Raw genomic sequence first — 72,089 nt, 5'->3', positions numbered from 1 at the left:
CATGTTGTCTTACTCCAAGCTGTATAGGCTCGAAAGCCTACTACCAATTAAGCATATTAGGTGATGTGCATCTCTGTAATGAGAAGGGGTGTGGTCTAATGACATCAACACCCTATATCAGGTGTGCATAATTATTAGGCAACTTCCTTTCCTTTGGCAAAATGGGTCAAAAGAAGGACTTGACAGGCTCAGAAAAGTCAAAAATAGTGAGATATCTTGCAGAGGGATGCAGCACTCTTAAAATTGCAAAGCTTCTGAAGCGTGATCATCGAACAATCAAGCGTTTCATTCAAAATAGTCAACAGGGTCGCAAGAAGCGTGTGGAAAAACCAAGGCGCAAAATAACTGCCCATGAACTGAGAAAAGTCAAGCGTGCAGCTGCCAAGATGCCACTTGCCACCAGTTTGGCCATATTTCAGAGCTGCAACATCACTGGAGTGCCCAAAATCACAAGGTGTGCAATACTCAGAGACATGGCCAAGGTAAGAAAGGCTGAAAGACGACCACCACTGAACAAGACACACAAGCTGAAACGTCAAGACTGGGCCAAGAAATATCTCAAGACTGATTTTTCTAAGGTTTTATGGACTGATGAAATGAGAGTGAGTCTTGATGGGCCAGATGGATGGGCCCGTGGCTGGATTGGTAAAGGGCAGAGAGCTCCAGTCCGACTCAGACGCCAGCAAGGTGGAGGTGGAGTACTGGTTTGGGCTGGTATCATCAAAGATGAGCTTGTGGGGCCTTTTCGGGTTGAGGATGGAGTCAAGCTCAACTCCCAGTCATACTGCCAGTTTCAGGAAGACACCTTCTTCAAGCAGTGGTACAGGAAGAAGTCTGCATCCTTCAAGAAAAACATGATTTTCATGCAGGACAGTGCTCCATCACACGCGTCCAAGTACTCCACAGCGTGGCTGGCAAGAAAGGGTATAAAAGAAGAAAATCTAATGACATGGCCTCCTTGTTCACCTGATCTGAACCCCATTGAGAACCTGTGGTCCATCATCAAATGTGAGATTTACAAGGAGGGAAAACAGTACACCTCTCTGAACAGTGTCTGGGAGGCTGTGGTTGCTGCTGCACGCAATGTTGATGGTGAACAGATCAAAACACTGACAGAATCCATGGATGGCAGGCTTTTGAGTGTCCTTGCAAAGAAAGGTGGCTATATTGGTCACTGATTTATTTTTGTTTTGTTTTTGAATGTCAGAAATGTATATTTGTGAATGTTGAGATGTTATATTGGTTTCACTGGTAAAAATAAATAATTGAAATGTATATTTGTTTTTTGTTAAGTTGCCTAATAATTATGCACAGTAATAGTCACCTGCACACACAAAACAAACTTAAAACTACTTCCAAAAATATTCAGCTTTGATATTAATGAGTTTTTTGGGTTCATTGAGAACATGGTTGTTGTTCAATAATAAAAATTAATCCTCAAAAATACAACTTGCCTAATAATTCTGCACTCCCTGTAGATGGATTACAAGCAGTAGACCAGTATCTAAGCAGTGATAGAGAAATGTCAACATTACAAAAAGAATTTATTTCAGAAAGCATAAAATACATCCTAACCCATAATTATTTCCACTTTGAAGGGAATTTTTATAACCAAACCTGCGGAAAAGCCATGGGTACCAGGTTCGCTCCCAGTTATGCTAATTTGTTTATGGGCCTTTGGGAAACAGAATTTTTAAACAGTACCCCATTGGGAGCGAACCTGGTATGCTTTAAAATATATATTGACGATATTTTAATGATATGGAAGGGGGAGAAGTCAGTGTTTGAAGAATTCTATAATAAAATGAATAACAATGATAAAAATCTAAAATTCACTTATGAAATTAGCAAAGAAAAAAATCATCTTTCTCGATTTAGAAATCTATACAGACGGACACCAAATTAATAGTAAAACACACTTTAAAGCGGTAGACAGCAACAATTACATCCATGCCCAAAGCTGTCACCACATTCAGTGGAAAAATAACATCCCTAAGGGACAACTATTAAGAATTAGAAAGAATTGCACAAAGGACGAAGACTATATAGAACAATCAAAACGTCTAAAAAAGAAATTTATAGAAAGAGGTTACAATAGTGAAATAATAGATAAACAAATAGAATTAATAAAAAAATAGAGACAGAAACGACATACTCTACAAACAAAAAACACAAATAAAGAAAGAAAAACAAAAGTGCCATTTATAACTCAATACAACCAGGATCACAAGGCAGTAGAAAAAATCATAAAAAAGCACTGGAATATACTTAGATTAGATGAAAAACTAAGAGATAAAATAGGTGAAAAACCAGAAATAATCTAAAGAAGGGCCAACAATTTAAAAACCAAATTAGCCCCTACAGATCTAAAAAAGAAAAAGATGCCAGATAGAGACCATAAAGGAAATTAAATAAAAGGTTTTTTTCCATGTTTTGCATGTAAGTCCTGCAGACACTCCGAGAAAAGAAAGAAATTTAAATCTAATGTGACTGGAAAAGAATATGAGATAAAACATCAAATTCGTTGCACAGACAAAAATATAATTTATTTACTAGAATGTTTTTGCGGGAAACAATACATAGGAGAATCGACCAGACCTGTTAGAGAGAGAGTAAGGGAACATATACTCTCTATAGAGAACGTAGAAGAAGATAGAAACAAAGACCTCCCCATTCCACAACATTTTTTAAAGTGCAACAATTGCAACTTAAAGAAATTCAAATATGTTGCAATAGATAAATTAAACCAAGACTGGAGAGGGGGAGACGTGGAAAATTAACTAAAATTAGAATACAAATGGATCTACGAAATAGAAACAAAAACCCCCAAAGGATTAAACATTGAATTCAGTATTACACCTTTTATTAAAATATTAATAAATATTAAATACACACTTATATGGTCAAAATATTAAATATTTATATAATTTATAAACTACTTTTGTTTCAGTAATAAAATATATCCAAAAACATATCCTAACATCATCATATAATTCAATCATCAGGACTGAAACATACTCCAATATGCCTTCTTTACTATAAATTAACAAAATTATATTCATGAAGTGTAATAAAATGTTTTTTTTCTAAATTTATATAATTAAATAAAAATTATGACTATTATCATCAATTTTATATTCAATCAAAAAAAATCCACCTATTTTTTCCTAATTTTCATCCTAACATTTTTTTATATATAAAAAAATATTTTATATGATTTTTTATTGGTCATAAATTATTGATTACCATATTTAATAAAGCAAATAATTGACAAATATCAACTATTAAACATGGCCATTATATAGAAAGTTATTTGTGAGGATATCAAATTTATGATATCAAATTTATGATACATTGTATAAATGGAACTATCCGTTTGTATATTAACAAATTAAGGTTACAAATAAAACTAGTAAATAAACCACCGTTTTTAAAATTAACTCTAAATACACAATTTATAACCAATTATTGTCGCAAAATAAAGAGTTAACTACTTAGGTATGTGTACCGAGCGCTAAAGTTTATAAAAAGGCCTTAAGCTTACTAACAGATTAGCCTCCTAGCAGGCTAAATAGTAGGTAACAGAATAGGGGGCGATAGTAAGTGCTGAATAGCTTAAAAGGCTGGAAACTAAATTCTGGCGAATAATTTATTCCATATACATTCAAATTAAAATCACAGATAAAATGTTAAAACACAATGTTCATATATAAATACAGTAAAATTCTGTTCATGGATCCATGAAATATTCCAGGAGTTTTGTACCTGGCTACTTTAGTTATACAAAACCTTGAATGTAGCTATCTTCAAAGTTCTTATGTGTGTTTAGGATAGATTAATAAGTCGGTTACCTGACTTTGGCGTTCTAGATATGGTTCTATTGTCAGTGGATGAAAAAAATGTGTGGACTGTGGTTCAGATCAGACCAATGTGATGTGTAACAATAAACAATAAACAATATATCAACTTTCAAATAAACATTAAAATCTCAGCACATGATGGTGTAAAAACATTCGTTCAAACTTCAATATAAAATTAAAAAAATAATGCAATAATCAAAGGCGTGTGAGATCCGTTACCGGACCAAGTGGAGGAGGGGCTGTGAAAGAACGTGACGTTGATGCAAAAAGTAGGTGTTTAACCCCAGAGAAATGTGAATCCGCACTAGCGCTAGTGAAAAAAATATATATAAAAAATATATATAAAAATAAAGAAATATAGAAAAATATATATATAGTTCAATGTAGATCAATCTTGAACAGATGAAAAAATGTGAGACAGATGAAAATAATGTGAATCTTCAAAAATAAATGAATAATCCCCTTGAAAAATAAAACAAAATTATCCGCAATCCAAAAATGTAAAATTACGTAAAACAAATATAAATTTTGATGGGCAAAAGTCTAAATTGGCAGAGATTCTATATAGGTGCTCCTAAACACAGAGCCGCTTCAGCACCCTAGGTGCCAGATCCGGAGGTCGTAGTTACCAACTGGTAAGTGATATTGTTAGTGTCTATGATGGAAGTCCATATAGTATATATAGAATATAGAATATCACTTACCAGTTGGTAACTACGACCTCCGGATCTGGCACCTAGGGTGCTGAAGCGGCTCTGTGTTTAGGAGCACCTATATAGAATCTCTGCCAATTTAGACTTTTGCCCATCAAAATTTATATTTGTTTTACGTAATTTTACATTTTTGGATTGCGGATAATTTTGTTTAATTTTTCAAGGGGATTATTCATTTATTTTTGAAGATTCACATTATTTTCATCTGTCTCACATTTTTTCATCTGTTCAAGATTGATCTACATTGAACTATATATATATTTTTCTATATTTCTTTATTTTTTTATATATTTTTTTCTTTTTGATTTTTTTTTTTTCACTAGCGCTAGTGTGGATTCACATTTCTCTGGGGTTAAACACCTACTTTTTGCATCAACGTCACGTTCTTTCACAGCCCCTCCTCCACTTGGTCCGGTAACGGATCTCACACGCCTTTGATTATTGCATTATTTTTTTAATTTTATATTGAAGTTTGAACAAATGTTTTTACACCATCATGTGCTGAGATTTTAATGTTTATTTGAAAGTTGATATATTGTTTATTGTTTATTGTTACACATCACATTGGTCTGATCTGAACCACAATCCACACATTTTTTTCATCCACTGACAATAGAACCATATCTAGAACGCCAAAGTCAGGTAACCGACTTATTAATCTATCCTAAACACACATAAGAACTTTGAAGATAGCTACATTCAAGGTTTTGTATAACTAAAATAAAGAGTTAACAACAATATAAGAGAACCCATTTGGTAATATCACTCATATGTTTCCCTGGGAATACAATTGTATCCAACTTCTGTTATGTAACCTAAAGATAACAACCAATGAGAAAGTGGCTAATAGGTTTAAATAAGACCGCCAAACCACATTGGAGCATTATGTATGAAAAAGGCTGCAGGTGACAGTCGAAACGCGTCCAACGTATTGCTCCATTTCTTCAGGAACCAGCACTAATCGCTGCAAGTTTGCGGACAATCTTACAAACGTATTGCTCAATCTCTTCAGGAATTAATTAATATAAGTTTGCTTACAATCCCACTACAGTACCAGTGGCTCTGCATTGCAGATAAATCAAAAGTACAACAAAAATAGAACAAGCTATTATGCTATTGTTCGTTCCCAGGTTGAGCGCTTCTCTCTTTTTATTTATGCAGATTATGACACTTAGGGAAGTCTCCCTAAGTGTGATGCGGGAATCCAGACATGGACCCGTTGCTCAGTGTGCCTAGAGGGATATGGCTGCACCTCACTGACGAGGCCCACAATAGGCCGAAACGTACGTCTGGCGTTTTGCTGTTTCTCTTGTTCAGAGAGGGATTGCCTGGTATTACGGGGCTGGACTGTACTGTGAAGTCAGGATCAGACTGATATGCTACAGGAAAGTTTTTCTCTGTGAAAGGCACATATTGAGCAAAAAGAGGCTGCTTCTAGGGTGGTAACTGGCCATAGAACAAGCTATTATGCTATTGTTCGTTCCCAGGTTGAGTGCTTCTCTCTTTTTATTTATGCAGATTATGACACTTAGGGAAGTCTCCCTAAGTGTGATGCGGGAATCCAGACGTGGACCCGTTGCTCAGTGTGCCTAGAGGGATATGGCTGCACCTTACTGACGAGGCCCACAATAGGCCGAAACGTACGTCTGGGGTTTTGCTGTTTCTCTTGTTCAGAGAGGGATTGCCTGGTATTTCGGGGGTTGGACTGTACTGTGAAGTCAGAAGCAGACTGATATGCTAAAGGAAAGTTTTTCTCTGTGAAAGGCACATGTTGAGCAAAAAGAGGCTGCTTCTAGGGTGGTAACTAGCCATAGAACAAGCTATTATGCTATTGTTCATTCCCAGGTTGAGCGCTTCTCTCTTTTTATTTATACAACAGGAGAATTGTCTACAAAAAGAATCGCTAACAGCAAGGAGCTGGGAAAAAGGTTTTTTTCTGTGTGGAGCTCCAGACGTTCTTCACTCCACATGACTACCCCATACAGAGGGTGATACCAGAAATAGATCATCAAATTCAGCAATCAAGTCCAGCATTTACTGTGACACTCGAAGTTACCCCCTGGTGGGTTTTCCAACAAAGGTCACACAAAAACAAGGCGAAACATCTGACATGGATCTTATTGCACTTTGCCAGCGAAGTACATTTGTGAAAAATCAAGATACCCCCTGGTGGGTTTTTCTTCAACAAAGGTCAAAAATGAACAGGATCCTTCAAATGGAAACTACACAAGGATTTCATCAAAAAATCTATACCGGTATAGTTCACAAATTCTGTCTTCCAACATCAAAGGTACTTCTTTTATATAAGCCCCGGGCAAACTATTATCCAAACGAAAGAGACTAATACACATGCCATATAAACTGTTTCCTTATGTAAATTTATGTATTTGTTTTTCCTATCAAACTATCAAGTTTTTAGGTTTCTGATCAACTTTTGTAAATATATCTCATATCAAATTCAAATTCATTGACCAGCAAGATTATCCCCTAATATACAGGACGTAATTTGTTAACCAATTTGTTAACCAAAAGAATTTTATTTGTATTTTAGAAACAGATACTTTTAAGCCATACATAGTTTTGAGTTTACTCGTTTGTAAAATCAATTATAAGTTGCATACCGGATCTGGGTTACAATAAGCAACACACGTCTATATATTATTAATTGTGTTTTACCCTTCTCTATACCCTTCTCTATGCAAATATTGTTTTTAGGCTATTGAAATATATTTTTTATGCACAATTATTTATTGCATCTAGTGGATCAAACTGAATTAGTAAAATAAATGGATTTATTTTAACCAAACATCTAGATATTTGTCTTTTATATTATAAATTATATAGAATTTTATTACACTTCAGTTTGTATACAATAGATTGAATATATATAAAACAAAAATACACAATTAATTTAATTCAAAAAAACATATTCATTAGGCGAATTAAGACTGAGGAAACCTTTTATAGTTTTCTCAGGCGCACTCCAAAATTAATTCAGCCCCAATTTCTCTAAACTATTCTTAGTTTATAGGTGGTTATTACGGAGGTAAACCACCTTTTTTGAGTGTTTTTTCTGCCTTTAAATTATTTAGCACCATTCACTGGAGTATACTTGATAGTTCCTCTTGTATGAGAGCATCTATCATATCTGTCCACGAGTTCAATGAGGACATCTTGCCGCTTGGATGAAGCCTTCTCCCGGTAAGTGGATCTTCAGGGGTTAGTGATAGGATTTTTTAAGGGTGTATTGGGTGGGTTTTATTTTTAGGTTAGGGCTTTGGGCCGCAATAGAGCTAAATGCCCTTTTAAGGGCAATGCCTATCCAAATGCCCTTTTCAGGGCAATGGGGAACTTTAGGTTTTTTAGTTAGTATTTTATTTGGGGGGTTGGCTGTGTGGGTGGTGGGTTTTACTGTTGGGGGGGTTGTTTGAATTTTTGTTACAGGTAAAAGAGCTGATTTCTTTGGGGCAATGCCCGCAAAAGGCCCTTTTAAATGGACAGTCTAGGCCAAAATAAACTTTCATGATTCAGATAGAGCATGTAATTTTAAACAATTTTCCAATTTACTTTTATCACCAATTTTGCTTTGTTCTCTTGGTATTCTTAGTTGAAAGCTTAACCTAGGAGGTTCATGTGCTAATTTCTTAGACCTTGAAGCCCACCTCTTTCAGATTGCATTTTAACAGTTTTTCACCACTAGAGGGTGTTAGTTCACATATTTCATATAGATAACACTGTGCTCGTGCACGTGAAGTAATCTGGAAGCAGGCACTGATTGGCTAGACTGCAAGTCTGTCAAAAGAACTGAAAAAAGGGGCAGTTTGCAGAGGCTTAGATGCAAGATAATCACAGAGGTTAAAGGTATATTATTATAACTGTGTTGGTTATGCAAAACTGGGAAATGGGTAATAAAGAGATTATCTATCTTTTAAAACAATACAAATTCTGGTGTAGACTGTCCCTTTAAGGGTTATTGGTAGTTTAGTTTAGGCTAGGGTTTTTTTTTTATTTTGGGTGGGCTTTTTTATTTTGATAGGTCTATTAGATTAGGTGTAATAAATTTAAAGATCTTGTAATTTGTTTTTTATTTTCTATAATTTAGTGTTTATTTTTTTTGTAATTTAGCTAATTTTATTTAATTTAGTTAATTGTATTTAATTTAGTTAATTTATTTAATTGTAGTGTAGTGTTAGGTGTTAGTGTAACTTAGGTTAGGTTTTATTTTACAGGTACATTTGTATTTATTTTAGCTACATAGTTAGTAAATAAAAATTAATAACTATTTAGTAACTATTCTAGCTAGTTAAAATAAATACAAACTTGCCTGTAAAATAAAAATAAACCCTAAGCTAGCTACAATGTAACTATTAGTTATATTGTAGCTAGTTTAGGGTTTATTTTATAGGTAAGTATTTAGTTTTAAATAGGAATTATTTAGGTAATGATATTAGGTTTTATTTAGATTAATTTTAATTATATTAAAGTTAGGGGGTGTTAGGGTTAGGGTTAGACTTAGGTTTAGGGGTTAATACATTTAGTATAGTGGTGGCAACGTTGGGGGCGGCAGATTAGGGGTTAATAAATGTAGGTAGGTTGTGGCGATGTTAGGGGCCGCAGATTAGGGGTTAATAATATTTAACAAGTGTTTGCGATGCGGGAGTACGGCGGTTTAGGGGTTAATATGTTTATTATAGTGGTGGCGACGTTGGGGGCGGCAAATTAGGGGTTAATAACATTATGTAGGTGTCGGCGATGTTGTGGGCAGCAGATTAGAGGTTAATAAATATAATGTAGGTGTTGGCGATGTTGGGGGCAGCAGATTAGGGGTTTATAAGTATAATGTAGGTGGAGGTGATGTCTGGAGCAGCAGATTAGGGGTTAATTAGTATAATGCAGGTGTCGGCGATGTCGGGACAGCAGATTAGGGGTTAATACGTGTAAGATTAGGGGTGTTTATACTCGGGGTTCATGTTAGGGTGTTAGGTGTAAACAAAAAAAAGTATTTCCCCATAGGAATCAATGGGGCTGCATTACTGAGCTTTGCGCTGCTTTATTGCAGGTGTTAGACTTTTTCTCAGCCGGCTCTCCCCATTGATGTCTACGGGGAAATCGTGCACGAGCACATATAACCAGCTCACCGCTGAGTTAAGCAGCGCTGGTATCGGAGTGCGGTATGGAGCTCAATTTTGCTCTATGCTCACTTCTTGCCTTTTAACGCTGGTTTGTAAAAACCTGTAATACCAGCCCTATAGGAAAGTGAGCGGTGAGAATAACGTGCAAGTTAGTACCGCACCCCTCATAACGCAAAACTCGTAATCTAGCTGTAAGTTTCTATCGGCTAGATTTAGAGTTTTGTCGGTAAAGACCCGCGTAGCTAACGCTGCTTTTTTTCCCAGTGCACCCTTTAAACAACGCTGGTATTGAGAGTTGTCTGAGAGGCTGCGTTAGGCTCCGAAAAGGGAGCGTTGAGCATAATTTAGCTCCACTTCAACCCTCAATACCAGCGTTGCTTACGGTAGCGGTAAGCTGGCAAAAGGTGCTCGTGCACGATATCCCCATAGGAAACAATGGGGCAGTTTGGGCTGAAAAAAACCCTAACACCTGCAAAAAAGCAGCGTTCAGCTCCTAACGCAGCCCCATTGTTTCCTAAGTGGAAACACTATCTAAGTCTACACCTAACACCCTAACATGAACCCAGAGTCTAAACCCCCCTAACCTTACACTTATTAATCCCTAATCTGCCGCCCCCGACATCGCTGACACCTACATTATATTTATTAACCCCTAATCTTAAATTAAACGAAATAATATTCCTATTATTAAATAAATTATTCCTATTTAAAACTAAATACTTACCTATAAAATAAACCCTAATATAGCTACAATATAACTAATATTTATTTTACAGGCAACTTTGTATTTATTTTAACTAGGTACAATAGCTATTAAATAGTTATTAACTATTTAATAGCTACCTAGTTAAAATAATTACAAAATTACATGTAAAATAAATCCTAACCTAAGTTACAATTAAACCTAACACTATACTATCATTAAATTAATTAAATAAATTACCTACAATTAGCTAAACTAAAATACAATTAAATAAACTAATCTATAATACAAAAACAAACACTAAATTACAAAAAATAAAAAAATTACAATAATTTTAATCTAATTACACCTAATCTAAGCCCCCTAATAAAATAAAAATCCCCCCAAAATAAAAAAATTCCCTACCCTATTCTAAATTACAAAAGTAATCAGCTCTATTACCAGCCCTTAAAAGGGCATTTTGCGGTGCATTGCCCCAAAGTAATCAGCTCTTTTACCTGTAAAAGAAAATACAATACCCCCCAACATTACAACCCACCACCCACATACCCCTATTCTAACCCACCCAAACCCCCCTTAAAAAAACCTATCACTAACCCCCTGAAGATCTCCCTAGCTTGAGTCGTCTTCACTCAGCCGAGCCGAAGTTTTCATCCAATCCGGGCGATGTGGTCCTCCATCCGGTAGAAGTCTTGATCCAAGCGGCAAAGAAGAGGTCTTCCATCCAGGCTATGTCTTCTTCCAAGCGGCATCTTCTATCTTCTGTTTTCCGGATCCATCTTCATCCCGCTGACGCGGAACATCCTCCTTCCCCGACGGACTAACGACGAATGAAGGTTCCTTTAAGGGATGTCATCCAAGATGTTGTCCCTCAAATTCCATTTTGGCTGATAGGATTCTATCAGCCAATCGGAATTAAGGTAGGAAAAATCTGATTGGCTGATTCAATCAGCCAATCAGATTGAGCTTGCATTCTATTGGCTGATCGGAACAGCCAATAGAATGCGAGCTCAATCTGATTGGCTGATTGGATCAGCCAATCAGATTGAACTTGAATCTGATTGGCTGATTGAATCAGCCAATCAGATTTTTCCTACCTTAATTCCGATTGGCTGATAGAATCCTATCAGCCAATCGGAATTCGAGGGACGCCATCTTGGATGACGTCCCTTAAAGGAACCTTCATTCGTCGTTAGTCCGTCGGGGAAGGAGGATGTTCCGCGTCGGCGGGATGAAGATGGATCCGGAAGACAGAAGATAGAAGATGCCGCTTGGAAGAAGACATCGCCCGGATGGAAGACCTCTTCTTTGCCGCTTGGATCAAGACTTCTACTGGATGGAGGACCACATCGCCCGGATTGGATGAAGACTTCGGCTCGGCTGAGTGAAGACGACTCAAGGTAGGGAGATCTTCAGGGGGTCAGTGATAGGTTTTTTTAAGGGGGGTTTGGGTGGGTTAGAATAGGGGTATGTGGGTGGTGGGTTGTAATGTTGGGGGGTATTGAATTTTCTTTCACAGGTAAAAGAGCTGATTACTTTGGGGAAACTTTGGGGCAATGCCCCGCAAAAAGCCCTTTTAAGGGCTGGTAATAGAGCTGATTACTTTTGTAACTTAGAATAGGGTAGGGAATTTTTTTATTTTGGGGGGCTTTTTTATTTTATTAGGGGGCTTAGATTAGGTGTAATTAGATTCAAATTATTGTAATATTTATTTAGTTTTTGTAATTTAGTGGGGTTTTTTGTAATATAGTTTAGTTTATTTAATTGTATTTAAGTTTAGCTAATTGTAGGTAATTTATTTAATTAATTTATTGATAGTGTAGTGTTAGGTTTAATTGTAACTTAGGTTAGGATTTATTTTACATGTAATTTTGTAATTATTTTAACTAGGTAGCTATTAAATAGTTAATAACTATTTAATAGCTATTGTACCTAGTTAAAATAAATACAAAGTTGCCTGTAAAATAAATATAAATCCTAAAATAGATACAATGTAATTACTAGTTATATTGTAGCTATATTAGGGTTTATTTTCTAGGTAAGTATTTAGTTTTAAATAGGATTAATTTATTTAATAATAGGAATATTATTTCGTTTAATTTAAATTATATTTATGTTAGGGGGTGTTAGGGTTAGGGTTAGACTTAGGTTTAGGGGTTAATAACTTTATTATAGTAGCGGCGACGTTGCGGGCGGGAGATTAGGGGTTAATAATTGTAGGTAGGTGGCGGCGATGTTAGGGAGGGCAGATTAGGAGTTAATACATTTATTATAGTGGCGGCGAGGTCCGGTCGGCAGATTAGGGGTTAATACTTGTAGTTAGGTAGCAGCGACATTGGGGGGGGCAGATTATGGGTTAATAAATATAATATAGGTGTCGGCGATGTTAGGGGCAGCAGATTAGGGGTTCATAGGTATAATGTAGGTGGCGACGGTGTCCGGTCGGCAGATTAGGGGTTAAAAAAATTTATTATAGTGGCGGCGATGTGGGGGGCCTTGGTTTAGGGGTACATAGGTAGTTTATGGGTGTTAGTGTACTTTATAGCACAGTAGTTAAGAGCTTTATATTCCGGCGTTAGCCCATAAAGCTCTTAACTACTGACTTTTTTTGTCGGTAGGAGTCTTGTCGGTAGAGGCTCTACCGCTCACTTCTCAAATACCGGCGTTAGGCAGATCCCATAGAAAAGATAGGATACGCAATTGGCGTAAGGGGATTGCAGGCTAAAGGAGCTTTATTGTATATACTGTAGGTCATTGGTGCATAAGATCACAGATATTAACCAAAATTATAAACTATTCTGCAGAAGTCCTAGTAAGTGGGAAATTAAAGGGACATGAAACCCAAAAATTGTATTTCATGATTCAGATTTTAAACAACATTCCAAATTACTTCTATTATTTAATTTGCTTCATTTTCCAGATATCTTTTGTTGACAAAATAGCAGTGCACATGAGTGAGACAATCACAAGTGGCATTTATGTGCAGCCACTAATCAGCTGCTACTGAGCCAATCTAGATATGCTTTGAAAAAAGGATCAATAGAATTAAGAAAATTAGATAATAGAATTAAAATGGAAAGTTGTTTAAAATGTCCTGTTCTTTCTAAATCATGAAATAAAAAATGGGGTTTCATCTCCCTTTTGTAATGTTATTAACATGTCATGTGATGTGTTTGTCAATTTGCATACAGAATGTTGATTTGCTGTTGGTGTTACTACCATGGTAACAAGTTTAGTTAGGATAATAAACAGTAAGTGAGTAGATGCAGATCTGTGCTTTCTGAGTTATTCCTTGGTAAGACACTAATTTGAGTGACTGCACAAGAACAATACATGGTGTCAGAAGCTGGTTTCTTTCTGCAAAATGGATTTATCAGGTGTGTCTATGCCACAGATGGATTGGGACTCAAAAAATTTACCAGATGCATGGAGTAGATTTTGCCAGTATGTGCAGCTCATATTCTCTGGCCCTCTCTGTTACAAGCCTGAGGAAACCTTGTGCAGCTATTTGCTTCTATGGGTAGGTGAAAGAGGGAGAGATGTCTATAATACTTGGACATTAACATTTGAGGAGACTAAAAAGTTGAAGTCTTATTATGACAAATTTGAGGAATATGTAATGCCCAAAGCTAATCCAATCTTTGCAAGATACAAATTTCATGTAAAAATACAGGGGGAACATGAGGCATTTGAACATTTTGTAACAGAACTTAAATTGCTTGTAAAATACTGTGGATATGTTAACAGTAATGGTACGAGACCGCATTGTTTTTGCCACTAATTCTCCAAAAGTCAGAGAGAAATTACTTAATCAGGGTGCTGATCTGACACTTGAAAAAGCCATTGATATAGCGCGGTCACACGAAATTGCACAAGAGAAGCTTAAGACAATAAACTCACGTGCAATGGCAACCCAGAGCGAGTCAGCTCATGCAGTGTTTAGTAAAAAAACAGCATCAGCCCAGCAAAAGCATTGGACAACTGTTAAAGGAAGTGACAGGAGCATCACTAAAGACAGGCTATGCCGTCGTTGTGCTCTACAACACAGCCAGGAAGACACGTGACCTGCAAAAGGACGTCAGTGCAAAATATGCAATAAATGTAACCACTTTGCAAAGGCATGTGAGTCAAGGCTGCCAGATACACATAAAACTGTACATACAGTTCAAAACACAAATATTGAAGAGCTGGATGAACTGTTTATTGATGCAGTTAACAAAGAATGTGAACAGGCTTTCGCAGAAATTAAGTTAGGTGCACAAGCAGACACAGTCAAATTTAAATTAGATACTGGTGCTCAGGTAAATATAATTCCTACCAACAGATTTAAAAATCTCTTCAGTACTGTAGCACTGAAGCCCACAGCACGCCGTCTTACAGGCTATGGTGGTGAGCCGCTTGATGTTAAAGGGACCTGTCAGTTAAAATGTAAATACAAAGACACTAAAACTGTGCTTGAATTCTACATTGTGAACACACACACCCTACCTATACTTGGTTTGAGAGCATGTCTAGACAATGGGCTCTATTTATCAAGGTCTGTCGGACCTGATCCGACAGTGCGGATCAGGTCCGACAGACCTCGCTGAATACGGTGAGCAATACGCTCGCCGTATTCAGCATTGCACCAGCAGCTCACAAGAGCTGCTGGTGCAATGCCGCCCCTGCAGACTCGCGGCCAATAGGCCGCCAGCAGGGGGGTGTCAATCAACCCGATCGTACTCGATCGAGTTGATTTCCGGCGATGTCTGTCCGCCTGCTCTGAGCAGACGGACAGGTTATGGAGCAGCGGTCTTTGTGACCGCTGCTTCATAACTGCTGTTTCTGGTGAGCCTGCAGGCTCGCCAGAAACAAAGGGCATCAAGCTCCTTTCGGAGCTTGATAAATATGCCCCATGGGGTTAATTAAGCTTGTCTTCTCAGTGTGCGCAGATGTACATAAACCCTGTGCTATAATACAGGAATTTTCTGATGTTTTTCAAGGCATTGGACAGATTCCAGGTGAATGCACTATACACCTACACCCCACAGCTGTCCCTGTTGTATACCCACCCAGGAGAATTCAATTCATGCTGCGTAGTCACCTCAAGGAGGAGCTATACAATATGGAAAAATCAGGGATTATTGTGAAAGTGCTTGAACCCACTGACTGGGTCAATGCCCTGGTAGTTGTGGAAAAACCCTGCACTGAAAAACTCAGTGTTTGTTTAGATCCCAGAGACTTGAATAAAGCAATCAAGAGGCCACATTACCCTCTTCCAACTTTGGATGACATCACCCCAAAACTTGCTGGAGCACAATTCTTCAGTGTACTGGATGCAAAATCTGGATACTGGGCGATCAAACTCTCAAAAGAATCATCCAAGCTAACAACATTTAATACAGTGGCTGGAAGATAAAGATTTCTCTGTTTACCCTTTGGACTGATTTCAGCTCAAGAAGAATTTCAGAGAAAGATTGATGAGACTTATAAAGGGCTTGAGGGGGTAACAGCCATTGTTGACGACATACTCATGTTGGGAAAACAAAAGGGGAACATGATGCAAATTTGCACGCCGAACTGAAGAGAACCTGTGAAAAAGGAGTATGCTTTAACCCAGAGAAAAGTGTTATATGTGTCTCAGAGGTCAGTTATTTTGGGCACAAGCTTACAAGTGAAGGCATCAAACCTGATCCAGAGAAGATCAATGCCATAATATATATGTGTCCTCCCAAGAACAAGTCAGAGCTGGAAACCATCCTAGGTATGGTTAATTATCTGTCCAAGTTCGCACCAAACTTATCTGAGATTAATGTGCCATTGAGGCAGCTTCTGAAACAGACAAATGAGTTTGTATGGGACGATACTCACAAAAAAGCATTTGATAAAATGAAAGAGCTGATTACAAAGGAACCTGGTCCCGTTCTATTTTACTACAATGCTAGCAAAGAGCACTGCCTGCAGGTTGATGCATCAAAGAGTGGCCTAGGTGCTGTATTGCTCCAAGAAGGTAAGCCAATTGCCTATGCTTTTAAATCTCTCACACCAACAGAAAAAAACTATGTTAAAATTGAGAAGTTATATGCTGTGGTGTTTGGATGCAAACGTTTGCACACGTATGTCTGTGGCAGAAAGATTGTTGTTGAATCTGACCACAAACCTTTAATACCCATAATGAAGAAACCCCTTGCAGCTGCATTGCCACACCTTCAGAGAATGATCTTGCAGATACAGAGGTATGACATTGAAATAGTACATCCTTCAGGAAAAGATATTCCAATAGCCGACAATCTGTCCAGGAAATCGATACCATACAGGCTTGAATCACTGAATGAAGGAATGGATGCACAGACTCACACAGTCATAACCAATCTCCCCATTAGTGACAGGAAACTGACTGACATTCGAACAGCTACAGAACAGGATCCTCAACTCATGCTGAAAAACATAATCAAATCTGGGAGGCCTAACGTAAGGAAAAGATGTCCTTCCAGCCTTGTTGAATACAGGAATCACAGATATGAAATTTCAGAGATTGAAGGGATCCTATTCAAAGGCGAGAAAATCATTGTCCCAGGTGTGCTGAGGCCAAACATGCTAGAGCGTATATATGGGAATTGAGAGGAGTAAGCAAAGGGCCAGAGACATATTATTTTGGCCCGGAATGAACAAACAAATTGAGGATATGGTTGGAAAATGCCCTACCTGCCTAGAACGTTGAAAATCTAACCATAAAGAGCCCATGATCTCTCATAAGATTCCAGAGCATCCATGGCAAATCATTACAATGGATCTTTTTATGTGGAATGATCAGGACTACTTAATTGCTGTTGATTACTACAGCAGATTTTTTGAATTGGAAAGACTCCACTCAACCACATCAGCGACCATAATCCGCAAGCTAAAGGCTATATTTGCAAGACATGGTATACCTGAAAAGGTAATTTCAGATAATGGTCCGCAATATAAATCAGGTGACTTTGAAAACTTTGCAGTTCATTGGGACTTTGCACATGTAAACATCTAGTCCCCACCATCTACAAAGCAATGGTCTTGCAGAAAAGACAGTGCAAACAGCAAAGACCATACTAAACAAAACAAACGCTGAAGGAAAGGACCCATACCTCAGCCTGCTGAAACACAGGAATACCCCTGTGGATGGATTCAAGTCTCCCTCACAATTGCTCATGAGTAGACGTCTACGTTCTATCCTGCCTACAACTGGGGAACAACTGCAGCCTCAGGTAGTTGATCAAAAATGTGTGCGTGCCAAAACAGAACATAAACAAGCTAAACAAAGACATTACTATAATCGCACTGCCTTTGTCCACATTGACACAAGAAAATACTATTTGCTTTCAGCAAGCCAGCGGTCAATGGGTGCCTGCCACTATTCTGCAGCCTGCAGACACACAAAAATCTTACCTTATCCGCACCAGCGATGATCAAGTTCTCTGTCGCAACCGACGACACCTGATGGAAACTAAAGAACCACAACTAGAAGCACATGAGCCAACCCTTGAGAACCCCAGCACAACCACAAATACACCTGCAATCCCAGAACAACTGAAAAAAGACACAGACAACGCTGAAACATGCACAGCACGTTTTCAATTCACACGTTCTGGTCGTATGGTAAAACCTAGAAACATTCTGGACCTATAATATAAAATATAAATGTGATATTCTAAAATTTCATAAAAAGGGAGATGTAATGTTATTAACATGTCATGTGATGTGTTTGTCAATTTGCATACAGAATGTTGATTGGCTGTTGGTGTTTCTACCATATATGGTAACAAGTTCAGTTAGGATAATAAACAGTTAGTGACTAGATGCAGATCTGTGTTCTCTGATTTATTCATTGGTAAGACACTAATTTGAGTGACTACACAAGAACAATACACCTTTAAGTGCACAAAAGGCTGCACACACTAAATGAACTATGTAAACCCTACAAATGCAATAGAATCTTATATCAACAAGACAATGTTTGTAATTATACAAAATAAGGCAAAGCCTAGGGTCATATTCATTTAAAGAAAAACCTGCCTGGCTTGATCAGTGCCGCGGTTTAACAAGTGCAACATTAGTAGTTTGTAAAGTATTAAAACAAATATCAAAGTTTGATATGGAATGTTCATCCACTTCTTAAAAATAAATTATACTAAAAAAATGCTGTCATACATAATACATTGCAATTAAACATTTTAAGAATATTTTGTTATGCAGGAAAAGGCTACATACAGGATGTTTATGGTGAAACTAGAAATAAATGTATGACAGTGTCCAACTGATATTGCGGTATTAAATGCTCAATAGACAACTCCCAAAGTTCTATTGGTGTAGAGGTTTAAAGGAACACTGAACCCACATTTTTTTCTTTCATGATTCAGATAGAGCATGCAATTTTAAGCAACTTTCTAATTTACTCCTATTATCAATTTTTATTCGTTCTTTTGCTATCTTTATTTGAAAAAGAAGGCAACTAAGTTTTTTTTTGGGGTTCAGTACTCTGGACAGAACTATTTATTGGTGAATGAATTGGCCACGAATCTGTAGGGGGTGGCATTGTACAAGTAGTTCACAAGAACTGCTTGTGCAATGATAAATGCCGACAGCATATGCTGTCAGCATTCATCGAGGTCTGTCGGACATGATTCGCTGAGCGGATCCTGTCGGACAGACAGATGATAAATCGGCCCCTAGGGCATTAAAAAGTAATTAATATTATCTTATTCCATGTTTTATTTATTTGTGTTTATATTTGGGGGAGGGGTGTTAAATCTACATTCCAAACTATTAACTTTATCCTATTTTGAATAAAGGAGATATTACTTCTCATCCTCTTGGGATTCTGATGAAATCAAAACATTCTGCATGAAAGACAAGAACTACACTGTGCATTCCTCAGCCTAGCCATGTAATTAACAATTAAAACTTAGTATGCAAGTTTCCACCAGACACAGAACACTCTCAGTTCCGGCGCAACTTCAAAGTAACCGGCAAAACTATATATTAATTCAAAGCATTTATGTATTTCAAATGAATACATATGATATCTGCCAAATTATTTCATCCTTTTGTTTGAACGGCTCAAAATTAGAAAATGTGTTAGTCAAATCTGATCATTTAATACAGATGGTTGGTAACTTGCTTACTCCATCTTAGTCTTGGTAGAATGTTTTTGATTGTTACAAATACAATGCAGGCTATTTAAACATTATATTATGCTATGTGTATTACATAAAGGCTCAGGGTTTTTTTAGCTAGAAGCTACCGAAGTTGCTGACAGCTAATTGTAGTTTATGGTTCCATTTTAATACCAGGTTTCCGTTGAAATATTTTGCGCAATGCGTGGAGTCGGGTTTTTTTTTGTGTGTAGGTGTAAGTTAACCTTGCGAAAACAAGTTTGTTCCTATGGTAACCCGACCTTACACTATAAAATGAACATGTAACTCCTTACCTGTGAATACCTCTAAAGAGAACAAAAATAAAGATACACTTATTTGTAATACATATTTTTAAACTATAAGCAAATACTAATTATGTTATAATTATATTTTCCACTTTATGAATATATGTAATATGTATTGCTGCCCTAGACATAGGTCTAGTTTGAATTTTGTAGATATGTGCTTGCATATATTTTCTATGTAAATACATATTGATATTTCCATAAGAATATAAGTGCAACTATTGCTATACATGGGACAACAATAAATATTACATATTACAGTTTTTTTTATCAATTGAAACACTTGCATTATTTGCAAGTTTTAAAATTTCCATGGGAACTAGACTTCAAAAAGTTAATTTTTTCTCTTTTACAACTATTTGTGCTGGCTGTAATTTTTTTCAATGTATCGACAGCTTCCAACAGTGTGCTAACGTTTTGCGCTGTCATTGGAATCCTGGTGTAAATTAGCGCTTAACGGCTTCTAATAATTTCTATGGGATGTGAAAATATTGTGGTAAAATGCACCATTGGCAGCTGTCTACAAAATTGCTTCCAAAAATTGCTTATTTATCGGTTTGCAACCTTGCACAAACCAAATTATGGCTCAATGGAAACGAACCCTAATTTGGCAAAAACAAAATTGCAAATTCATGTTTATTTTCCCCCTCTGCTCTAAAAAAATATTGTAGCAAAAATCTTGGGGCTCTTCAGCATCAGAATAGTTTGCTAAACAAGCTTGTAAAAGAATTTCCTTTTTGGGATTTGAACAATTTGAATATACTGTATATAAACCACAATGCCAATTTTAGTGCATAAGCAGCCTTAGATTGGTACATACGTCCCATTTCCACATTTGATTAACAAGCACAGCAATCAAAACCTTAGTATGATTCAAGATTGACACCTTGGGCAAGATTACAAATGTGGCGCCGCAAAAGCCGGCGATGCCATTTTTTACGCAGTTTTGGTATTACATATACGGCGCAGCATATAAATGTGGCGCGTATATTTCACCCGTCGGCCACAATTTTTACTCCCATAATCTAACATAGAACCGCGTCACAAATCTTGCGCTTAGTATGTGAGCACTGTAACTCCCTGAAAATAGTAACTAACACCTAACGCAGGCGCATTATCTATCTACCTGTCAACTGCAATCACCCCCGCAATAATTAATAAAGTATATTAACCCCTAATCCACCAACCCCCACATCGCAATAAACATAATAAATGTATTAACCCCTAATCCGTCATTAACCCACAACGCAATAAACCTAATAAAACTATTAACCCCTAATCCGCCAAACCCACACAACGCAATAATCCTAATAAAGTATATTAACCCCTAATCCGCCAAACACCCACAACGCAAATAACTAATTAATTTACTAAGCCCCCTAACCTAACACCCCCTAAATTAACCCCAATTACCTAAATTAAAAAATACAGTTACAATTAAAATAAAAAAAGCTAACATTACTTAAAAATAAAAAATAAAAAAAATGAATTAATCTAAAATTATCAAAAGTAAAAAAGTCTAAAATTACAGAAAATAATAAACAAAATTATCCAAAATAAAAAAATTAAACCTAATCCCTATGAAAATAAAAAAGCCCCCCCCAAAATAAAAACACCCACTAATCTAATGCTAAACTACCAATAGCCCTTAAAAGGGCCTTTTGTATGGTATTGCACTAAATTAAACAGCTCTTTTACAATAAAAAATACTAAGTTCCTCCTCTAACAGTAAAACCCACCACCCAACAAACCCCCCAAAATTAACAAACCTAACACTAAAAAATCCTAAACTACCCATTGCCCCTAAAAGGGCATTTGTCTGGGCATTGCCCTTAAAAGGGCATTCAGCTCTTTTAGTGCCCTTAGAAGGGCATTCAGCTCTTTTAAGTGTGTCCAATAAATCCCTTATCTTTAACTCTAACCCCCCAAATAGGTACTCACCGTTCCTGAAGCCCGGCAGAGAAGGTCTTGTTCCAGGCGGTGGTGAAGTCGTCTTCCAAGTAGCCGACATCTTCTTCCAAGCGGGGACCACTTCCTTCTTCATCCAGGACCAAGCCGGCGCAGAGCGGAGATGAGCGCTGAGCAGGACCGGTGACGGCTGAGCCATGGAGTGTGGAGGATCCTCTTCATACGATCGTCGCCGTACACTGAATAGTGAATTCAAGATACGCGTTTAAAGATGGCATTCAAATCAGGCAACCAATAGGATTTCAGTAGCTCTCATCCTATATGCTGATTTGAATTTGAAGAACCAAATCAGCCAATAGGAATGCAAGGGACACCATATTTAAACGCGTACCTTGAATTCACTATTCAGTATACAGTGGCGATCGTACGAAGAAGATCCTTCACGCTCCATGGCACCACGGTCGCCGGTCCTGCTCCGTGTTCCTCTTCGCTCTGCGCCGGCTTGATCCTGAATGAAGAAGGAAGTGGTCCACGCTTGGAAGAAGATGTCGGCCGCTTGGAAGAAGACTTCACCGCTGCTTGGAACAAGACCTTCTCCGCCGGACTTCAGGAATGGTGAGTACCTATTTGGGGGTTAGATTTAAGATTTTTTTTTTGGGGGGGGGTGGTTTAGTTTAGGGATTTATTGGGCACTCTTAAAAGAGCTGAATGCCCTTTTATGGGCAATTCCCGTACAAATGCCCATTTAGGGGCAATGGGTAGTTAAGGATATTTTAGTGTTAGGTTTTATATTTTGGGGGGTTTGTTGGGTGGTGGGTTTTACTGTTAGAGGGAGGACTTAGTATTTTTTTTTTTTTTTTTTAATAACTTTATTTTTGAAAAAGTTTTTTTACAGGTAAGCTTAAACACTACCACACAGCATTATACAATATCTTGTCATCATAAGGCAATAATAATATGAGGTATAACATGATCTTTTCAAGGGATCTGAGTCTGAATTATGTCCATCAGAATATCCTGGACCATGTGGAGCGGTCAAGTTCCCTGCTTAATTAGAACTTTTAAAAGAACAAAAACCATACAAAACAATACAAGACAAAACCATAAATAAATCTTGGCTAACTGCATCAATGAGTTTAGAGAATGTTACAGGGTGTTATCATACTAAGTATGGGAAGAAACATGCTCTGGGGTATTAACTGCACTATTTTGGTATTTACTTTCACATTCTGTTGGGATTATTTTGCATTTATAGTAGTAGTGCAAAGTCTGGCCTTCCATAACAGGTATTGATGTCTGTAGATTCTGATTATGTCAATGGTCCGATGCAGTCATGCCAACTAATAACATTAAACATACAACATAAACTTCAAGACAACTTAAGTACCTTTGAGCTGTAAATAAAAGAGTGATCAAGGTGCTGCGGAGCTGCGTCGGCGGATGGATGTGCCCAAGTTCCAAGGTCCCCACATGTGGTCACAAAGATTTCCAATGAGGTGGTGACTGTGACAGGCCCTTTTAGCAGTGTGTTAATTAAGAGTCAGTGTCTGAGTTCGGTTCAGGTATACACCAGCGACCTCGTAGGTTCTCATTTAGCATGAACATGGAATTTTGGAAGGGGCGCAGGAGTTTCCCCCTCAGTCCCATAGGTAGGTGCAATAAGTACGGGTCCCACTTAGTCATGAATGATTTAACTCTAGCATCACGGTCACTCTGTGTATCTGCGTGTTCTGCCAGAAACTGTTGATGTATGGCATGGGTTAGTTTTTTAAAAGGAGGCTCTCTATTCTTTGCCCAGTATTGTAGGATTAGTTTCCTAGCTACCAGCACCACCATAGTAGCGAATTTTCGATGTTTTAGTGGTAATGGGATGTCTTGAAAGAAGAATATGACAGCTGCATTTAAAGTTATATGAGTTGTAAGTACCTTAGACAGCCAAAATCTAACCTTGCCCCAAAACCTTTGCAGTTTAGGGCAGTCCCAAACTAGGTGTGTCCAGTCCGGGGCAGATAGTGAACATTTGGGGCAATTGCTCGCCGCATCTTTTACCCATTTAGCTCTGATTGTCGGTGTTATGTATGCGTGGTGTAAGAATTTTATTTGTGTTTCTCTCAAGCTTGCGGACAAAGTCGTTTTCCTGACTGTGGCTATGCTACTCGAGATGTGTTCTGATGTAACCTCAGGTACCCTTTGCCCCTGCCACTTAGTGATGATGCCCTGCAATGCTTGGGTTTCATGGTGTGTGGCTATTGCCTTATAAATGGGAGAGATTGAGTGGTTACCCTGGGAAGCTTGATTACACAGAGCAACAATTTTACCAGAGGTTAGTGAGGTCAGTCCCTCAGTCAGAAGAGTTTGTGTGTAATGTCTACTCTGGAGATAGGCGAATCTGTGTGAGGCTGGGAGGGTGTATCGTGTTTGAAGGTCAGAAAAGGGGAGAGTCTGTTGTGTCGTGGGATTGATTAGTTGTGCTACCATAGTCAGTCCTTGGCGTTCCCAATGTTTAAAGGCAGATGTGGTGTATCCCGGGAGAAAGTTAGGATTCCCTTGAAGTGGTAAGTATTTGCTAAATTTGAACTCCATCCCCCATGTTTTGCAAAGTTTGGCCCAGGCTCTCAAGGTGTCTCTAAATAGTATGTTGTGTTTTACGTGTGGGGGGAGCGAGGCTAGAGAGGTGTGTGGCAGAAAGGCTAGATGTGTGGGTGCTAGGAGTTCCCTCTCTACGGGGGGTGAAAAATAATCAGAATGCGTTAGCCATCCTACAACTATTTTTGTTAGGGATGCCCAGTTGTACCACCCAAGATTAGGAAGGCTGAGTCCCCCAGAATCAGTTGACATTGCGAGGTGGAGCCTGTTAATTCTTGGTTTCTTATTCTGCCAGACGAAGTTACCAAACATAGTCGTCAAGGCATTTAAATCACGCTTAGTCAGTAGCAGAGGGAGCATTTGGAGGGGGTAGAGTAGTTTTGGTAAGATAATCATTTTCAATAAATGAATTCTCCCCGTGAGGGATAAAGGCAAGTTTCTCCAACCTGCCAGTTGATGTTTAATAAGGGTTAGGGTTCTACCGATGTTTAGATGGTACAACCTGTTCATGTCAGTGTGTAGCTGTATCCCCAAGTATGTGAAAGTGCCAGAGGTCACCTTTAGACCTGTCTCCTGCAGTTGTGTTTTCCTAGTGTTCCGTAACCATGTGAGTTCAGATTTATCTAGGTTGATTTTGTAACCAGAGATCGCACTGAATTTATCTAAGATACTCAGGAGTTTGGGTATATTAATATGTGGGTTAGAGACATACAGAAGTAAGTCGTCCGCATATAAAGATAGGTGTATTGTCTGCTTATGAATTTTTAGGCCTTCACTATGTTGGCGGATGTAACACGCAAGTGGTTCCATTGCCAAGTTGAAGAGCAGCGGAGAAAGAGGGCATCCCTGCCTGGTTCCCCTTTCCAATAGGAATGAGGGAGACACCTGACCGTTGATAATGATGGAGGCTGAGGGTGAAGCATAGAGTTGTTGGAGTGCATTGAGAAAATTCCCTGAGATGCCAAATCTGTCTAATGAGGTATATAGGTGGTCCCACTCTATTCGATCGAACGCTTTTTCAGCGTCGATAGCGAATAGGCATGCGTCTACATTGGGTTTCTGGTGTTCTAAATAGTGCGTGTTATTGTAGTGAGATATGACTGCTAGTGTTTTTCTGATATTGATCACTGAAGTTCGTTTTTTGATAAAGCCTGTCTGATCCGGGTGAACCAGATCAGGCAGTATCTCAGCTAGCCTGTCCGCCAGTATCTTAGTATATAACTTGTAGTCGCTGTTAAGCAGCGAGATTGGTCTGTATGAGGAGGGCATTGTATGGTCCTTATTCGGCTTTTGGAGAACGCATATGTTGGCGTCAGTAAATCTCATATCTGGAGTAGAAGACCCCAGAAGGTAGCTGGTGTATGCAGAAGCTAGCGTTGGGGCTATGTCAGTGCTAAGAATCTTGTAGTACTCAATGGGGAGGAAGTCTGGGCCTGCGGCTTTCCCTATTTTTGAGCTGCTAATGGCTCTCAGCACTTCCTGCACTTGTATGGGGGAGTTTAAGCTCTCTCTCTGGGATTCAGACAATCGAGGTAGCAATATATTGCTCCAAAACGTGTGTTTGTCCGTTTCTGCAATGTTCTGACTGGTGTATAGTGCTTTATAATAAGTTATGAACTCCCTCATTATATCCCTTGTATCGGTCCTAAGGTGTGTCCCAGATTTGATTGCAGATATGAAAGATTTAGGTGTATGAATTTTGGCTAGATTTGCTAGGAGTCTGCCAGCCTTGTTACCGTGTCGGTAGAATTTGCCTTGTCTATGTATGTTAAAGATATGGTCTAAAATTTGTAGGTGTGAGTCCCGCTCTTGTTTGGCATCATAATATTTCTGGCGATTCTGTGCTGTGGGGTTACTTAAATAGGTGTTATAGGTAGAAGTCAGGTTGGAAAGAAGTTGTGTGGCAGTTTTCTTCTGTGACTTAGAGTGATGTGCCGTGTAGGCTGTGATTCTGCCTCTAATAACTGTTTTGGATGCATGCCAGAAGAGATCAGTGTTAGTTCTATGGCTGTCATTATCAAAAGTATATTCCAGCCAGAAGGCCTTCAGTTGTTGTCTAAATTCTGTGTTAGTGTATAGATATGAGGGGAACTTCCAAGACTTTTTAAAAGGTGGTGTTTTGAGGAGTTGCAGTGTTAGTTTTATGGGAGCATGGTCTGAAATTGTGATTGGGAAAATGGAGGTGTTTAGTATGTTAGGAGTGAGTTGAGGGGATGTAAGGAAGTAGTCAATGCGGGAGAGAGTGTGGTGTGTTTTCGAGACACAGGTATAGTCTTTGTGGTCAGGGTGTTGTAGCCTCCAAAGATCGTGTAGTCCCAACCCCTCTCTAAACGCTGATATGATCTGTGTTTCTTGTTTGTGTTTGGGGTGCAGTCTTTGCTTTGAAGAGGAACTAGTTTGGTCATAAAACCTGTCTAATGGGCACGCTTGCGCCATATTAAAGTCACCCCCCACTATAACATGGGAGTCTGAGTGTTGAGTAATTAGTGACTGCATAGATGCCCAGAACTGCGTATCGGAGTGGTTGGGTCCGTACACATTACATAGTTGGAATTTGTAGTCTTTGGAGTGTATGGAGGTGAAAATGTAGCGTCCCTCCTCATCTATTTTTGTATTGGAGAAAGTTATAGGTAGATTCTTCCTTACTAAGATTGCCACTCCACGTCTCCTTCCCCCTGAAGGTGAGTAGAGGATGTGCCCCACCCACCGTACTTTAAGCTTTTCATGTTCCTCAGCAGTGAGATGTGTCTCCTGCAGCATAGCTATGTCCGCTTGTATGGAGTTGAGGTATTGTATAATTCTGCTCCTCTTGGCCGGGGAGGTAATACCTCCCACGTTCCAAGAGACTATGTTAAGGTTTATGGCCATGTGTGAGGTCATTGAGGGAATGGTGGCAACTGACGCAATCTAAGGTGAGAGCAGGAGGTGTCACGGAGGGTAGTGAAGTCAGCCTGAGTTTGTGTGTTGTCGGGGGAGGAGGAGTGCATATGTACCGTAGTAGTGCTGTCAGGACTTGAAGTGAGGTGTACTGTGAAAGGAGACTTACTAGCTTTATGAGTGAGGAACAGTCGGGCAGGGAGGTCATCTGTGGTCCAGTTGTCTGTGTGCAGCCAATCCATCCGCCGACCACAGCCCCTGGGTATTCTGTTATGAGGGAAAGAAAAGAGAGGTTAAGGCACATCCGGCAGTTGAAAGTATCCGCTAGGGGTAGTTTCGGTATGGTGCACCCTGAGCATATGCATGTATATAGTAACTGAAATAAAAAAGGGGATAAGCCTTTAACGCTAAACAAGTCAGTTAAGGGGACATTGTATGTGGTACTAAGAAAAATAATGTAACATACAGAAGAGAACGACAAAGAAAGATAAATACATTCAAACAACAAAATAAACAACAAAATAATAACTTGCAGGAACTGTCTCCCTAGGGAGGCTGGAGTCTCTGGAGTGGAGAGAGCGGCAGGCCGCCAGGGCCACTCCCGCTCCCTGTCAGTGTCCTGTAGAGTGGTTTTCCTAAGAGCAACCAGTTCAGCAGTGGGAATGTCCACGGCCATGGGGGATTCCTGTGTCCAGTGACACATGAAGCCGCAATCCAGCATCTGGAGGAAGAAAACGTGTCTCCTGTGGTATGAAGCACGATCCAATCCATTGGTCAGGTTGCAGTTTTTTCAGCGTCTAGGAAGGCTTTTAATTCTTTAGGAGAGCGAAAGAATCTGGCACCTCTTGGGGTCTGTAATCTGAGTTTGGCTGGGTAGAGGAGCGCCACTTGTCTGCCCTCTTCATATAGCTGTGAGCAGTAGGGGGCAAATTCTTTACGAAGTTTGGTAACTTCTGCCGAAAAATCCTGAAATAACAAAAGTTTTTTTCCCTCAAAGAGGACCTCCCCATCATGGGATCTGTAAGCCCTTAACAATGCCAGTTTTTCTTGGTAATTCAGGCATTTAAGTATAACCTGGCGAGGTCTAGCAGCTGTGGTGGTAGAAAGGCCAGTGTCTGGGCCAATGCGGTGGGCTCTTTCCACATCTATCGGGAGACGGTCGGGATCCATGCCCAAGATCTTAGGGAATGTGAGGGCTGTGAACTCCAATAAGTCTTTGTTTTTAATGCTTTCTGGGATCCCTATTATACGTAGGTTGTTTCGCCTACTGCGATTCTCAAGGTCGTCGACCTTGTCCTGAAGCGCCTGATTCTGGCGTAGCAGTTGTCTGAGAGAGGTGGAGGTGTTATTTTGACGGTCTTCCATGTCTGAGATCCTCTGTTCCGCCTGATTCATTCTCGTTGAAAATTGGCGCACTTCACTAGTTAAAGTGTCCATTCCTGCTTGCAAAGATTCCATTTTGGGCAGAAAGAAAGACTTCAGCTCCTGCAGGAGATTTGTTGAATCAGGAATCGCTAGATGAGCGGAGCTTGGTGAAGGGGGATTTTCAATCTGTGCTTCTGTAACATGTCGTTGCCTCCTGTCAGTCTGCTTTGCTTTGGACGTCATCTTGCCCTCTAGTGTGCTGGTAAGGGGTTTAAAGTACTTATCAACCTTCATGTGAGATATAGGAAACTCTGATAGTACAGCAGCACAGTTAGAAATATAATATAAAGTGAATATCAAGAACAAGGGAGCACTGGGAGAGTGTGTAAAAGGCTTGTAGGGAGCACTTCTGTTTATCCTTTGTCAGATGAGAAAAAAAAGGTTTGAAGCTTCTTAGAGCATGGTGTAGCCACATCAGCAAGGCCTGGAGAAAGTATGCTGCAACTTTTATTTTGGTGCTCAAAATTTAAGGCTTAAGTCTCATGGGCCAATATGTGAAGGGTCAATAAAAGAATACAAGCAGTCTGTGTGATTGTGCTGTTTTTTTTTTTTTGTTTTTTTTTGCCCAGCCTGAAATGTCATTTGGGGCCTTCCCTTGATGTAAGCCTGTATCCCAGTACCTTGAGTGTATCGCTTTCCCTCGGCTTTCTTTTTAAATATGATTGTGTGCTGCAGGGCTCTTTTCTACTTGCCAGATCCTCTCCGGTGTGTTGATCCGTGGGCAACAATAGCCCCTCTGCTTGTGAGGTAGTGCGGTGCAAGTGGCAGAGGTCCGCTCCGGTATGGTGCAGTCTTATGGGATTCTGTGGTGTTTCCTCAACTGTGGCCGTTACTCAGTCTCTGATGCACCACCGATATCTAGGGAGCTTGGGATGTTTGTTCCTGGCCTGCTAGTGAGCTCCGGTGCGTAGCTTGATGCATGTGGGCTCAATCCAATATGGCGCCCGGCAGTTTCAGTTGCTTCGCGCAGTATTGCGCAGTTATGTTTTCCCGGGGGCGAGGGCGATTTAAAAACCCTCCACTGGAAGCCGCCGGTAGGGATTTACTCTTACCCTACAAGGCTGATGTGTGGGAAGGCGGCTGGCAGCGAAAATAAAGAAGTTTGTAGCCCCAAGTTCACGGAGCTCTCACTCCCTGCTGCCAGCCGCTAGCTCCGCCCACCGGAAGTGCCCCTTAGTATTTTTTTTATGGTAAAATAGCTGTTTAACTTAGGGCAATGCCCTACAAAAGGCCCTTTTAAGGGCTATTGGTAGTTTAGCATTAGATTAGGGGGTGCTTTTATTTTCCATAGGGATTAGGTTTAATTTTTTATTTTCTGTAATGTTAGATTTTTTTATTTTTGGTAATTTTAGATTAATTTAATGTTTTAATTTTTTATATTTAAGTAATGTTAGCTTTTTTAATTTTAATTGTAACTTATTTTTTTTTAATTTAGGTAATTGGGGTTAATTTAGGGGGTGTTAGGTTAGGGGTCTTAGTAATTTAATTAGTTATTTGAGTTGGGGGTTTGGCGGATTAGGGGTTAATAGATTTATTAGGATTTTTGCATTGTGGGTTAATGGCGGATTAGGGGTTTATAGTATTATTAGGTTTATTGCATTGTGGGTTAATGGCGGATAGGGTTTAATAGTTTTATTAGGTTTATTGCGTTGTGGGTTAATAGCAGATTAGGGTTTAAAACAATTATTAGGTTTGTTGCGATGTGGGTAAATGCGGATTAGGGGTAATAGTTTTAATTAATAAGTACTTTTGCGATGTGGGTTAATGGCGGATTAGGGTTTAATGCATTTATTAAGTTTGTTGTGATCTGGGTTAATGGCGGATTATGGGTTAATAGTTTTAATAGGTACTTTGCGATGTGGGTTAATGGCGGATTAGGAGTTAATACATTTATTAGGTAGTTTGCGATGTTGGGGTTGGCGGATTTAGGAGTTAATACTTTTACTAGGTAGATTGCAATGTATGTGAATGGTGGATTAGGGGTTAATAGTTTAATTAGGCATATTGTATGCCGCATCACTTTCAAGTGATTTAGCATATGAGTATTATGTCCTTTAATGTAACATTTCCTGTAAATATATATATATCAATTATATATTCTCTCTCTCTAATTCAGTCAATACAAATTTAGATAATTATATATACATTTTCAGTAATATATTAAAGTGATATTCTAGTTCAAAAATAAATTGCTCTATTTCATTAAAGCATTTTACTTTTAAACAATTTCCTCTTACTATGAGGCTGAATTATCAAGTGTCTGTCGGACCTGATCCGACAGTGCGAACCAGGTCCGACAGACATCGCTGAATGCGGAGAGCTATACGCTCTCCGTATTCAGCATTGCACCAGCAGCTCACAAGAGCTGCTGGTGCAACACCGCCCCCTGCAGAATCGCAGGTGTCAATCAACCCGATCATACTCGATCGAGTTGAATTGTGGCGATTCCTGTCCACCTCATCAGAGCAGACGGACAGGGTTATTGAGCAGCGGTCTTTAGACTGCTGCTCAATAACTTGTGTTTCTGGCGAGTCTGAAGACTCGCCAGAAACATGGGCCCTCAAGCTCCGTACGGAACTTGATAAATGGGCCTCTATTTGTTCAATATATTCAATTGAGTTAAATACATAGTCAAAGATGTGCTCCTGCACCACTCTAGATGAGGCTATAATTGGTGAGCGAATGAGAAGCATGCTTATATGCATATTCTTCAAAGAAAATAATTTGTTTCAAAATGCTTTAACAAAATAGAGCAATTTATTTTAGTCTAGAATATACCTTTAATTATATGCAAAAATATGTAGGATTGCTATAATTCTATCTTCCTCCTTAATGTGTGTTTCTACATTTTTCCTGGCAAATGGAATATAAGAGACCGGAACTTTCGCAAACTTAGAAATCCATCAATGTAACACAGACTAAACATACAGAATCCCATAATTTAAGGATATCCAAGATTAGGATAATATATTCCATAGATATCTTAAAAGATTTATAAATATTAACACAGAAAAAAAGTCCTTAAAATGTTGACGTGATAAGGAAGACTATGATAAAAAATATGTTATGCCTGAGTACATTCCAGGAATTACGTAGGTAGAAATTCTTCATGAATGAAATGTTTTTCATTCCTTAGCTGACCGAGGATTGAAGGTTTTTCTGGCCATGAGAGGTTGAAATGGAAATATATTTATATAAGTTATAAATATTCCTCTAAGGCAATATTTCTCAACCACAGTCCGCAAGTTCCCCCAACAGGCCAGGTTTTCATTATAGCTGAACTAGAGCACAGGTAAAATAATCAGCTGATCAGTAACACCATTGTTACTAACCTGATTCCACCCATCAGCTGATTACTTCACCTGTGCTCTAGTTTAGATATAATAAAAACCTGGCCTGTTGGCGGTAGTTGGGGACCGCTGTTGAGAAACACTGCTCTAAGGGACACCTTCGTGACTCTCAAATTCTTAGGCTGTATATTATATACAAAGAAATAGTTTACAATCCCAAACAGTAATCAACAGTTACAATTAAAGGGGCACTGTATTGGAAAAAAATCTGTCATCCATATGAAATAGAAGCTTCTAAATCTGTGTTTGCCTGAATAAAATATGAAGCAAAAGCGTTTTGCATTTAAAATTGAAACTGATATATTTGTATCAATCTTGTTCCTCCTACTAAAACACCTTGGCTAATAGCCACTTCCTACTAATCTTCATTGGCTGACAGGTACCTTCGATTAGTACTGATTGGTTGCTCAATGGTTGACTTAGCAGCATTAGTAGAAAGGCTCTATAAGCCAATGAGCATTAGTAGAAGGCGTACGAATAATAGTGGCATATTATTTTAAATTTACATTCAAAAAGCTTTTGCTTCATATTTTTCAGGCCACAAAATGCCAATATAATTAATTGCTGTCCTTTCATATAAATTCCAAAAGTGCACAGTGTCCCTTTAAATATAAAACTATATTTTCCTTCTTCTGAAGCAGCCCATGACTCTTGTAAGTCATTAACAAACATAAAAAACATAGAGGGGTGCAAAAAATTAAAAGGATAGCAGCAAAAGGCAATTGTATTGTTTAAATAATTTATTAGTAAAGCCCATGCATAGGCATACACAATTTCACACATTCTTGGTAAAAATAAATAGAAATATATATATTTTTTTTTATAAACAAACAGCATAATAATATGGGAGTAGGGGAGCCCTAATCCAAAGAGCTTGCAATCTACAGAATATTTATTACAATTACATATAAAGTTGATAAGGTAGAATCATGATAATTAGAATTATTATTATTATCATTTATTTATAAAGCGCAGAGCTATACAAAGAATAAAACATTACAGGGATGCATTACATACACAAACAAGTACAGTAGGGGTACATTACAGTTGTAGGTGCAATAATTGAGTTATACAAAAGAAGATGAAAGAATGCAGAACAGTTCAGTAAAAAAATGCTGTTACATGAAGTTATACTCACTAGAACTTGAGGGTTATTAATCATAAAATCTATTTATTTGCAAATCTCAGCTTTCTAATATCTTAACGCATTTCGGCAGAGTACAGCCTTCCTCAGGAGGAATTATAGAAGTGGTTATTGTGTGTTTTGCTTCCTTTCAATGTGTTTTGGTACAGCTGTATATTTCACAGCTTCTCTTTGTCTTTTATGTTAATAAATTAATCATACTTATGGGGAAGAAGGGATTAAATGTGCTTATATGGAATAAAAAGTGTTAAAAGGACACTAATATCCCCATAAAATCTTTATTTAATGATAACAAAACAACATTTCAATATACATTTATTTTTTTCCTCCTTTTACCTTAAAATACCTTAGATTATTATTTTATCTCTACTCCCCCCAGATAGGCTGGAGTTTCCATGGTGATGATCCCATAGTGTTTAGTTGCTGATATATGCTATGAGTTTATTGTCCCATTTAAGAGACATGAAAGTCAAAGTTAAAGAGGCATTAAACAATAAATAAAGGCTAGATAGAATGATACATTCAAAGAAAAGATTAGTCTGAGAATAACATGTAGATGTATATTTTAAAGTTTCATTAGCTGTTTAAATATTGACCAAATAAGTGTAATGTTTTAGTGTCTATAAAATAATGGTAGCTGCCATGTTGTAACTAAGGTTACCTTCTCTGTTCTGGCCAATTAGGAACAGTTATACATAGGTCACTAGAGTGTGCAGCCAATGACTGTGTGGAATATAACAGTGTTCTGCACTTCCATCTCTAAAAGTAACTGAAAAGCTCACAATTTGTGTCATATAGTCAAATAATGTTGTTAAAGGGACAGTCTACACCTTAGTCATCTTAAAGTCTTACCATAGATTACCATGCAGCAGGAACAGTAAAAAAAAGTTATTTTAAAGTGAATATTGTTTTTGGCCACTTTGAAATGGCTGCCAAGCTCAGTCCACTGATGACATCATGATCTGTGCTGCCTCTAGGCACTCTGCTGAATAGCATTGATAGGCTATTGAATCCAACTAGTGAATCTTTTTGTGATTGGATGACACATGCAGCCCAGATTATGATGTCATCAGTGGGCTGAGCTTGGCAGCCATTTCAAAGTTGCCATTCCTGCTGCATGATATAAAAAAGGTGCAGGATGATATTTGCAGCTTAATCTAAGAAAAGACTTTAAGATGACCAAGGTGTAGACTGTCCCTTTAAGGTAAGTGATGTAATGTGTGATATCAGAACTGATGACAGTAAAACCACGTAAATATGAATCTGCTTGTAGATCTTATCTGAGATCAGGACATCAAATTAATTTAAAGATCACAGATGTCACTGCCACTGGTTTAAGACTGTGGCCCATATTTATCAAGCTCCGAATGGAGCTTGAAGGGCCATGTTTCTGGCGAGTCTTCAGACTCGCCAGAAACACAAGTTATGAAGCAGCGGTCTAAAGACCGCTGCTCTATAACCCTGTCCGCCTGCTCTGAGCAGGCGGACAGGAATCGCCGGAAATCAACCCGATTGAGTACGATCGGGTTGATTGACAGCTCCCTGCTGGCGGCCGATTGGCCGCGAGTCAGCAGGGGGCGGCGTTGCACCAGCAGCTCTTGTGAGCTGCTGGTGCAATGTTAAATGCTGAGAGCGTATTGCTCTCCGCATTTAGCGAGGTCTTGCGGACCTGATCCGCTTTGTCGGATCAGGTCCGCAAGACCTTTGATAAATAGGGGCCTGTGACTCAGCTAGCATCAAGCAGCTCTTAAAAAGGCATGAAACAAATTGAGATTGTAATATAAATGCGTACTATGCACAATAAGAATAAAATTGTCCTGTTTGCTTTATTTTAACTTGGAACATTGTGGATTTATACTACAGTCTTCACAAACAATCCATTATTTGAAGTTCACTTCTATCTGTGCCTATTTGGCCTCAGCAGATGAAATAAGAGGCTTTTAAAAGTGTTAAATGTAAGCGTTGTTACTCCAGTAACATGTCTTCAGCAAATTGTCTCCTTCAAACAAGGCAAGTGTGAGGGATGTTTCCCAATTGTAAAATTGTAAAAGTGATGATAAATCCTAGCATTTTTGAAACATTGGGATTTACCAGTGCAACAAATAAAGGGGACTTTCAGTCATGAAGTATAAAATACTTAATGCTGAAAGTTCCTTTATTTGCCTGAAGCATTCGCGGCACTGAGCTCCTCAGGCGGCCCACGGCAGAATGCTATTTTTCAATGAGGTGACGTTTCCACCTCTGAGCCAATAGCCATGCGGGCCAGATGGTTTTATGCCAGATAGCTAGCACGCTATTGGCTAACATAACCTCAGTTGTAAAATAGCATTCTCCCGTGGGCTGCCTGAGATGCTCAGCGCAGTGAACGCTGCAGACAAATAAAGAAACTTTTAGCATGAAGTATTTTATACTTCATGACTGAAAGTTCACTTTATTTGTTGCACTGGTAAATCTAAGCATTTAAAAAACACTAGGATTTACTATCACTTTAATGTATTAAGAAGGTTTTCACACTCAGGGGTCAGTCACAATTCCTTAGTAAAAGTTATTAAATAAGTTATCTAAAAAAATTCCCCAAATACATGAATGGGGATTTCCTGTCAAAAAACCCATAGGATAAATGTTTCTAAAGTATTGTGATTGACCCCTCAATTGGAACTACAAAAAGTCTTGTCATTACAAGTGGTTACATATCCTTTTAACAAGAAGTATACAGAAAGCCTAAATTACGACTATTTCTAAAAATGGCTGGTTTATTTTTGTTTGTTTCTTTGCTTCCAAGTACATGTGAACATGAGACTTATTAATTTGTAAAGTACAACAAGAATTACCCTTTCTCTTGTTCTGTCTAAGCTTTCCAGTTTGTCTTCTATTTTTTATTGGATGGGCTCAAATGGATAAAAGTAGCAGATACAAGATAATTGCATTCAAAGATGCAGCAGGAACACCTTTTTAAATGTGCTGAGCTCTCTTGCATCCCAAATGGGAGGGTGATTTCAGATGCTGTCTATTGATTACATAACTGTTCTTTAGCCAATATTGCAGTTTTCAAATGTGTCAGAATAGGTGAACGGTTTTAACAGACAAAAGCAGTTATTTCATAGGATAAAATAAAGAAAAATTGTTATTTCCAAACACATCCAGCAGATAAAACGGATCATTAAGACTGCACTAAAGGCGGGGATATTTCACAGTACAGTGTCACTTAAATTCTTACTGCTTAAAGTTTCTTAAAAATAGGAAACTGTCTCAAATATGTATGAAATATGAATGCCTAATCATATTTGAACCTGACTAGTTTTACAAAATTGGAAGCACACTGGGGGCTATAGCTATGCCTACATCGATTATAGTTAGCCTTATTGAAACAGAAATCAATATTTGCCAGCATAAATGGAACACTGATTGATGTAACATTCTGATCTGTAAGTTCCAAAAATCTATTGTATGGTTTGAATGTTCAACCCATTATCTAAGATTGTACATAATGCCAATATATCAGCATGTCTCTACTTCAAAGAAGAAAGGAATTTTGGACTCTAACTTTCAGAACAAGCAGCCATATGGACTTAATCTGTCATGGAATATAAACATTTTCCTAGATTACAAAAACCAATAGGTATCTATCATGTTTCCCTTCAAATATGTGCTTGATCTGCATTCAGTCTGGATTTTGTTCTGGCTTGTGTGTATTAGAGTTATATCATTACATCATTTCTGATATTACTCTTAGCTATTAGGCTTTATGAGTTAGGATTGCTCCTAAATGAAGATCATGTTGTCTTTCAAATATTTAGCTATTACTATGATACATTTCAAACTATTATGTCTATCGAGACCAAAAATATGATTACAATTGCATTTAACTTTGAGTCTAAATTGATAATCCTTAGTGAAAAAACATAAATTTCTAGAATATGATAATATTTTTCAGATTTTAATATTTGGCCACATTTATTAGACACATCTGAAAGTAATGGCAGAATACATGAGTGTATTACAATGTATTTAATAACCAAAAGTATCATACATCCAAATCAATTATCTTTTTGTTTTCAACAAGCTTTATTAAAAAAACACACATCAATTTTAAAATGAAAAAGTGAGTGTACATACTCAAGCATATCAGATATTTGGGAGAAATTAAAATAGCTGAGTGTCAAAGCCAAGCATGATCAGGAGCATCACATTATTGTGGCTTGTGGACCATCATAAATGTTCGTACATCCTTAAGTCCACTAACACAGAGTCCAAGAATGTGATTGTCCAATATTTTCATCTTGTATTGCATCTATGAATTGCAATTGTTGTTAAAATAATGATATCACTAAATATCATTGTTTTAAATATGTATTTGTGTAATTCAGTCACTTACATTACATATTACTGCAAGATGAGGAGTATGTAGCACTCTATAGAGGAAAGAAAAAAAAGGGGGAGAAGCTACCAACACAATATCTAGTCCAACCAGGACTGCAACTGAGAAGTTACATATCATGCCCACACCAGAGGTCCAACACAGCTCCAATTAATCAGTGTGCAAATAGTGATAGCTTTCTAGTTGCATCATCTTAGAAACTTGAGTTAACCACTCAGATTTAGTAGGCCTGTTGAGCTTTCCAAGGCTTAGGTATGAGTTTTTAGCACCGTTTAGCATTATTAACAACAAAGTATATTTTGCAGTATATTTGAATTTGTGAGTGAGGTACATTAGGATACCTGAATCTTTCTGGACTATTATACCCAAAAGATCTGACATGACCTTCAACACCTCTGACCAGAATTTTTCTATTTTAGGGCATGACCACCATATATATAACATATAGCACTAATTTCCACAACCCCTCCAACATTTACTGCTAGAGAAAGGGTAGATTTGCTTCAGCCTAGTGGGCGTTAGTTACCATCTGCTTAAAAGTTTAAAGCACATTTCCTGAATCAAGGCAGAAACCTCTATATCCACACCCAGATCTGCACTCCAAGCATGAGTGTACAAAGGGACACTAAAGTCTCTAGGTATTAAAAGCATCTTTTATATTATCAATATGGTGTGCCTTGGGATTACACTCATGGCACACAGGTGTTTAAAGGGGTAAGACTCATTTCTAAATGAGCCTTTTACTTATAGTTAGATAGGTAATGAGTAAATTGGGCATACCTGAACCATGAAGAAAATATGTCACAATCCCATTCTTGAAGTCTCTGCTAAAACAAGAGATTGCCCTCATCCTCTTTAAGGCTGTAGGTGTTCCCAGATGAGGTTAGTTTGAAATTATAGTGAATGTCAAGATTCTCTCTAATTGGTTTTATCAGGGAATGAGGAGCAGATATATGTGTGCTTGTACCTATTAGTTTATATCACTCGGTAATTGTGTATAGATTTAGGGAATTTGAGAGGGGCAGACAAAGCAAGTGTTCCCACGTTGCCAAGACTGAAAATGTTACCATTCAGATCTACCCACACGTTATGATCTGAATTGTGACTACAATCTACAAGTCTTTATAAAAGGATATCTTGCAGATAGGGGGTGTCACGCCTGTGCCCAGAGTTGATCCTGAGACCTCTAGTCTCTGGCTGATTGCCTTACCTCCTGAGCCACTGGAGGACTCAGGCTCAGTTTGAGAATTGCTTATTCTACTGCCTGAAACCTTCCACCATTTTAACTCTATGGGGCCTATTTATTATGTGTCTGTCCGACATGATCTGATCAGCGGATCATGTCCGACAGACATCGCTGAATGCGGAGAGCAATTGTGAACTGCTGGTGCAATGCCGCCCCCTGCAGATTCGTGGCCAATCAGCCGCTAGCAGGGGGTGTCAATTAACCCGATCATATTCAATCGGGTTGAATTGCGGCGATGTCTGCCTGCCTCCTCAGAGCAGGCGGACAGGTTATGGAGCAGCGGTCTTTAGACCGATGCTTCATAACTGGTGTTTCTGGCAAGCCTGAAGGCTCGCCAGAAACACGGGCCCTCAAGCTCCATATGGAGCTTGATAGATAGGCCCCTATCTGTGGACGCTAATCCCCCACACTACTATCATGAGTTCTTAGATGTTTTTTCCAAGAAATAAACAGAAATATTACCTGGTGCAACAATACCTAAGGGTAAGACTTATCCTATCTCTCAACGTGAACTCAAAGCTTTAGACACCTATATAAAGCAAACTATTGAACGTTGATTCATCAGACCTTCTTCCTCCCCTGCTGGAGCAGGATTTTTTTTCGTTGAGAAGATGGATGGTGGACTTCGACCCTGCATTGATTATTAAGCCCTAAATCTAATTGCTATAAAGGACTCTTACCCCTTACCGTTGATTCTAGAACTTTTTGATTATGTCAAGGATGCAACCATTTTCAACAAGTTAGATTTGAGTGGGGCCTACAATCTTGTCTGTATCAAGGAGGGTGACAAGTGGAAAATAGATTATATTGTATTTGGGTTGTGCAATGCACCGGCAGTCTTCTAGAGGTTCATCAGCAATGTCTTCAAGGATTAGCTAAACAAATTTGTAATAATATATTTAGACAACATACTAATCTTATCTAAGTCCCTTTCTGAGCACATCCAGAATGTGAAACTTGTCGCACAATGCTTGAGACAAAACAATCTCTATGTTAAGCTGGAAAATTGTTCATTCCATCAAAGCACTATACCTTTCCTTGGCCCAACCAAGCTCTCCGCAATTTAAGACTGGACTCAGCCTACCACTCTAAAGGGAGTTCAAATATTTCTTGGCTTTGCTAATTACTAAAGGCACTTTATCAAAGGGTGCTCTTAGTATCTCTGACCTCTAAACCTAAACTATGCAAAGACTGGCCACTAGTTGCTCTGAAAGCCTTTTCCCGACTCAAACAAAATATTCCTGTACAGCAATATATACTGGAGGTAGATACTTCCAAGATTGCAGCTGGCACTGTCCTATCTCAGAGAGAGCCGGACTCTGGAAAGATCCACTCTGTGGCTTTCTTTTCTAATACATTTTCCAAGCCTGAAAACGATTATGATGTAGTTAACAGGGAGTGACTGGCTATAAAGATGGCCTTAACTGAGTGGAGACACCTTCTTGAAGGTACCCAAAAAACAATTGTAATTCTAACTGATCATAAAAAACTTTTATATCTACAGTCAATTAAACGACTCAATGACAGACAAGCCTGCTGGGATTTGTTCTTCTCCCGAATCAGCTTTATTCTGTCTTATATACCTGGTTCTAAAAACTAGAATGCAGAAGCCCTGTCTCGACTGTTCACTGGTGAGGATATTAAGGATCAACCTGCTGACTTCATAATTCCTCTACAAAGAATAATAACCAGTCTTTCCACTTCTCTTCATCATCATTTACAGTCTTCCCAGAGCTTGGTGCCCCAAGACCAACAGGTCAAACTAAATAAACTATTCATCCCACCATGTCTCAGAAATCAGATTCTCCAGTGGGCCAATGATAGTAACATCCCTGGAAACAAATACGTTGGTTGCTACAGTTCTCTACTAATCGTTACAAATTGTTTGCTAATCGCAAGAGGTGGATTGCTTAATTATTTACTCCCAGTGATTCAGTTTGGCTTACAACAAAACATCTAAAACTAAAACAGTCTTACTCCAAACTTGGATCTAAGTAACAATTGGCCCCTTTTTCATTCTTTGTTGGGTCAACTCAGTAGCATATCATCTCCAACTTCCAAAAACCCTTCGCATACAACCAGTTTTTCATATCTCACTGCTTAAAGAGACAGTCAACTCCAAAATTGTTATTGTTTAAAAACATAGATAATCCCTTTATTACCCATTCCCCAGTTTTGCACAGCCAATATGGTTATAGTAATATACTTTTAACCTCTGTGATTACCTTGTCTCTAAGCCTCTTTTGACAGCCACCTGATCACATAGCTATTTATTTATTATCTATTGACTTGCATTTTAGCCAATTAGTGCAGTATTATCTACAGCCCATAAGAGCACAATGTTATATATATAGCCCACATGGATTAGAAGTCTCTTGTTGTAAAAAGCTACTAAAAAAACATGTAAAAAGAGGCTGTCTGTAGTGGCTTCCAAACAGGCAGAAATTTAGAAGTTTAAATGTTATAAAGTATATTAATATAACAATGTTGGTTGTGCAAAGCTGGTGAATGGGTAGTAAAGGTGTTATCTATATTTATAAACATTAACAATTTTGGTGCTGACTGTCCCTTTAAGCAAGCAATACGTAACCGTTTCTCCAAATCGGTATGGTCGCCTAAACCAGTATTGGTCAACAGGGTCCCAGAATTTGAAATCTTTAAAATCCTCTACTACGGCTGGCGGGGTCAACTGTTGTATTACTTGGAGTACTGGTAGTGGTACCCTGTTATGGAAAGGTCCTGGTTGGCTGCTCCTTATCTACATACCCAACAACTTGTCCAGGCTTTCCATAAAAAACACACAGCTCAACCAATATCTTTGTGTAAAGGGGGGTGATACCACGCCTGTGCTCAAAGTTGATCCTGGGACCTCCTGTCTCTGGCCAGTTGCCTTCCCTCCTGAGCAACTGGAGGACTCAGGCTTATTCTACTGCCTGAAATAAATAAAAAAAGAAAGAAAAAAGGCCACGCTATAAGCGGAGTGTAAAACAAAGTGAACAATAAAGATAATTAAAATAGGCTATTTCAATGCACCACCAGTCTTAATAGACCATGTATCAAAACAGCCCAAAACAAATCTAGTATGAGTGTAAGTGAAACCTAAATAAAGGTCTAATAAAAGTATGTTGTGGTTAAGGTCACACTGGTAGAACAATAAAGAACCGGTATATTCAAACAGCCAAATAATAATGCATTAAAAAAACAAATGTTAATTAATTCTAAGTGGGATATATTGAGTGCTGTAATAAAAGGTGGCTGAGGTTCTGGCAATAGCGTAGCTAACGCAATAATAAATATAGAGGAGGATAATGTGAAATGGTACACAGGAGCTCTGGCTAGATATCAAACATATCCAGTGGCACTCTATATATTAAATATATAAATATATATATATAAATATATATATATATATATATATATATATATATATATATAAATTGAAGAAAAAATGAGAAGCTATACCTTTAACCAGCACTTGCTCATTAAGCAACCAATGAAAAATATATAGAAAATTTTGGCACAAGAATCTGAGTCAGAGACCAAATGCAAGATATGTTTACATCCTTTATTTGCCTATAATTAAACAACAAAAGAAAATAAAATAAAGGCACTGAACACTAAAATGACATTAGTAATGTATACCTTCCTCACAATGGAGGACAATAGACCAATTAAGAGACCTGTGAAAAAAACCACAGATAAAGTCCTGTAAAGGTAGCTACCAATAAGTTCCAGCAGGAAAAAGAGGGGTTAATCAATTGCTATATATATATAGGGGGGGTGATGTTCAAATGAACAATGTGTAGTGCAAAAAAAGGTCAGAATAGATTAAATGCTAATCAGATATATGTTCTGTGGCATGAAAGATAACTAAAGTTCTGACTAGGATTTGGCGTAGCCAACAACAGTATATAAAATGAAATATAAAATGAAAAGGAGTAAAAGGATATAATAAAACGATATATTTATTTAGTGATGATGCATAAGCTTGCTAAATAACAAGCAGATCGAGAGGCAATATAAAAAATGGTAATGAGCCTAAAATATATTATATATATCTGTTCAATGCAATAAACATATGAATATAAAATACAGGTAAACCATAAAAATGTGCATAAATATACAGTAAGAGATAAAAATGAAACCAATATTAGGCTATTGATGGGACGTCTCCCAGAGATCATAAAAGATTATATATATGGATGAAGATAATAACAAAAATTGTATGAGAACTGCCACCTTAAAATACCACCTAAAAATCAGTGTACTATGTACACTAGAAAAATGTGTGTACACAAGAAAAATCTGTATAGCACAGTTCCGATGAAGTATTTAAATTGTCTCCAATAGGATATAAGTGTACGATAATGCTTGATGTATAATCACCTTAAGTGATGGAAATATTCTGAAATGTGGAAAGAAGAGATACTGTTCACAATATAAAGAAAAGTCCTGTGCTATACCCTCTTACTATGCAAGACAGGGTTTTCAATAGCCGGACGGTTGCCTTCAAAATTATTCGGGTGTATAGTCACAAGTATTTTGCATAAAACCGGTACTCACAGTTACTTGATAGATGGAATCTCTGATCCCTTGAAGTTGGTTTGAAAAATATTCGAAGAACCTGCACTTAGTGCTTCTGAATGCAGGTAAATAAATCCAGGGAGTCTGTAGTGTGATTGCTGTAAAGATACAGCTCAGCGTTTAGTCTCTCAAGCGTGCCTGAAGAGCAAACAGAGACCCTGCCCTCATTGAACAAGCAATGCAAGTGAATCCAGAGTGCCTGGAGCCGCCCTGTTAGCTAGACAGGTGAAGGTCCCCAGGGGAGAACAAGTAAAACAAGTTGATACAAGTTAAAACAAGTTTGGCAAACTAAGAGGATAAAACGATATATGACATAAAACAACAGGCTGGTTTGCTTCAACGCGTTTCACCCTTACACTGGCTTTTTCAAGATAGGATACCCAGCTGTTGCAATTAGTTTAGATATACCTGTGGTTGCTAGCTGATTGGTCCGTTTCAGGGAGGTGTGATGAAAGTAGAAATCCCATTTCCTTTATTTTTCTTAAGGTGGTATTCTTAGTTGCGGAGCTTCTAGACTATTACCTTGCTCATTAGAATAATGTATAAGGTGGTATTTATGTGGCATAAAAATGTAGTGGATTTTAGGTGTTAGGCATTTGTATATATATCTTAATATGACTTATAAAAACACGCCTCTAAAAAAGGGTTCAGTATACAATTTAGGTTAAGACAGGGTCAAAAAAGATCCTATGTACTCCTAATAGTTAGTGCTAAGTTTATATATTATACTCACAATAGATATACAAAGTGTAAGATAACATAGTATAGAGAGGTAATATCCTCTGTGGGAGAACTAACTGGTATACTGTCAGTCATATAGAAAAACGTCTCTACTCATATCCGACAAATATATATAATGGAAGCAGTAAATAGTTAATTAATAATCTCAACGTATTAGCTCTAAAATATCAACCCTCCAATTAAGGGGCTCACACATTAAATCAAAATAATAGATCATACATAAGCTGAAAATTCTGGCTGACTAAATTATAAAAAAAGGGGAAATATCTAACTCTGAGTTGAGTCCATTAGGATAGAGAGTATCCATGTAATAGATTAGCTCAGCTTCTTTTTTGAGTAATTTCTGTACATAGTTACCTCCTCTCCAATCTGCGCGTATTCTGCATAAACGCCAATATCTAAGGTCTTTTAGATTGTTACTATGGACTTCTCTAAAATGATTATATAGATGGTTATCCAAGTAACCTTTTTCAATGCAACAGAGAAGCTCTCGTATTCTATCCCTCAGACTTCTAGTCGTCTCTCCTAAATAGATCAGATTACAGGAGCATTGTAACATATACACTATTCCCTTCTGAGTGCATCTGATAATGTCCCTTATAATAAATTCCTTCCCTGTGTTAGGCACTGTGAACTTTTTAATTTTTTAACTGTATCTACATGCTCTGCAAGTGAAACAGGGATAGAACCTTTTTAAGTCTAATCCATTTAGGTCAACATCTCTCATTTCACTCTTTTTCATTTTAAATTCACTCGGTGACAGTTTGGTTTTTAAATTGCTGGCCCTTTTATAGATAATTTTTGGGAAAGGAGTAATCGCATCTCCAATGATGGGATCTGATCTTACCAAATGCCAATGCTTATTGATAATTTTTCTTATCAAGTGATGATCGGTATTAAATTGGGTGATAAATGGCACATCAATAATATTGGGATTAGCTATATCTTTAGGTTTCTTGTATGAAATTAGGGACTCTCTATCCACTGAGTCAGTTCTAGTCTTGGCCTTATCTATATTTATTTGGTCATAGTGCCTTTCCTGAAATCTTTTTTCAAGAATATCTATTTGGGTTTGATAATCACTGTTTTTGGAGCAATTTTTTCTAATTCTAAGGAATTGGCCATAAGGTATATTCTCTATCCATTTTTTAAAATGGCAACTTTTGCCATGGATATAGTTGTTGGAATCAACTGATTTGAAAAAGGTTTTGGCATTGAATTTTTATTTTTCAATGTGAATTTCTAGATCTAAAACTATAATTTTATCCTTACTATGTTCATCTGTGAATTTTAGACCCCTGTTGTTACTATTCATATCATTGAACATGCTTAGGAGTTCGAGTTTGTTAGCTTGCCACACGATGAGTATATCATCTATATATCTCTTGAAGAGGATGAGATTCGCACCGAGCCCTGCCCTGGGGATAAATTGTTGTTCCCAATGTACCATAAATAAATTTGCATAACTCGGTGCGAATCTCGTCCCCATAGCTGTCCCTTCCATTTGGAGAAAATACTTCCCGTTAAATGCAAAATAGTTATGTTCTAAAATGAACAGAATACTCTCCAGAATGAACTCTTTTTGAAGTTGATGGATCTCTAAATCGTTATCTAAAAAACTACTCACTGCTTCAATACCAAGTTTGTGTTCAATCGTAGTGTAGAGGGAAGAGACATCACATGATGCTAAAATTGTATTTTGGTGTATTGGGATATCTTTCAGTATTTTTAGGACATGAGTGGGGTCCTTGATATATGAATCAAGGTTTTGTACGTATTTTTGTAAGAACCTGTTGACATATTGCGACAGGTTCGAAGTGATAGACTTGATACCGGAAATGATAGGCCTTACTGGTGAGTTATTAACATCTTTATGAATTTTGGGCAAAAAGTAGAAGATGGGTATTTTGGGGTACTCTTGATTTAGGAAAGGATGGGTATTTTGGGGCAGGGATAGGCAAGGTGTCCATACACGGACACTGGTGTCCGTGACTAGCCCTTGCAGTGTCCGACACAACCTTAGTACATCTTTATTTCTGATTAATTAATAGGAATAAAAAAACGATGTAGTGTGAATAAAGTTAGTGGTTTGTCAAGAGACTGCTAGCGATATTGGGTGATAAGTTATGGAATAAATAAAGCCTGAGTGAAATACTGGATGTGTATCTGCATCTGTATAATAACACCCAGCTCTATATAATGACACAGTAGTGACACTGGCACATGGGTATAGCCAGTGGAGGGCTTTTTATAGAATAAGTGGTATCTGCATCAGTATAATAACACCCTGCACTATATGACACAGTAGTGACACTGGCACATGGGTATAGCCAGAGGAGGGCTGGTTATAGGATCAGTGGTATCTGCATCAGTATAATAACACCAAGCACTATATAATGACACAGTAGTGACACTGGCTCATGGGTATATCAAGAGCAGGGCTGTGTATAGTATCAGTGGTATCTGCATCAGTATAATAACACCAAGCACTATATAATGACACAGTAGTGACACTGGCTCATGGGTATATCAAGAGCAGGGCTGGGTATAGTATTAGTGGTATCTGCATCAGTATAATAACACCCAGCACTATATAATGACACAGTAGTGACACTGGCACATGGGTATAGCCAGAGGAGGACTGGTTATAGGATCAGTGGTATCTGCATCAGTATAATAACACCCAGCACTATATAATGACACAGTAGTGACACTGGCACATGCGTATAGAAAGACAAGGGCTGGTTATAGGGTCAATGGTATCTGCATCAGTATAATGACACCAAGCACTATATAATGACACAGTAGTAACACTGGCTCATGGGTATAGCAAGAGCAGGGCTGGGTATAGTATCAGTGGTATCTGCATCAGTATAATAACACCAAACACTATATAATGACACAGTAGTGACACTGGCTCATGGGTATAGCAAGAGCAGGGCTGGGTATAGTATCAGTGGTATCTGTATCAGTATAATAACACCCTGCACTATATAATGACACAGTAGTGACACTGGTTCATGGGTATAGCCAGAGGAGGGCTGGTTATAGAATTAGTGGTATCTGCATCAGTATAATAACACCCAGCCCTATATAATGACACAGTAGTGACACTGGCACATGGGTATAGCCAGAGAAGGGCTGGTTATAGGATCAGTGGTATCTGCATCAGTATAATAACACCAAACACTATAAAATAATGTTTTTAATTTCAAATGTACCTTGGTGTCCTTCACTAAGCTCTGTACTTTGGAAAATGTCCGCCACAGCCTTTTGTCTGTGCCTATCCCTGTTTTGGGGTACTCTTGATTTAGGAAAGCATATGCTTTCCTAAATCAAGAGTACCCCAAAATACCCATTTTCTACTTTTTGCCCAAAATTCATAAAGGCCGAAACGCGTCAACATTTAACTGAAAGTAAGCAAATTTCTTATACCTTGACAAGGTGTTCTATATTTTCTGCAGTATTGTTCTTTTTTTTGTTTCACAGGATTATTTAGGAGACTTATAACACTTACTGATGGGATACCACTAAATAGAAAACACAGAAACACACAGACACACTCATCCACTGAAACACACACTCACACATAAGGATTCACGTATAGACACGCAAAGAAACACACAAACACACTCAAACACAGACACCCACAGAGACACTCAGCACTTGTTTACATTGACCTGACAAGCAATGAGGTAGACTACAGTTTTGTTAAAAAAAAAAAGGAGATTTACAAGACAAAATATGTTTTGATTATCTTTTTGTCAAGGACGATGCCAACTATATGATGACAACAGCATACAGTGGCTGAAAGGAAGGGCCCTGAACTGTCTAAACAATAATTTAAAGGTTAAGTGGCGGATTGGTGACTTCTGGAAAGGTCTAATTAGTGTCAAAGTATTTAGAAAGATGTGACTAATCAGTAGTAAGGTCAAATTGTCCTAAAAAGGAACAGACAATGGACACACACACATAAACTCAAACAAAAACTTGCACATACACACAAGGAATCACCCACAGAGAAAGCCTCAGAAAACACACAAAGACATTCACACACAAAGAGACATCCACAGAAAACACACAAAGACATACACACACACCCTCACATAAACACCCACAGAAAATGTGCAAATACATACATACACACACTCACAGAGACACCAACAGAAAACACACAGACATATGCACACACCATCACAGAGAAACCCACAGAAAACACACAGACATATGCACACACCCTCAAAGAGATATCCACAGAAAACACACAAAGACCTACGCACACACCCTCACAGAGACATTCACAGAAAACAAAGACATACATACACACAACCTCACAGAGACATTCACAAAAAAACACACAAAAACATACCCACCCACCCACCCTCACAAAGCCATCCACAGAAAATACACAAAGACATACATACACACACACACACACACACACTCACAGAGACACCCACAGAAAATGCACAAAGACATACACACACACCCTCACAGAGCCAGCCACAGAAAATGCACAAAGATATACACACACACACCCTTACAGAGACATCCACAGAAAATACACTAATACATACACACACACCCTCACAGAGACATCCACAGAAAATGCACAAAGACAGGGACACATACACCCTTACAGAGAGACCCACAGAAAAAAAATATATACACACTCATAGAGACACTAGCAAAAGCACAAAGACATAAACAGACACCCACAGAAACACTTACAGGAGGTAAAATGTCTGCACATTGCATCCCCTAAATCAACAGTGTGTGACATGCATGATAAAAAAAATATCAGAAATTAAGAGATCACTTTTTAAAGAATCATATTTATAAATGTGCAAACAAAAATACTTCTGTGAATTCAAAATTGTACATTACTGATCTGTCAGAATGGGTAGATGAAGAAAAGTACTTTTGAAAGGTTCACATATGTTTGGATGGTTTTTTTTCCCCATTTTCCCCAACCAAGAGCTCCACTTCAAATCTGGTGTACAAATGTTCCCATCTGTTAGCTGTACTTGTGAATTTTGAAAATACTGTACTCTATATGGTCTTGGTGGAACTATAAGCTGTGGTACTCAGTCTCATACCATGTATGTATTTCAAAATTAAAGGGCCAGTCTACAACAGATTTGTTATTGTTTTAAAAGATAGATAATTTCTTTATTACCCATTCCCTAGTTTTGCAAAGCCAACACAGTTATATTAATACACTTTTTACCTCTGTGATTACCTTGTATCTAAGCCTCTGCAAACTGCCCCCTTATTTCAGTTCTTTTGACAGACTTGCATTTTAACTAATCAGTGCTGGCTCCTAGGTAACTCCAAATGCGTGAGCATAGTGCTTTCTATATGACACACATGAACTAACACCCTCTAGTGGTGAAAACTGTCAAAATGCCTTGAGATAAGAGGCAGCCTTCAAGGGCTTTGAAATTTGCATATAAACCTCCTAGGTTTAGCTTTCAACTAAGAATACCAAGAAAAAAAGCAAAATTGGTGATAAAAGTAAATTGGAAAATTGTTTAAAATTACATGCCCTATATGAATGATGAAAGTTTTATTTGGACTAGACTGTCCGTTTAAGTCAGCTGTAGTGTAAACTGAACAGTGTTAAGCTAAACTGTCTCATTTCAAACACTGAGCAATCTTAGCCTGAGAGTACAAAATTTTATGCAGATGTAAAAAATGTTTCTTCAGATAGTTTTTGATTTCCGAAATGGTGGGGTGGCTTTATCTCTCCACTTTTTGAAAATTAAACTTCTTACTGCTAAGATTACAATATTAACAATTTTTTTAATGTTCGAAGATTGAGTCCTAGAAGAAAGATTTTTCTTAGTGAGATATCTGCTGATTCAATCTTCAAGATATTAGTCACCCAGTATTCTACTTTAATCCACATTTGTCAAATCTTTGGACATGTCCATGCCATATGTATTAAATCAGATGTGGGGAAGGCACATTTGAGGCATTTATTAAATTTAGGATTATGCCATCTATAGTCCTTTTTACGGTGTGTAATAAGTTTGGTTTAATAACTTTAAATGGGACTCTCTCCAAGTCGCAGATAACATTGTTTGTGAGATTACACCAAAAGATTGTTTTATAAAGTCTGAATTTAAGTTACTCCCATTTATGTGCTATATCCAGTATATTTAATTCACCCTTCCGAGAAACTAATAATTTCTACCAGGTCGAGATAGATAAAACTCCATTCTTGGCCAATAATGGCCAGTTATCAAGTTTCCCCCAGGGCCAGTCCCATGTTCATTAACAAATTTAAACACATAATGCCTTACTTGCAGATAAGAAAAAAAATCTCTTCTATCAAGATTAAAGTCCTGTTTTATTAAGTCAAATGTTTTAATATTTTGTGCATTTTGATCTACTAATTGGGCTACAGAGATCAAGAGAGAGAGAGAGAGAGAGAGAGAGAGAGAGAGAGAGATAGTTTACATTAACATTATCAAATATATATAGAAATATATATTTAAAAATAAAAATTAAATCTTTTATATGTGAAGAAAATAAGAATTTAAAGTATGTGTGTTGTGCTTGACATTTTGCGATTTAGGTCTAACGCAGTGTCACATGAAGAATTGCTAACTTCAATGCATGCTATTGAAATATTAAATAAAAAATATTTTAAAATATTAATACAAATTATTTAAAAAAACAATCGGCTAGATTGCGCTAGGTTAAAAAACAGCATTAAGAGTTCCTAACGCTGCTTTTTAACGCCCGCTGGTATTACGAGTCTTGAAGGTACAGGCTCACCGCTCACTTTTTTGGCCAGACTTGGAAATACCGCAAATACACTTACGTAAATTGCTTTTTTCAATGGGACTTGCATAGCGCCAGTATTACGAGTCTGCCAAAAAGTGTGCGGTAGACCCTCTCCTGTCAAGCCTGGTACCGCATTTTACAGTCAGTAGTTAAGAGTTTTACACTACAACACCGTAGCATAAAACTCTTAACTAAAGTGCTAATATGTACACTAACACCCATAAACTACCTATTAACCCCTAAACTGAGGCCCTCCCGCATTGCAAACACTAAAACAAAATTGTAACCCCTAATCTGCCCCGCAAAAGGCTCTTTTAAGCGCTTTTTGTAATTTAGTATAGGGAAGGGCTTTTTTTTATTTTGGGGGGGCTTTTTTATTTTGTTAGGGGGATTAGATTAGGTGTAATTAGTTTAAAAATTTTCTAATTTGTTTATTATTTTCTGTAATTTAGTGTTTGTTTTTTTCTACTTTAGATAATTTAATTTAATTGTATTTAATTTATGGAAATAATTTAATTATAGTGTAGTGTTAGGTGTAATTGTAACTTAGGTTAGGTTTTATTTTACAGGTACTTTTGTATTTATTTTATCTAGGTAGTTATTAAATAGTTAATAACTATTTAATAACTATTGTACCTAGTTAAAATAAATACAAACGTGCCTGTAAAATAAAAATAAACCCTAAGCTAGCTACAATGTAACTATTAGTTATATTGTAGCTAGCTTGGGGTTTATTTTATAGGTAAGTATTTAGTTTTAAATAGGAAAAATTTAGTTAATGATAGGAATTTTCATTTCAATTTCTTTTAATTATATTTAAGTTAGGGGGTGTTAGGTTTAGGGTTAGACTTAGGTTTAGGGGTTAATAACTTTAATATAGTGGCGGCGACGTTGGGGTGGCAGATTAGGGGTTAATAAATGTAGGTAGGTGTCGGCGATGTTAGGGCCGGCAGATTAGGGGTTAATAATATTTAACTAATGTTTGCGAGGCAGGAGTGAGGCGGTTTAGGGGGTTAATATGTTTATTATAGTGGCGGCAGATTAAGGGTTAAAAAGTGTAGGTAGGTTGCGGCTACATTGGGGGCGGCAGATTAGGAGTTAATTAATCTAATGTAGGTGTCGGCGATGTTGGGGGCAGCAGATTAGGGGTTCATAAGTATAACGTAGGTGGCAGCGGTGCCCGGGCGGCAGATTAGGGGTTAATAATATAATGTAGGTTTCGGCGATGTCGGGGGTGGCAGATTAGGGGTTAATAAGTGTAAGATTAGGGGTGTTTAGACTCGGGGTTCATGTTAGGGTGTTAGGTGTAGACATAAAATGTATTTCCCCATAGGAATCAATGGGGCTGCGTTAAGGAGTTTTACACTGCTTTTTTGCAGGTGTTAGACTTTTTTTCAGCTGGCTCTCCCCGTTGATTCCTATGGGGAAATCGTGCACGAGCACGTTACACCAGCTCACCGCTAACGTAAGCAGCGCTGGTATTGGAGTGCGGCAATAAGCAAAATTTTGCTCAACGCTCACTTCTTGTCTGGTTTGTAAAAACCCGTAATACCAGCACTGTCTGTAAGTGAGCGGTGAGCATAAACTGCTCGTTAGCACCGCACAGCCTCTAACGCAAAACTCATATTCTAGGTGAATCTAAATAATCCATAGAATATATATGTAATATACACTCACCAACAACTTTATTAGGTACACCTTGCTAGTACCGGGTTGGACCCCCTTTTGCCTTCAAAACTGCCTTAATTCAAGGTGTTGGAAACATTCCTCAGACATTTTGGTCCATATGGACATAACAGCATGACGCAGTTGCTGCAGATTTGTTGGATGCACTTCCATGCGAATCTCCCGTTTCACCACATCCCAAAGGTGCTCTATTGGATTGCGATCTAGTGACTGTGGAGGCCATTGGAGTACAGTGAACTCATTGTCATGTTCAAGAAACCAGTTTGAGATGATTTGAGCTTTGTAACATGGTGCATTATCCTATTGGAAGTAGCCATCAGAAGATGGGTACACTGTAGTCATAAAGGGATGGACATGGTCAGCAACAATACTCAGGTAGGCCATGGCATTTAAACGATGCTCAATTAGTACTAAGGGGCCCAAAGTGTGCCAAGAAAATATCCCCCACACCATTACACCACCACCATCAGCCTGAACCATTGATACAAGGTAGGATGAATCCATGCTTTAGTGTTGTTTATGCCAAATTCTGACCCTACCATTTGAATGTCGCAGCTGAAATCGAGACTCATCAGACCAGGCAACGTTTTTTCAAATCTTCTATTGTCCAATTTTGCTGAGCCTGTGCAAATTGTAGCCTCGGTTTCCTGTTCTTAGCTGACAGGAGTGGCACCTGGTGTGGTCTTCTGCTGCTGTAGCACATCTGCTTCAAGGTTCGATGTGTTGTGCATTCAGAGATGGTATTCTGCATACCTTAGTTGTAACGATTGGTTATTTGAGTTACTGTTGCCTTTATATCATCTCAAACCAGTCTGCCCATACTCCTCTGACCTCTGACTTCAACATGGCATTTTTGTCCACACAAATGCCGCTCACTGAATATTTTTTATTTTTCGGACCATTCTTTAGAGATGGTTGTGAGTGAAAATCCCAGTAGACCAGCCCGTCTGGCACCATCAAACATGCCACGTTCAAAGTCACTTAAATCCTCTTTCTTCCCCATTCTGATGCTCGGTTTGAACTTTAGCAAGTCGTCTTCACCACATCTAGATGCCTAAATGCATTGAGTTGCTGCCATGTGATTGGCTGATTAGCAATTTATGTTACCAGGCAATTGAACAGGTGTACCTAATAAAGTGGCCGGTGAGTGTATATGAATATGTTAATAAAATATGTAACAAACAAAAAAGCCAGTACACATTGATTAATATATTGTGCTCAGTAACTTTGAGAAAAGGGACAAAGTTATTTACAATACTCAATATATTGTTCAGCACATATGACTAGACTGGTCCTGTTGTCCATTGCAACCAAAATTTCTTGTGGGTAAGTTACATTTTTACATTACTTGCCAGGTCTCACATTTTCTTGTAAGCAGGACAGACAAATTTAGCTTTATGGTGTCACATCAGATGCATAATTTTTTGGGGAGCACAATAAATAAAAGAAAGTGCTACTTAGGTTTGCATTAGTCTATATTTTCCTGACTTACCAACAATGCTTGTTCTGGATGTTAGCTTGGCGATGTCACAGCACATGCACTTTTTTTTGGGGGGGGGAGCAGAATACCAGCGGAATTAAGAAAAGAAACTGCTGCTCAAGTTTGCACTCGTTTATATTTTGCCGATTAATGCTTGTTACATTTCTGGGTTTTAGTTTAATGATGTGGCGATATCTTAAAGGGACAGTCTACAATATAATTTTTATTATTTTAAAAGATAGATAATCCCTTTATTATCAATTCCCCAGTTTTGCATAACCAACAGTTATAATAATACACTTTTTACCTCTGTGATTACCTTGTATCTAAGCATCTTCTGCCCCCTGATCACATGACTTTTTATTTATTATCTATTGACTTGCATTTAGTACTGTTTTGTGCTAATTCTTAAATAACTCCTTGTGCGTGAAAACAATGTTATCTATATGGCCCACATGAACTACCAGTCTCCTGTTGTGAAAAGCAAATACAAAAGCATGTGATAAGAGGCTGTCTGTAGTGGCTTAGAAACAGGCAGACAGTTAGAGGTTTAAATGTTATAATTAATATTAATATATCAATGTTGGTTGTCCAAAGCTGGGGAATGGTTAGTAAAGGTGTTATCTATTTTTTTAAACAATAAGAATTTTAGTGTAGAATTTCCCTTTAATAATGTCAATAAAACCTTTAAAGAAGAAGAAGGTAGATGATGTAGGAAACAGAGAAAGGGACAGACAATATGAAAAGGAAAAGTGAGAGAGCTGGATGTTTAATGACAATGGGCAAAAGAAAGAATAGCTGGTGTACAACAGCTCAAAACAAGTTATGCTATGTAGTGTTGCCATACCTTTTCAAACAAACAGAATGTTGCATTTGTGGAAGGTACCAACAAAATCAAACTTGATACTATTCGATCACATGAGCTTTCAGCAGGGCACCTGTGGAGTGTCCAATGTGAGTCCAACTGGAAAGAATTAAAGCTAACTGAAACACCTGCTGGACAGGCAATTGCAGCCATAACAAAGGCACAGACTGAGAAACTAAAAATACTGTTTTGCAACACTCATCTCCTTGTCATTAAATCAAGGCCTTTCTCTGACTTCCAAGATTTGTGCAAGTAAGTGTCTTCCTTTATCTTGTATATGTGTGTTTGGACTTTCTCTAACGTTCATCATTTGTGTCTGCTATATTTATCAATGTGTGTTACGTCACTCTGATTGTACATGTCTGTTTGGACTGTATATAATGCAAATTACATTTACAACACTCTTTCTGTATAATGTCTGCAAAATGCTTATTTTTATGCTTATTTATTGTCTTACAGACAAGATTTAGGGTTTGGATGTAGGAGATACATATCTTAATGCCATATATGCACGATCATTTGTGCACTTTATTGAACAGGAAGGAAGACAATACCTGCATCTGGGTTACAACTTTCATTTAGCATGACGAAGAAGGTAAAGCTAAATTTGAAGGAGTTGAGTTAAATGGAAAGGATGATGCCTTCAAGAGTTCAAAAAAGACGTTTCTGGAAGCACTACAATCCAGCTTTGATGATTACTTGAAGGAGTTCATTAGGCAACATCTGTGATATTCTTCAAAACATGGCCTGACAAAGAAAACATCCGGATTATAATTTCAATTTAAATATTGTACCAAGTCAACTTGGGTTTCTCAAATTATTTTGAGATTTTTTTCTAATTTACATCAATGACATTGTGTTGCAAGTTAATTTTGTTATTTGTTGGTTTTCATTTACTTTCTGTCAAACTTTGAGGACATTAGAACTCTGATCAGTCATTTTCAATCAGTATTTGAGGCACAGGGTGTTGATTGTAGAAAAATAGAGACTGAATGGACTTGATTCTAACTTTGCCTGTCAGCAAATCAAAATGTAAAAGAGACTTTTCCAAAATAAGGATGAATACAAATTACTGTGCTCCTCCCCAATAACTTAAACACCAATGATTCTGTGGTTTGTCCCTTCTACTGGCTACACAATAAAAATTCCAACTATAGTGCCCATACACTGTGTTAAGTTATACAAAATAATGAATATTATGGGATTTAATGAGTAAAATGAATAATTCTTTATTGAAACCCCAATAAAAACAGTCAAAAAGAAGAAAGAAGTGGTCGCGTTTGCATTGCACCTCACCTGTCATGCCTGTGTACATTTGCGTATGCTGGTATTACAAAGTGGAGCGCACCAGCTCCTAGTAAGCATGTGCATAAGTTCATAGGGTATACGTACACTAGTCTGTGACTGGATGATGGCTTTCACATGATACAAGGGGCCAGCAAATGGGGAAAAGAGTAAATTTGTCAGGAAACAAATCTACTGCTTAGTTGAAATGCAGAGTGTGGTTATTTAATGTAACAATGGATTTTTATTTCATATAAATTTTTATTTTATTCAGGTACTGAACATATAAATACATCATCAATAAAACAACAATGAAGTGTACATATTTGAGATGAACAAATTAGCAAAGGTTATCTATACTCATAGTGATACATCGGGAAAAAATTACATATTGTAACCATGCTTGGAGAGATGTATTTACCACACTTTATATTACGTAACTGTACCCCAAATTTTAAACTCGAATGTTTAATACAGAAAAAACACACATAGCTAATGATACAGTCATAATATTACTTCTTAAACAAAATTTCCACTTTAGCTCTTTAAACGAACTGGAATGATATACTCAGGTAACCTATACCAAAAAGAATGATGTCTCTTAAATTATCTTATCAACCACGAAAGTACTAGACCCTATGGCCACCAGTCTCTTTATCTCAACTTGTTCAGAGAGAGAGGAGGGGAAGAAAAAAAACAAACAAACAAAAAACGGGGGAGGTTGAGGAGGGGGAAGTATTTGGAGGGGAAATAGGGGAGAGGGTACTGCTAATATAACTCTACAGCAATCTTACTATAATCTGGATCCCTCAGGAGAACTATTATGTGTGGCTGCTGCTCCTTAGGAAAAAGATTCATTATATCTGGAACATTTCATTCCAAAGGTACCAAGTATCAAGATGAATATGCAGTCTATCCTGTATTCGAAAAACATATTACTCCATGCTTTGTGTGTATGCCATATGTGAGATGACTTCCTGAATTGTAGGAGGTGATATCTGTTTCCACGCTCTTGCGATGAGTAATTTTACCGAAGTGAATAGGTAGATAAGTTACGCCTAGATTTGGAGTTTTGCGGCCAAGGGGGTGCGTTAGCTACGCGTGCTTTTTTCTGGCCGCACCTTTTAAATACCGCTGGTATTTAGAGTTTACAGAATGACAGGGTTTTCAGTGCGTTAGGCTCCAAAAAGGGAGCGTAGAGCATAATTTAACGCCACTGCAACTCTCGATACCAGCGGTGCTTACGGACGCGGCCAGCCTCAAAAACGTGCTCGTGCACGATTCCCCCATAGGAAACAATGGGGCTGTTTGAGCTGAAAAAAACCTAACACCTGCAAAAAAGCCGCGTTCAGCTCCTAACGCAGCCCCATTGTTTCCTATGGGGAAACACTTCCTACGTCTGCACCTAACACTCTAACATGTACCCCGAGTCTAAACACCCCTAACCTTACACTTATTAACCCCTAATCTGCCGCCCCCGCTATCGCTGACCCCTGCATATTATTTTTAACCCCTAATCTGCCGCTCCGTAAACCGCCGCTACTTACATTATCCCTATGTACCCCTAATCTGCTGCCCCTAACACCGCCGACCCCTATATTATATTTATTAACCCCTAATCTGCCGCCCCCAACGTCGCCTCCACCTAACTACACTTATTAACCCCTAATCTGCCGACCGGACCTGAGCGCTACTATAATAAATGTATTAACCCCTAATCCGCCTCACTCCCGCCTCAATAACCCTATAAGAAATAGTATTAACCCCTAATCTGCCCTCCCTAACATTGCCGACACCTAACTTCAAGTATTAAGCCCTAATCTGCCGATTGGAGCTCACCGCTACTCTAATAAATGTTTAACCCCTAAAGCTAATTCTAACCCTAACACCCCCCTAAATTAAATATAATTTTATTCTAACGAAATAAATTAACTCTTATTAAATAACTTATTCCTATTTAAAGCTAAATACTTACCTGTAAAATAAACCCTAATATAGCTACAATATAAATTATAATTACATTGTAGCTATTTTAGGATTTATATTTATTTTACAGGCAACTTTGTAATTATTTTAACCAGGTACAATAGCTATTAAATAGTTAATAACTATTTAATAGTTACCTAGTTAAAATAATAACAAAATTACCTGTAAAATAAATCCTAACCTAAGTTACAATTAAACCTAACACTACACTATCAATAAATTAATTAAATAAAATACCTACAATTATCTACAATTAAACCTAACACTACACTATCAATAAATTAATTAAATATGATTCCTACAAATAAATACAATTAAATAAACTAACTAAAGTACAAAAAATAAAAAAGAACTAAGTTACAAAAAATAAAAAAATATTTACAAACATTAGAAAAAAATTACAACAATTTTAAAGTAATTACACCTACTCTAAGCCCCCTAATAAAATAACAAAGACCCCCAAAATAAAAAAATGCCCTACCCTATTCTAAATTACAAAAGTTCAAAGCTCTTTTACCTTACCAGCCCTTAAAAGGGCCCTTTGCGGGGCATGCCCCAAAAAATTCAGCTTTTTTGCCTGTAAAAAAAAACATACAATACCCCCCCCCCAACATTACAACCCACCACCCACATACCCCTAATCTAACCCAAACCCCCCTTAAATAAACCTAACACTAAGCCCCTGAAGATCTTCCTACCTTATCTTCACCATACCAGGTTCACCGATCCGTTCTCTGAAGTCTTCATCCAAGCCTCCGAAATCTTCATCCAAGCCCAAGCGGGGGCTGTCGATCCATCATCCGGCTGAAGTCTTCTATCAAGCGGTGGCTGAAGAGGTCCAGAAGAGGCTCCAAAGTCTTCATCCTATCCGGGAAGAAGAGTAGATCCGGACCGGCAACCATCTTGATCCAAGCGGCATCTTCTATCTTCATCCGATGACGTACGGCTCCATGTTGAAGACCTCCGACGCGGATCTGTCCTCTTCTTCCGACATCCAACTGAAGAATGAAGGTTCCTTTAAGGGACGTCATCCAAGATGGCGTCCCTCGAATTCCGATTGGCTGATAGGATTCTATCAGCCAATCGGAATTAAGGTAGGAAAATTCTGATTGGCTGATGGAATCAGCCAATCAGAATCAAGTTCAATCCGATTGGCTGATCCAATCAGCCAATCAGATTGAGCTCGCATTCTATTGGCTGTTCCGATCAGCCAATAGAATGCGAGCTCAATCTGATTGGCTGATTGGATCAGCCAATCGGATTGAACTTGATTCTGATTGGCTGATTCCATCAGCCAATCAGAATTTTCCTACCTTAATTCCGATTGGCTGATAGAATCCTATCAGCCAATCGGAATTCGAGGGACGCCATCTTGGATGACGTCCCTTAAAAGAACCTTCATTCGGCGAGTAGGCGTCGGTTGAAGAGGTTGGATCCGCGTCGGTTGGAAAGAAGATGGCTCCGCTCCGCTCCAGAAGAAAGAAGATTGAAGATGCGGCTTGATAGAAGACTTCATCCCGATGATGGACTTCCGACTTCAGCCCGATGATGGATTTCTTCAGCCGCCGCTTGGATCCAGACTTCAGCCCGAGGATGTCACTCTTCAGCCCCCCGCTTGGGCTTGGATCAAGACTCTGGACCGATCGGTGAACCTGGCATGGTGAAGACAAGGTAGGAAGATCTTCAGGGGCTTAGTGTTAGGTTTATTTAAGGGGGGTTTGGGTTAGATTAGGGGTATGTGGGTGGTGGGTTGTAATGTTGGGGGGGGGTATTGTATGTTTTTTTTTACAGGCAAAAGAGCTGAATTCTTTGGGGCATGCCCCGCAAAGGGCCCTGTTCAGGGCTGGTAAGGTAAAAGAGCTTTGAACTTTTTTAATTTAGAATAGGGTAGGGCATTTTTTTATTTTGGGGGTCTTTGTTATTTTATTAGGGGGCTTAGAGTAGGTGTAATTAGTTTAAAATTGTTGTAATATTTTTCTAATGTTTGTAAATATTTTTTTATTTTTTGTAACAGTTCTTTTTTATTTTTTGTACTTTAGTTAGTTTATTTAATTGTAGATAATTGTAGGTATTTTATTTAATTAATTTATTGATAGTGTAGTGTTAGGTTTAATTGTAACTTAGGTTAGGATTTATTTTACAGGTAATTTTGTTATTATTTTAACTAGGTAACTATTAAATAGTTATTAACTATTTAATAGCTATTGTACCTGGTTAACAATATGTAAAGCACCTCCTTTGATGCTATAGGAGCAGGAAGGGATCAATTCAGTCACCCTACAGACTTGTGGCAAGGCATCCAGATAGAAACAGTAGTTCAGAGGGTCCCACAGTGGTCCGGATAGTGATTAACCTCAGATAAAATGCAAAAAATTCCAAAGAAAGAGCAGCAAGTGTTCAAATGCTAAAAATGACTTTAAGAAAAAATATAAAATTACAGGCCACGCGTTTCTCAGCCAATGGCTGTCCCAACACTTCAGATTGTCGAGTAGTATGGGGTGATCAATTCCCAACTGCCGTCTACAGTGAGTAGGTATGCACAATAAATCTGAGAGTTCTAGTGGATGAGGTAAAAGGGCTCGCTCCACCTCCTGCCACCGAAAGACACTTACTGAGCTACCCCAAGCTAAGATGTGGGACAAACGAGCAGCTTCATGATAATGGATTAAGTTTGGCATGGCTAAACCTCCCCTATCCACTGGTCTATGTAACAGTGTCCTAGCAATACGCGGCTTCTTCCCTCTCCAAACATATTCAGACACTATACCTTGTAGTTTGTTCAGCAGGGTTCTGAGGACTTGTAATGGGATGCACCTGAATAAGTATGTGATCTTAGGAAGGAATTACATTTTTATCGCTGCTACTCTACCCGTCCAAGAGATTTCAGCATATTCCCAAGAATTCAATAGTTTTTTAAACTCGGGCAATCTATCAGTAAAATTCTTCGATATGACGTCTGGGATATTAGGTCCTATGAAAAACCACAAATGTTTAATGTAATCTTCTGACCATTTAAATTTATACCTACTCTGCAGAAACTTCAAATCTGGCCTCACCACGTTAATATGTAACACCTCTGTTTTTGTCTCATTTAGTTTATAGTAACTAAGGCTTCCAAAAAGTTTTAATGTGGACATAACCACCGGTACGTGGAGAAGTTAGTAGTAGTGTGACATCATCCGCAAATAAAGCTATTTTATGCTGGGAATTTCCAAACTTACTCCACTTATATTTCCATTCTGCCTGATCGCCTGCGCCAAGGGCTCCACCGCTAAAGCAAACAAAAGCGGCGACAAAGGGCACCCCTGACGTGTGCCATTTGAAATATTAAACTTATGGGACATAAAGTCTATTCCCCTAACTCTCGCCGTGGAGGGGGAAGTATTTGGAGGGGAAATAGGGGAGAGGGTACTGCTAATATAACTCTACAGCAATCTTACTATAATCTGGATCCCTCAGGAGAACTATTATGTGTGGCTGCTGCTCCTTAGGAAAAAGATTCATTATATCTGGAACATTTCATTCCAAAGGTACCAAGTATCAAGATGAATATGCAGTCTATCCTGTATTCGAAAAACATATTACATGCTTTGTGTGTATGCCATATGTGAGATGACTTCCTGAATTGTAGGAGGTGATATCTGTTTCCACGCTCTTGCGATGAGTAATTTTACCGAAGTGAATAGGTAGATAAGTTACGCCTAGATTTGGAGTTTTGCGGCCAAGGGGGTGCGTTAGCTACGCGTGCTTTTTTCTGGCCGCACCTTTTAAATACCGCTGGTATTTAGAGTTTACAGAATGGCAGGGTTTTCAGTGCGTTAGGCTCCAAAAAGGGAGCGTAGAGCATAATTTAACGCCACTGCAACTCTCGATACCAGCGGTGCTTACGGACGCGGCCAGCCTCAAAAACGTGCTCGTGCACGATTCCCCCATAGGAAACAATGGGGCTGTTTGAGCTGAAAAAAACCTAACACCTGCAAAAAAGCCGCGTTCAGCTCCTAACGCAGCCCCATTGTTTCCTATGGGGAAACACTTCCTACGTCTGCACCTAACACTCTAACATGTACCCCGAGTCTAAACACCCCTAACCTTACACTTATTAACCCCTAATCTGCCGCCCCCCGCTATCGCTGACCCCTGCATATTATTTTTAACCCCTAATCTGCCGCTCCGTAAACCGCCGCTACTTACATTATCCCTATGTACCCCTAATCTGCTGCCCCTAACACCGCCGACCCCTATATTATATTTATTAACCCCTAATCTGCCGCCCCCAACGTCGCCTCCACCTAACTACACTTATTAACCCCTAATCTGCCGACCGGACCTGAGCGCTACTATAATAAATGTATTAACCCCTAATCCGCCTCACTCCCGCCTCAATAACCCTATAAGAAATAGTATTAACCCCTAATCTGCCCTCCCTAACATTGCCGACACCTAACTTCAAGTATTAAGCCCTAATCTGCCGATTGGAGCTCACCGCTACTCTAATAAATGTTTAACCCCTAAAGCTAATTCTAACCCTAACACCCCCCTAAATTAAATATAATTTTATTCTAACGAAATAAATTAACTCTTATTAAATAACTTATTCCTATTTAAAGCTAAATACTTACCTGTAAAATAAACCCTAATATAGCTACAATATAAATTATAATTACATTGTAGCTATTTTAGGATTTATATTTATTTTACAGGCAACTTTGTAATTATTTTAACCAGGTACAATAGCTATTAAATAGTTAATAACTATTTAATAGTTACCTAGTTAAAATAATAACAAAATTACCTGTAAAATAAATCCTAACCTAAGTTACAATTAAACCTAACACTACACTATCAATAAATTAATTAAATAAAATACCTACAATTATCTACAATTAAACCTAACACTACACTATCAATAAATTAATTAAATATGATTCCTACAAATAAATACAATTAAATAAACTAACTAAAGTACAAAAAATAAAAAAGAACTAAGTTACAAAAAATAAAAAAATATTTACAAACATTAGAAAAAAATTACAACAATTTTAAAGTAATTACACCTACTCTAAGCCCCCTAATAAAATAACAAAGACCCCCAAAATAAAAAAATGCCCTACCCTATTCTAAATTACAAAAGTTCAAAGCTCTTTTACCTTACCAGCCCTTAAAAGGGCCCTTTGCGGGGCATGCCCCAAAAAATTCAGCTTTTTTGCCTGTAAAAAAAAACATACAATACCCCCCCCCAACATTACAACCCACCACCCACATACCCCTAATCTAACCCAAACCCCCCTTAAATAAACCTAACACTAAGCCCCTGAAGATCTTCCTACCTTATCTTCACCATACCAGGTTCACCGATCCGTTCTCTGAAGTCTTCATCCAAGCCTCCGAAATCTTCATCCAAGCCCAAGCGGGGGCTGGCGATCCATCATCCGGCTGAAGTCTTCTATCAAGCGGTGGCTGAAGAGGTCCAGAAGAGGCTCCAAAGTCTTCATCCTATCCGGGAAGAAGAGTAGATCCGGACCGGCAACCATCTTGATCCAAGCGGCATCTTCTATCTTCATCCGATGACGAACGGCTCCATGTTGAAGACCTCCGACGCGGATCTGTCCTCTTCTTCCGACATCCAACTGAAGAATGAAGGTTCCTTTAAGGGACGTCATCCAAGATGGCGTCCCTCGAATTCCGATTGGCTGATAGGATTCTATCAGCCAATCGGAATTAAGGTAGGAAAATTCTGATTGGCTGATGGAATCAGCCAATCAGAATCAAGTTCAATCCGATTGGCTGATCCAATCAGCCAATCAGATTGAGCTCGCATTCTATTGGCTGTTCCGATCAGCCAATAGAATGCGAGCTCAATCTGATTGGCTGATTGGATCAGCCAATCGGATTGAACTTGATTCTGATTGGCTGATTCCATCAGCCAATCAGAATTTTCCTACCTTAATTCCGATTGGCTGATAGAATCCTATCAGCCAATCGGAATTCGAGGGACGCCATCTTGGATGACGTCCCTTAAAAGAACCTTCATTCGGCGAGTAGGCGTCGGTTGAAGAGGTTGGATCCGCGTCGGTTGGAAAGAAGATGGCTCCGCTCCGCTCCAGAAGAAAGAAGATTGAAGATGCGGCTTGATAGAAGACTTCATCCCGATGATGGACTTCCGACTTCAGCCCGATGATGGATTTCTTCAGCCGCCGCTTGGATCCAGACTTCAGCCCGAGGATGTCACTCTTCAGCCCCCCGCTTGGGCTTGGATCAAGTCTCTGGACCGATCGGTGAACCTGGCATGGTGAAGACAAGGTAGGAAGATCTTCAGGGGCTTAGTGTTAGGTTTATTTAAGGGGGGTTTGGGTTAGATTAGGGGTATGTGGGTGGTGGGTTGTAATGTTGGGGGGGGGGTATTGTATGTTTTTTTTTACAGGCAAAAGAGCTGAATTCTTTGGGGCATGCCCCGCAAAGGGCCCTGTTCAGGGCTGGTAAGGTAAAAGAGCTTTGAACTTTTTTAATTTAGAATAGGGTAGGGCATTTTTTTATTTTGGGGGTCTTTGTTATTTTATTAGGGGGCTTAGAGTAGGTGTAATTAGTTTAAAATTGTTGTAATATTTTTCTAATGTTTGTAAATATTTTTTTATTTTTTGTAACAGTTCTTTTTTATTTTTTGTACTTTAGTTAGTTTATTTAATTGTATTTATTTGTAGGAATCATATTTAATTAATTTATTGATAGTGTAGTGTTAGGTTTAATTGTAGATAATTGTAGGTATTTTATTTAATTAATTTATTGATAGTGTAGTGTTAGGTTTAATTGTAACTTAGGTTAGGATTTATTTTACAGGTAATTTTGTTATTATTTTAACTAGGTAACTATTAAATAGTTATTAACTATTTAATAGCTATTGTACCTGGTTAACAATATGTAAAGCACCTCCTTTGATGCTATAGGAGCAGGAAGGGATCAATTCAGTCACCCTACAGACTTGTGGCAAGGCATCCAGATAGAAACAGTAGTTCAGAGGGTCCCACAGTGGTCCGGATAGTGATTAACCTCAGATAAAATGCAAAAAATTCCAAAGAAAGAGCAGCAAGTGTTCAAATGCTAAAAATGACTTTAATAAAAAATATAAAATTACAGGCCACGCGTTTCTCAGCCAATGGCTGTCCCAACACTTCAGATTGTCGAGTAGTATGGGGTGATCAATTCCCAACTGCCGTCTACAGTGAGTAGGTATGCACAATAAATCTGAGAGTTCTAGTGGATGAGGTAAAAGGGCTCGCTCCACCTCCTGCCACCGAAAGACACTTACTGAGCTACCCCAAGCTAAGATGTGGGACAAACGAGCAGCTTCATGATAATGGATTAAGTTTGGCATGGCTAAACCTCCCCTATCCACTGGTCTATGTAACAGTGTCCTAGCAATACGCGGCTTCTTCCCTCTCCAAACATATTCAGACACTATACCTTGTAGTTTGTTCAGCAGGGTTCTGGGGACTTGTAATGGGATGCACCTGAATAAGTATGTGATCTTAGGAAGGAATGACATTTTTATCGCTGCTACTCTACCCGTCCAAGAGATTTCAGCATATTCCCAAGAATTCAATAGTTTTTTAAACTCGGGCAATCTATCAGTAAAATTCTTCGATATGACGTCTGGGATATTAGGTCCTATGAAAAACCACAAATGTTTAATGTAATCTTCTGACCATTTAAATTTATACCTACTCTGCAGAAACTTCAAATCTGGCCTCACCACGTTAATATGTAACACCTCTGTTTTTGTCTCATTTAGTTTATAGTAACTAAGGCTTCCAAAAAGTTTTAATGTGGACATAACCACCGGTACGTGGAGAAGTTAGTAGTAGTGTGACATCATCCGCAAATAAAGCTATTTTATGCTGGGAATTTCCAAACTTACTCCACTTATATTTCCATTCTGCCTGATCGCCTGCGCCAAGGGCTCCACCGCTAAAGCAAACAAAAGCGGTGACAAAGGGCACCCCTGACGTGTGCCATTTGAAATATTAAACTTATGGGACATAAAGTCTATTCCCCTAACTCTCGCCGTGGGGGACGAGTACAGCGCCTTGATTGCCATTCTGAGTTCCGCCGGGACCGCAAATACCTCTAATACCTCCCATAGGTAATCCCACCTCACCCTGTCGAAGGCCTTTTCGGCATCAAGCGACAGGGCAAGGAGTGGGATCCCTTTTCGTTTAGCTTCCGAAAATATGTGCATGAGCCTTCTCGTAATATTTGGACCTTCCCTACCAGGGATAAAGCCCACCTAATCACCGTGTATCAGGGAAGGGATCACCCTAGCTAGATGGTTAGCAGTATATCTTAGTATCTATGTTTAACAAAGAGATCGGCCTATAGCTCCCACAATTTTGGGGGTCTTTATCCGGTTTCAACAGGGTAATAATCGACACTTCTAAAAACTCAGATCTGAAATTACCTGTGATGAAAATTTCGTTAAAAAGTAACAATGGATTTTTAATTAATTCTAAATATAATTATAATTTGCACTAAATCTAATTCTATGGTAAATTATCTGGAAACCCCTAATCCATTACAACTAGCTGTGTGTGTGAAGTACACATACACACAAACATACAGTGAGAGACATGCTCACATACCCTAACACACATATATGTACATACAGATAATGCTAAATACAAATTCTATGCATACCTCTGGAATCACCCCACAGCCAATACTTATGCAATTATATAACAAATGTTCCCTACATTAATATAGATCTAATTGGCTTGAAATATGAACACCAAAGAACACCTCTCCTGCTATATACACATAAGAGTCTTGGAAATATTGTAGAAATCACATAATGGTTAACTCTTAGAGATTTAATGGTACTACGCAGGCTTCTTGAACAATATGCATAGGATATCTCATAGATCGGTCACCCTAGATAACAAATATTATCTATTTGAAATTTTAGTCCAGATTTTACTTTGTAACTCATAACTCAACCCGTTTAAAACTCCCAAAATGTTACAATCCACTGCAAACTTGATATCCTAAATGGGTGGGTATTTCTATATTTACTTTACAGGGTAACGTTTATTCCAAAAGGAGAATGTGCTAGTTAGTTTGTTTTGTTTGTTGATGTTTAGTTTTGTTATGTTTAATATATTAAAATCCCAACAATGTGTACATATATTCTATTGATAACTTACTAAAATCACGGTAGAATTTAGACGATATTGTACCAGCTTAGCATATCCAGTACTAGCACTTATTTAAACATGTGTGTTACTTACTCCTCTAAACACTGTAAGTTATGATACTATGCCCTGCGTGGCGCAATGACATGCAACTGGTATAATTGTATACATTGTTGGTTATAAATAAAAGTTTAAAAAAAAATAATACAAATTCTAAATATAATTATAATTTAGTACTAACTCTAATTCTATGGTAAATTATCTGGAAAGCCCTAATCCATTACAACTAAATTGTTAAATACTAACAGGTCCGTCCATAATTTTTGCAAAGAGTTTTAATAGGAACCAATACATACTGTATGTTACTGTAATGCTCGTGGGATACTCCTCTATCAGACCGAACTCGGCCAGTAGTCTTGTTATCCCGGCGTCGAGCCAGAAAGATAGGGAATATCCCAGAGCAGAGAATAGTAGACAAATGAGGAGAGCGGCACTCACCACAGGTGGAACAGCACAAGGCAAATCACAAGAATGATCAGGCAGGCAGGATTTGGCAACAATAAATAAGTCCAGCAATTCAGGGGTTAACCAGGTAGCATAGTGAGACAAGCAGGGTTCAGCAACAATATATCAGTCAGTAATGCAGGGGTTAACCAGGTAGCGTGGTGAGACAGGCAGGGATCAGCAACAGTATATCAGTCAGTAGTGCAGGAGTTAACCAGGTAGCGTAGTGAGACAGGCAGGGATCAGCAACAATAAATCTGTCAGTAATGCAGGGATTAACCAGGTAACGTAGTGAGACAGGCAGGGATCAGCAACAATAAATCTGTCCAGCAAACGATCTATCACACCCAGGAATACACAAAGTAGCACCTATACTTGGGCAGTGACAGATCGTTTGCTACCAGGTTAAATAAGGAGAGGATTGGCGCCACAGGACCGGTCGGCATCAGGAGCGTGCGGCGATGACGTCAGCGCCGCACGCATCCTGAGCCGACACAGCCCTAGGCAACGAGTAGGAAGGAGACGCCGCGCCCCTAGCAATAGCTAGAGAGGCACGGCGTGACATAGCCCCCTCTACAAGGGTTCCCTCCGGGAACCGGAGTCGGCTTCAAAGGATGAGCAGCATGGAACTTGGAGACCAGAGACGGAGCATGCACATCACGGGCAGGAACCCAAGAACGATTGGCCAGGGAGTAACCCTTCCAATGTACCAGGTATTGCAATTGTCTGCGCCTGTATCTGGAGTCCAGGATCTTAGCTACCTCATATTCGGGGTCCCCACATATCAGGAGCGGAGGAGGTGGAGCTCGGAGCCGGGTATATCTATTCTTGATATAAGGTTTAAGCAGGGAGATGTGGAAGACTGGATGTATACGTAGGGTTTTTGACAAGGCTACTTTGTAGGCAACAAGAGACAGTCTTTTCAGGACCTTGTTTGGACTGATATATCTGGGCCCCAATTTGTGACAGGGTTGACGTAGACGCATGTGTCGGGTAGATATCCAAATACGTTCACCCACTGGAATGGTACGCACAGAAGCTCTATGACGATCAGCAGACCTCTTATATCTTGAGACAGCAGAACGTGGCTGAGAGCGAATACGTTGCCAATGAGTGGGGAGTCGGTCTGCGGCAGGAACCCCAGTGGACTGAGTTGAAAGGGGGAACACACGAGGTTGATACCCAGCTGCGGCTTGAAATGGAGAACATCAAAGAGAAGAGTGCCAATGAGTGTTTCTTGCCAGCTCGGCTAGGGGTATCAACTCAGACCAGTTGGTATGACTAGCGTTGACAAAGGCTCTAAGGTAGGCTTCAAGATCCTGGTTTGCTCTCACAGTTAGACCGTTTGTCTGTGGATGGAAGCCAGAAGACAAGGACACCTTGGTTCCAATCGATTTACAAAAGGCTCTCCAAAAGGCAAAAATAAACTGTGGACCTCTGTCGGAAACAATGTTCACAGGAATGCCATAAGGTCGTACCACATGCAAGAGAAAAAGAGACGCTAATTCTTGAGCAGAAGGAAGTTTGGTTAGTGGTACGAAGTGAGCCAGTCCAGAAAAGTGGTCTACAACCACGCAGATAACTGTATGGTGGTTGGAAGAGGGAATGTCCACGATGAAGTCCATAGTGATGTGTGTCCAGGGTCGTTTGGGAATGGACAATGGTTGGAGCAAGCAAGGAGGCAAGGATCGGGGAGTCTTGTTGGCCACACAAATCATGCAGGCTTTCACATAATCCTGAGCGTCAGACTTCATAGTAGGCCACCATACATGTTGGGAAAGACGTTTGAAAGTTTTAGTTGAACCAGGATGTCCCGAAAGTTTGCTATCATGAGCCCAGGCTAGCATAGGGATATGTAGATTCAGGGGTACAAAGAGGATATCGGAGGCCATGGAGACACCAGGAGGTTTACTAGACTGAGCACACTGCAATCTTTGAAGAAGGGTGGTATTGAGTTGAGCAACCACACTGAAGGGGGGTATGATGTGTTCGATAGGAGCTTCTGAGGAATCATGTGTTAGGGAACTGACGGGAAAGGGCATCCGCCTTCTTGTTTTTGGTCCCGGGAAGATAAGAGACCACAAAGTTAAAACGGAAAAAGAACAAGGCCCATCTGACCTGTCGGGGATTGAGTCGATGAGCAGTCTCTAGGTAAGTCAGATTTTTGTGATCGGTGAGAATCTGAATAGGATTGGCAGTACCCTCTAACCAGTGACGCCATTCCGTCAAGACCATCTTAATGGCTAAGAGTTCACGGTTACCCACATCGTAGTTCCTCTCAGCCGGAGTAAAGTGTTTAGAGAAAAATGCTACAGGGTGTGACTTTGAAGTCAAAGGGTCCCTCTGGGTAAGAACTGCTCTAGCTCCTATCTCAGAGGCATCAACCTCTAAAGTGAACTGTAGGTCAGGATCAGGATGGCAAAGGACAGGAGCTAAACAAAAAGTCTTTTTCAGACAAGAAAAGGCATTTATGGCCTCAGGAGGCCAATGTTTACAGTCTTTGTTCCGCTTTGTCAATTCAGTGAGAGGAGCCACTGTTTGGGAAAAGTTCCTTATAAACTTGCGGTAGTAATTGGAGAATCCCAAGAATCTCTGCAATTCCTTTAAAGAGGTAGGTTGAGGTCATTGTAGAACTGCGGTGAGTTTAGCAGGATCCATGGCAAAACCATTGTTCGAGATGACATAACCAAGGAATTAGATTTGCTCCCGATCAAACTCACACTTTTCTAATTTGGCTACCAAAGAATTCTCTCTGAGGCGAAGAAGCACTTGTCTCACGTGCTTATGATGCTCCTCTAAAGTGGAAGAGTAAACAAGGATATCATCCAGATAAACAATGACCGTGTGGTTAAGGAGATCACGGAAGACATCGTTGATGAATGCTTGGAAAACTGCAGGGGCGTTACACAGCCCAAAGGGCATTACAAGGTATTCGTAATGCCCAGATCTTGTGTTAAAGGCGGTCTTCCATTCGTGGCCAGGAAATATGCAAATCAGATTGTATGCCCCACGTAAGTCCAATTTGGTGAAAAAGCGGGCATTCTGGAGTGAGTCATGCAGTTCAGTGATCAAAGGTATGGGATAGCGATTCTTGTTGGTTATTTTATTCAAGACCCTGTAGTCAATGCAGGGTCTGAGCCCGCCATCCTTCTTACTAACAAAAAAGAAGCCAGCCCCAGCAGTAGAGGAAGAAAGGCGAATGAAGCCTTTGGCCAGGTTCTCTTGGATGTACTGCTCCATGGATTTGGTTTCAGCCTTGGAGAGTGGATAAGTCCTCCCTTTAGGAAGTGGGGCTCCGGGAAAGAGGTTGATCTTGCAGTCATAAGGATGGTGGGGTGGCAGCATGTTGGCTGCTTTTTTTCGAACACATCCGCAAAGTCCGTTTTTGCAGAAGGAAGGTTTGAAGGAGTCTGTATACTGGCTATGGGAATACGGGGCAGAGGAATGACTTTAGCACGACAGGACTGGAAACAGAAGGTACCCCAGGAGGCCAGTTGTCCCTCAGCCCAGTTGAACTGTGGATTGTGTATCCATAGCCAAAGAGGGCCAAGGATGACAGGCTGTGCTGGGGAATGAATGACCTCAAACTGCAGCTGTTCAGAGTGGGGACTCCCACAGTCAGGGTCAGGGGTGCTGACTCAAAATGGATCACACCAGAACCAAGGGGGGTGCCATCCAGGGTGGTTATTTTGAGACAGTGTCTTTTCTGTAGAAGAGGTAAACCGGCTTGTATTATAAAATTGTGATCCAGGAAGTTTCCAGCTGCCCCTGAATCAATGAAGGCTTGAGTGTGGACAGTATTTTGAAGGAAGGTAAGGGTAACAGGTACCAGGAGTCGAGAGGAGTGAGGGGATTTAGTTGAGACCATGCTTAGAGGTACCCCAGTATTATCCCCTAAGCATTGGCGTTTCCCAGCCGAATGTCACAGTTCTTCAGCTGGTGAGTGTTAGATCCACAATAAAAACATAGTATTAGTCTCCTTCTTCTCTGTCTTTCAGACTCTGAAGGTTTGAAGGAGGAGAGATCCATGGGTTCCTCTACTGAGGTAAGTGGAGTAGCTGAAGGGGTAATGGTAGCTGTCGAAACTGGGCGAAAAGGAGGCCGGGAGGGAAGGACCCTCCTAGTTCTGTCTCTTTCAGCTTGTCTTTCCTGAAAGTGAGAGTCCAGATTGATACAAAGCGCTATGAAATCATCCAAAGAATC

This window comes from Bombina bombina, chromosome 7 (assembly GCF_027579735.1).
Source record: "Bombina bombina isolate aBomBom1 chromosome 7, aBomBom1.pri, whole genome shotgun sequence".
NCBI classification, from domain to species: domain Eukaryota; kingdom Metazoa; phylum Chordata; class Amphibia; order Anura; family Bombinatoridae; genus Bombina; species Bombina bombina.
The sequence above is the reverse complement of the archived record's forward strand: the minus strand, read 5'-3'. Positions refer to the sequence as shown.